Source organism: Cygnus olor, chromosome 2 (genome assembly GCF_009769625.2).
Source record: "Cygnus olor isolate bCygOlo1 chromosome 2, bCygOlo1.pri.v2, whole genome shotgun sequence".
NCBI classification, from domain to species: Eukaryota; Metazoa; Chordata; class Aves; order Anseriformes; family Anatidae; genus Cygnus; species Cygnus olor.
In genome coordinates this window covers 151,088,583-151,160,671 of record NC_049170.1, presented here as the reverse complement: position 1 = coordinate 151,160,671, position 72,089 = coordinate 151,088,583, and the positions used below count along the sequence as shown (strand labels likewise).

The 72,089-nt window shown below is 38.5% G+C and overlaps 1 long non-coding RNA gene across 2 annotated transcripts; it reads right to left on the bottom strand.

Annotated features, from left to right (window-relative positions):
- Positions 1-37,370: 37,370 nt before the first annotated feature.
- Positions 37,371-48,653, bottom strand: LOC121066346. 2 transcript variants are annotated; one of them, XR_005817694.1, is made up of 3 exons: positions 48,589-48,653; positions 44,222-44,281; positions 37,371-37,539 (listed from the first exon to the last, which is right to left on the bottom strand). It is a non-coding gene; the product is annotated as an uncharacterized LOC121066346 (long non-coding RNA). The 2 variants fall into 2 exon arrangements; XR_005817693.1 differs by lacking the exon at positions 37,371-37,539 and adding an exon at positions 42,271-42,539.
- Between the last annotated feature and the right edge of the window lie 23,436 nt (positions 48,654-72,089).

Here is a 72,089-nt window from a genome sequence, read left to right as displayed (position 1 = left end):
TGTTTTATATTTGATGCCCAAGGGAAGAGGGTATGATCAACAGAGACAGTGCTGTCCTGAACACTCAGTGTTGTCAGGTCCCCCAGTCTGTGCTGCCAAGGGAAAAGCATCCTGGATCAAAAAATAATTTTGTACCACTTACATGTTGCTAATATATTTGAGATAATGATAAAACCATGATGATCATGCAACGATTTTGCTTGACCCCAGGAGGTCAAGAAAAGATTAAAATTAAGAGCTTCAGAAACAAGATTAGTTCATTAAGGGGACCCCATCCCTTAGGCACTGGGAAAGAAGTAGGAAGGGAAGGTGATGATGGATGTACATGAGAAAGGGAGTCAGATAACTGCTGCCTGCAGTCAGACCAGCAAGGCCACAGAGCTGTGCTAGATTTAGGCAATGTGTGTATTGCATATACTACTCACATGCTACATCTGGGGTTTGGGATGAAATCTTGCAAACCCCCCTGATCCCCATGTCCCCTCACCATGATTATCAGAGCAAGGACATGTGAGAGCCATCCTGATTTGGGTGACATCATTGCTTCAGCTGGTGTGTGTTGCTCTGCCATGCTGCTCCTCAATACTGAACTTGGATGCTGGGAGAAGCACAGCTGTCACACTGCTGGGCCTGGAGTCCCCTTGCCTGGCACTGAAGGGTATCACAGCTTTCCCTCCTGCACATGACACATGACATTCACCATGCCAGTTGGAGCTGAGAGGACATTTCCTGATAAAGCCTTGGTAAATCTGCCTTGTAGAAATTGAGGGCATCCAGTTTGGAGTCTGCAAGGGAGGATGCAAATCCCAGCTGTGTCTGGAGTTCCCTCAGGTGCTGCAGATGTACCACATCTGGCTGTCAGGCTGAAATATAGGACACACATATGTGTGTGACTGGTTGCAGGTATCTTCAGCAGGTGTCTTAAACACAGCAGTGTAGCCATGAACAAGTCTGATAAGCTTTCTTCACCAATCAAGGAAAGTGAAGCCAATATACCTGCTGCATATGAAGCAATGTTTTGGAGCCATTTCTTTCAGCTGGAAGACATCCCATGTGACTAGTACAAATACATCTACTTTTAACAATTTCACTCTTCTGTGCAGTTTGGAAGCATCAGAAGCATCAGTCTTGCCTCGTAGGAGTATGTTAAATAAGCCCAAATAATTGCATCCTCTTTGGAAAACTGGATAGGAACTAGTGAAGATTAAATGAAGAAGTTGAAAGTTATATTATTTTGTGGTAGGTAATAGTGTACCTGCTGATGGAAAGCCAAACTGAAACCTGTTTGAAGTGACTGTCTCCCATATATTAGGGTCAAGCTGGCTCTGCCTGAGAAAAAATACAGAGTTTGACAGCAGTCACATATAATTACAACAAATGAGTTCATTAATGTCCTTAAAACACAATGGATCCTGACAAAATAAATGTTATATTTGATGTAACAAAAGTTCAGCTGCCTCTTGCCATCTCTGCCAGTGGAAGGTTACTTACTCCATGTTATGTGGGAGAGCTATTTGAGGTCTCCACTTAAAACCAGACTGAAATACAATCTGTACCCTAGATAGCCATCAGCAGGAAGGTTTCCAGACAAATTAACTAAGTTAAAAACGGAGAGCATTTACCTTAAAATCAAATTCACCATACACTTTCAGTTCTGAAAGCAAGCTGGTCTGTTGGAAACAGTAGCCAGGAGCAGGAGAATCTAGATTTATTTGAAGGCATCTGGAGTAATTTGTCCTTTTATTTAGATTATGTTTCAGAATTCACAGTTGCTGGAATTCAGGCTTATGCATGTGATCCATGTAAGCTGTTTTGTACCACCTATGAAAAATGAGGGCCAATCCTATGCACAGGAACCAATTTCAGCCATGATCCTTTCTTGCAAAAGTCCTCAAACATAAAGCTGTTACCAATAATTTCACTTCTCTTTTTATACCACCTAGATATTGCCCACTATTTCTTAGTACTGGATTTCACCTTAGACCAGGGCACTGTTGTTATTAGCTTTATGGTAGCCAGGCAGCAAACAAAAAACGGATGTTGACGATTCTCTGTGATGCAGGTGACAACAGTTACCCAGGTACTGAGATTGGGACTAACTCATCAATAATTATGCACAAACAATTTAATGTGATTTTGGTCAATGGCAAGTTGAAGATGAGCCAGCAGTGTGCCCTGGCAGCCCAAAGGGCCAACCCTGCCCTGGGTTCCTCAGGCCCAGCACTGCCAGCCGGGCGAGGGGAGGGATTGTCCTGCTCTGCTCTGCGCTGTGTGGCCTCACCTCGGGCACTGTGTGCAGGTTGGGGTGCCACACTGTGAGAAGGACATAAAACAGGGAGTGTCCAAAGGAGGGCTATGATAATAGTGAAGGGCCTAGATGGCAAGATGTATGAGGAGTACTAGGGTGCCCAGGGAGGTTGTCGGAGCACTGGAACAGGCTGCCCAGGGAGGTTGTGGAGTCTCCTTCTCTGGAGATATTCAAGGCCCATCTGGACGCCCACCTGGGCAGCCTGCTGTAAGGAACCTGCTTTGGCAGGGGGGTTGGCCCCAATGATCTCTTAAGGTCCCTTCCAACCCCTACAATTCTGTGATTCTGTGATTCTGTGAGTAGCTGAGGTCCCTTGGTTTGTTCAGCCCAGAGCAGAGCAGGCTGAGGGGAGGCCTCATGGCGGCCTGCAGCTCCCTCACGAGGGGAGCGGAGGGGCAGGCGCTGAGCTCTGCTCTCTGGGGACAGTGACAGGACCTGAGGGAACGGCATGGAGCTGGGTCAGGGGAGGGTCAGGCTGGGGGTTAGGGGAAGGTTCTGCACTCAGAGGTGGTCAGGCACTGGGACAGGCTCCCCAGGGCAGTGGTCACAGCACCGAGCCTGCTGGAATTCAAGAAGTGTTTGGACAATTCTCTCAGACACATGGTCTGATTTTTGGGTGGTCTTTTGGGGACCCAGGAGCTGGACTCAATGATCCTTGTGGGTCCCTTCCAACTCAGGCTAATCTATGATTCTATGTATGAAGAAAAATACAGTTCTTGATTTTAAGGATTTTCATTTCCTTTGAGAAGTGGCCAGCTAAGCATTCAGAACAGGATTGTTTAAAATTTCTGGTCTGCCTTGGTGTGCAGAATGAAGCAATGACATCTGCAGGGCTATGTCCTCCCCCTTCCTGGGATGACCAAGCTGTAAATATAAGGCTTCAGTCTGGGACACCAATAGGGTAAAATTAAGGTGACATTTATAACAGAGAAAAGACCAACATCAAGAGCTGCATTTTGAATATCTCATTACTTCAGGCTGTATAGGTCCAGGATTTTGATTCAAGACCACTGCTGGTTTCATTGCTATTGATAAGCCATCACATTTTGAGTGGAAGCATCTTTTTACAAGATATTGTAATAATGTTATCAATATTTATACTGAAAATTTATAACTACTTTCAAAAGTTTCAAAACCTTTAAGAATTATTTACCTTCTGGATTCTGCTGCTAAAAACGTTGGCAAATTGCTACGCATCTTTAAAAAAATAAAAATAATTTAAAAAACAACCATCCTCTTATCAGTAATTTTACATTGGCAACAGTCAAATTCTCTGCACTATAAGCCTTCTGGGCATTACAAGTTAATGGCTGAAACTGAGTAGCAGTAAAACAATGATTAATGGAAAAATGTCATGTCTCCCTACAGAAGCTGATTCAAGAGCTATGCTCATATAGCAGCAGTTACAATATTTCTCAGCTTTGCACCCTCCAGACAATGAAAAATGGCATCTTATGTATTCCTAAGATAGATAGGTCCCTTAATATTAACTCTATTATTTGAGAAAATTGTGCTTTAAATAAGGATAAATATTGACACATTTTATTATGGAAAATAAACTCACATTTGAGTCAACCTGCCACAGCTATCTTCTTTAGTGAATTATTGTTTAATCATTATTTAAATTTAGGGTTTATTTACTAGAAAAACAACAACAACAACAGAAACACTTCAAAAGCTGATAACTTAAGAACCCAAAGCAGCACAGAAGTAACAATAAACTCAACATTTGAGAAATACAGAAAGTAAAGTTTCCACAGCTGGGAAACATACTGCCAAGGGAAATATGGAATTGTAGCAGGTGAATATCTCTAAAATCACATTTTATCAGCCTTGTGTTTAAAATGTTTGACAGAGGCAATTTCAGAAATGATATAGAAGAGGTTCCCAGGGAGCCATGCCAGAATTTGGGTATCATCAAACCCAGGCAAGCTTAGAGGCACCATGTAGTTGTCTCAAAAGGTTTCACAGACATGATGACTGCACTGCCCAGGTCCTGACGGCCTCTGGAATCCCACACCCTATTGAACTCATTAAAAGTATGTTGTCCATGTATCCTGGATCAGACAGTAAAATTGCAGAGTTCGGGGTCTTCAAGTTTGGGAGATTTTGTATTATGTTAATTGTATAAGACAGACTCTAAGATTGCTGTTCACACCGGGATGTAAATGTTTCTTTCTGTCAATTCATGGTTTTGAAAAATACCCTGCTTTATACTGAAAAAAATCCTCAGTCCTTTGGGTGTTTTTCTGTGAAGTAGGCAGCAGGCCTGTGGATTAGAGCACTCAGGAGTTCAATGCTCCTGTGATTACTGGGCAGAGGACAGACCTGAAATGTCTTTCTCTTGGTTACTGATCTGTTCTCAAACTACTTTCAGTATCCTACAATTTGAGCAGAAATTGGACCCTTACCCTGATCGTTGCTGACAAACCTTTCTCTGGAACTAGTACCTTTCTATAAACAGTTTTTGTTTCATGGACAGGTGTTGTCATTTGCACATAAGTCTTTTTCAGTCTACAAAATAAATAAATAAAGATGTTTCATGCTCTTTGGAGAATATGACTGCTCCTTCTTAGCTGGCAGCATCTTTGCTGTCAGAGGGGACAACCTTCAAATGAAAGTCATAGCAGTTGCAGAGTGAGAGGTGATTTTCAGTGTAAGGAACGATGATATCTGAAAAGCTTTGCATATCAGCACAGAGACCTGCAAATTGATTCTCTTTAACAGTGAGATAACTATGATGCTTTGTTTTTAGGACATGTTAAGAACCACAGTTTTTCCTCAGCAAATTGCAACAGAAGCCTGAACAGACAAATGGACTCTGTGGTGAGGTTCAGGTGAGTATCTGGTTGGCAGTATCAAGTCCTATAATTGCTACAGCCTCCAGTAAAATTAATTTGTAAGCCATTGGCTTTCTAAAGGCCAGACGTCTACAATTACTTTTTTTCTTCTTTGTGCCAAGATGCATTCTTTCAAGAAAAAAAATATCACTAAGCAAAGGGCACCTGTCTAAAATTACTAAGGCTCAAGTAAGAGATTTGCAGATCAACTTTTCTGCCCTTTTCCCCCTGCAGTAAAACTATATGCTTTGTCTACTGAGAACAAGAGAAAATGACCTTGCCTTGATTTGTGAACTTTAAAAAATGCTAAAATGATATCTGCAAGGAAATAGAATGCAAAACTGCCCTTCAGCTATGAAGACTTTATTTTTTCTTGTTTCTTAAAAAGAAAATGACGATGCCATAAACATATCTGTCTTTATTTATTTTTTGGTCCTCTGTTCTTCCTCAAAATAATTATTTAAGGATTTATTTACACCATATATTGATTTACACTTTAAGTAAAACCAATATATTTGCAAAAGGAAAAAAATGACACTTGAATTTGTTTATTTCAGTTGTATTTAGACATAGTCAGAAACTAGAATTTACAACCGACGTGGGTTTCTGGAATATCTGTATTTCATTTTGGCCTTACTCAGTATAAAAAGCCTAACTATCATTGATGGAATAAAATGCTGTAAAACAATTTGATTTAGAAATAACCAACTGTTCTTTATTTTGACATTGAAGTTGAATACAATTTTCTGCTGTGAAATAGCCATATGCATACCTCCTTTCTATGTCTTCTCTTGTGTGACTTTCAACTGAAAAACATTTAACTGTATGATATTTTCTTCACTGAAAATAATAATTTAATTGAAACGGCAGACATCAAAATACATGATTGCTGAATGATTCTCATTAAGACCCTGATTACATCTTAGAGATGATAGTAAAAGTTTTTTTTTTTTTTTTTTTTTAAGAAGCTGTTTTCATACAACTGGTGTAAGAACTTCAGAAATTATTGAATCATAGATTCTTTGAATCACAGAATGGTTTGGGTTGGAAGGGACCTTAAAGTTCGTCTAGTTCTAACCCCCCTGCCATGGTCAGAGACACTTTCTGCTAGACCAGGTTCCTCAAAGCTCCATCCAACTTGGCCTTGAACACTGCCAGGGATGGAACATCCACAGCTTCTCTGGGCAACCTGTGCCAGTGCCTCACCAGTAAATAATTTTTTCCTAATGTCCAATCTAAATCAACCCTTTTTAAGTTTAAAGCCATTCCCCCTTTTCTATCATTACACTCCCTGACAAAGAGTCCCTCCCCAGTTTTCTTATAGGTCCCCTTTAGGTATTGGAAAGTCACTATAAAGTCTCCCCAGAGGCTTCTCTTTTCCAGGCTGAACAACTCCAACTCCTTCAGGGAAAGACCTTGTTCAATAGTGAGCATGACACATCTTCACTCACACCTCTGGACTTTACCATTGTCCATCTGTCATATGCCTCTGTAACCTCTGTGGCATCCCAGGATCTCAACGCACCGAAGTCACAGAGCTCACGGTGTGGTGACCATATTTTCTGCAGTGCTGAACTGCCAAAGGACTAAAGATCTAGGCAAGGCCAAGGAAGCTATTTTGTATTCTGGATTGGCACATCTTTTTTTCAACCTGTTAGTAGAGGATCATAAAAAAAAAATTAGAGCTTAAGTAGCTATCATTATAAAACTGATGACAAAATTCCGTTTCCTGCTACTGATAAAAAACAGTCATAAAAGAAAGCAAATATTTTGTTGTTGGTGGTGTTGTTTTGCAGTAGGTCTGTCATGATTCCAGTGTGCCCAGTGTCACTCCTTAACTGGTGCATGAGTTGCTAAGGACCTGTTTCCTGAAATGCTCAGTAATGGAAGAGATCATCAAGTAGTAATGTCTCAATTTTTTTACTACAGTTTATCTTATGATAGTGAACATTATTATGGCACTTCTTTGCTCCCATGATAATGCCAACATAGACTGCTGTGTGTTATTGTACATTATAAATCACTTTTCCAATAAAGAAAACTTTGCAATTGGAAATATCAGGGAAAAAATACAAGAAGATACACATCATAGTTGTTCTTAGACTATTGTCACCCTACCCCGTGCATTAAAATTGCATGCAATGTGTTCAAAACTGAGGACCAAGGGTTAGTTTTGTAAGGAATCCACATTGCTTCACAGTCTAGATTACCCATACTGCTGTGATTTTTCAAAACCTATGATAATAACTCTTCAGCTGCTGTAATCAACTGAACTTGGGCAATTTACTCCATTTCAAGATTTTTGCTGCAATTCAAACTGTTAAATTCCCCTGGACAGTAGGTCGGTCTTTCTCTTGCTGTCTTTCTCACACTCTTTTGTTAAGACAAATTCTCTCTCAATGCTAAACAGTGCAGCTTTATGCACATCAGTTCATTCTCCAAGCTAACTCTTCCAGGACAGCAAGCAAACAGCTTAAAAATCTAGAAGTTGCTTTTGTTCCTCCAAAATAATTTTTTTTTTCTTCTTCTTTTTTTTTTCTTTTTTTTTTTTTTTTTTTTTTCCTGTTTATCCTATTGTGAGTATTCAACTGAAGGAAGAATGCTCCAAGTAAGTCAGAATCAGCCCCATTTTTCTGAGAACAAAAGGCTCCTGTTGGTCAGTTTCTTGAAGTATATGTGCAAGTTGTTCTCACAAAGTGTGTGTGTCAGGTAATGGAGTATATACTTCTGCCTGCTTGTTTTGGATGCATAGAGTCAAACACATCTACTTGAGAAGCTTCCAGATTCTGCACAAATACAGATTATCCAAGGAGCTTAGCAAGCACATCAGATACATAAAAGTGGTACTAGGGCGATACTGGTATCTTGGTTTAAAACAAAACAAAACTGCTTTGCAGGTTGTTCTCTTTTTCTTTCATGCTCCTTACCGCTCAGTGCAAAGTAACCAAAGGAGCAAAACCAGGCTACTGCCACTGACATGAGAGATAGCTTAAAGTGTGACAATCAGTGGAGCTCGGAAGCATTTCTCTCTCATGAAGTAATGTGTGCTGATAATCCTAGATACCCTTCAGCAGGAGGAACAGCTTTTTAAAGGGCTCAACTTTCCACTTTGAGTGAGATTTGCTGAGTATCTGGGTTACTGTGAACCATGGGAGACATTTTCAAAAGCACCTCAGGCACCAAGGAGCTCAAATCTAAAGAGTCTTGGTGTCTCCTGTATCCTTGAGCTGCTTCTAAAATGTTCTCATTAAAATAAATAATAAATAAATATATTATAGAAAATCTGAAAACAAGAGAAGCAAATCCAACCACTTTTGTGGGACAACTGATATGCAGAGAGGGAACAGGAAATAAGTCCATGTTTTAAAGCACAAATTGAAAGTGTCACTCTCTGTTCTTTTTTCCAATGACCTTTTGAATTGGAAATTTAAAGTAATAGATAATACTGTTAAAATAAGATATAACAGTTCTCCCTGCATGCTGTGGGAGTCCCTGTGATGCTGGCAGCAGCAGACAATGTCCCTATGATCCCCATGGAGCCCTGTCCCCTTGTTGATGCCCTGCTGAAGATGTTGGAGGTCTGCAAGCAGTTTGTATTGCAGCACCTTTCAGAGGATCTCCATACACTTGGATTTCACTCCACTTTCAGTGCATTATCCCAGCTTTACAGCGCAGAGTACTGGTGCCTGCTGTGGTTATGACTCTGATCTGGCACATTCACCCACTAGGCGTGTTGCACCCAGAAGGAGTCAGTAGCTGATCCAGCAGCTGCCTGCTGTTTATACGAACTGCTTGCGATCCCACATTAAATTGCCAGAATGCTGCTTTCATGACAGACCACATTCCTTTCCCCTTCATTGCTCCCCTCTCCACATGGCGTAGCTGGATTTCCAATTATGGTTAAACACTGATGTGTCTTCTAGCCCCCTTTTATTTTTGTTTCTAACCTCAGAAGCCATTGCCAACCTGCTTGTCTCTTAACTAACCATATTCTTCCCTCATCAACATGAACAAGTGCGGCACCATTGAGCCCTGTGTAAATAGCCAGAATGACATCTGAAACAACAGAAATGTTAGTATTCACTTGGTGGGGGTTTTTAACAACATGCTTGGAGATGTCAAGGGTTTGCTTTACATCTGCAGCAAATTCACTATGTGATCTGTTGATGGGTTGCAGATGGCACCATGAGCCACTGCTTGCAACAGAAGTAACAACCCTGGTCACATTTTACCACATTAAACAATTTACTTGGGTGGTAATTACATAGCAATTAACTTTGCTGCTTCACGAATGTTATGTGAGCAGCACTTTTTTTTTTTTTTTTTTTTTTGTCTGTCAGCTTCAGTCTTTTATCTATGGCTGGGGACAAGTGTTCCTGCCAGAACAAGCTATTAGGAAATGAAGGCCAGCCATGATCTCTATGGGAAATAATATCTGCTCCTCTGGGTAGGACTGGGAGATGAGGTACCAGAGCAGTGTTTTAGCTACTACTAGAATACTGTTACCACTTAAAGGAGAGGCTTGTCTTGATCAAAAATTGTGATGTCTTGTCAAAATCTGTTGCCTAAGTTCCTTCTACAGTCACTGGAAAGATTAGTACCTCAAAGGGGTTATCTAGCTATTCAGAAGTGAGGGGAAATGCTCTCTTGAGATGTTTTTATCTACTGAGTGTAGAGGTGATATGAATAAGATCTCATGCCTACTTTTAGATAACTATATATTAAGTGAAATGAGCCCTGCTCTTCATGCTTAGAATAAAAACAACAAAAACATAAAAGTCTAAAGAGTATTTAGGGTATAGAGAAAGTGTCTACAAAGAGAAAAAGCTTCATCTCATCTAGCTGTCTTGAAAAGAAAATTTGCTTTTTGGCTATAAAAGGAAGTCACTATCTGATATTATTATATCACTTTATAACCAGGACTATAAAACTGAGGCCTTATAAAGAAGAAACTTACAACTGAACCTTTTGTGTGGAACTGAGGGTGCTATCAACCACTGGGACACTCTGAGGTGCTCTGAGGTAAGTTCTTGAACACCTGATGTAAAGAATGCATCTTTCCAAAAGGTGTGCTGAAGTACATACAAAAGATGTGTTATAAATTATTGGACTGAGTACTGTGTGGGCAATGTCACACAGGACGATCATTGTAATCTTTCTGGAGTAAAGTCTATGAAAAAAAGTCTTGATCAACTGCAGGATCTGGTCCTTAGATTATAAATCTTTAGGGCATATGACATATCTTTGTTCTGTAACATATTTTCATCACTAAAATTTTCATTAATCATCTCTAAAGAAGAAGGGTGGCCACAGACGAAAGCATTGCGTGAGGACAGAGGTGATACAACTTCCGTTCTGCTAGGGTTTTCCTTTAAGACTTTGGTCATTTCTCAGCACTTCTAATGCATTTATTATTCCTTTTGAAATCTGTAGGAGGCTACTTCATAGCTGAGCTTCAGGCTATATAGGCTGCATCTAAACTTTCTACTATAAGAGTGTAACAACACTACTGCTACTAGTTTGACATGTACACTCCACAATGGACTACTGTGGTTGTCTGTTATTCAGCATTGTCAGACCTTTGCTCCCTAATCAGTCAAGGGAGAATTAGTTTCAGCTGCTAGTCTGGCACATTCAGTAGGAGGTTTGAATGTGATCTTTTTTATTCATTTTCTTCTCTTCTATCTTCCCTGTCTACAGAGACCATAATCATGTTGTGTGTAGACACTTATAATTGCAGATGCATCTCTAAGTGCTACCTTAGCGTACCTAAAAGCAACTACATAGGATAGTCACACTTGACAAGTTTCTTTCAAAGGCTTTGTCATTTTGACCCATGTTACTGGATCACATAGAATTGCCTACATTGTCCAGATTGGACTGTAAATTGATAAATTTCGCAGTATGGAGGAAAGGTGGCAACTGCAGAAGACAGGAGTTTAAAGTACATTAGAAGTCAGTAATATTGTTTTTTATAATCTCCTCGTAGCTTTTACTATCCCTCCCCATCTGTTCTGACAGAATTTCTCTATGCTCTGAACAAAACCCCGAGTTAGATATTTTTCTAGAGCCATAAACTTAATATAATGTAAGCTCTGATTACAGTAATTTTTTATCTTGTGTTTAGGCAATTACTGTGCCAAAACTGCTGTAAAGCAAATGCTGTGCTGACTGATTAAAAAAATAATAAAAAATAGACAACCTCATTTTTTTCTCCTTTTATAATATTTAAGAACTGTCATTTAGCTCTCTGGCATCTGGAAAAGAAGAGTCCAGCAAAAGCTGTTAACGTTATTTTGATGACATATTTCCATCCCTGACTATCTTGCTTGCTACACCAGCTGCTGGAAGCACTGAAATGCAACTTCTAACAGTTGTTTTAGTTTCTATTTTTACTATTATTTTTCCTAATGTGACACACAGCAAAAAAGTTTTGTAATAGACAAGTTCATCTGCAGGTGGAACTTCCGTTGTGGTTTATTTCTTCCAAGATTACAAGAAGCTTCTCAGATTTATGCCAGACACTGGTCTGGAAAGAGGTTAATATTGCCAAGGTTACTACTAAGCTACCCGAGCTCTCTCTTCTGATGGATATCAGAGACTTCCTAAGCCTATTTGCAGGACTGGCCAGTGATTTTGTGTGGAAATAACTGCATTGTAGAAAATCCAGTTCTGGCAAAAGGGACCTTGATACATTTTAGTTACATATTGGGTCAATGAAACAGAAAATTCTCAATTGTTGAATTGAACTGAAATTATAATGTTGGATTATTTTGAGATTAATCAATATTTGCCTAAGATTGCTGCAACATTTAATAGGTGTTATATGGGAAGTACTTTTTGCTACTTTCTTTTTCTTTGCAGAACAATTTTTCCTTTCAGTATAGCATAGACACCTTAATCTACAGTGAATTAAAATTTGTCTTGTCTTAAAGTAGAGTAGTCTGGAATTTTACAAGCTGTGGATCTAACCAGCTAACATTACTTAGTCCCTGTACAGCTAAATACAGGAAATTTCCTCATCTTCTATATCGTTATACAGACTTCATTACTATAGTATAAAGTCACATCACTATCTTTTTTCTCAAAGTCCATGAGAGGCACCAGTTTGGTAGTGTTTCTGTTTTACAAAGGAGAATTGAAGGCCAGCTCATATACTTGTTCTCTCTACAGGAGTGTGAAAAGGAATAGACAGCATGCTATGCAGCTCCCTCAGCCAGCTGCTGAACTGATTGTAAAGACAATAAGAAACAGAGTAAGCTTAAACTCTGTCTATCCAAAATAGCTGCCAGAAGTAAAAGAAAGGAAACTTTTTCTTCACCTAGGCTAACTTAGCTCTTTGAGGACAGGGGAGCTTCAAATCTAATCTATGCTTGATTTGGAGCAGGGCTTGAGTGCCAAGACCCCCTTGTCCAAAGGGAATATTTGAAAATAACAGTCCTTCTGAAAGAGTTCCATTCTGTATAGAATTACTCTTCACCCTGGCAGAATCTGGGCCTCACTTTAGCTGTTAAAGACCACAGCTGTTAGGAAGTCTTTGTCTTACTCTTTGTGGACTCTCGCATATTTTTGTACATTAAACAGAGTTGCACAGCCTCCGGAAGAGAAAATAATAGTCGGGTGACTCAAGAATTCTCTTAGAGCTGAGTCATGATATCAAGTTCATGCTTCGCCTTGGAAGAGTGAAAAATCATGTTTCTTCTGACACAAGTAGTCTGTAATGACTGGGTAATAAGAGAGGCACCAACTCTGCTCTCAAATTGCTCAACATCTTGGGCCTCAGATGCATGGGGACAGAGAGTGGTATAGAAGTTGTCAATGCAGATGAGGTTTCACAGACCACCAGGTCACTCTGTAGAGCACCAGAAATATAACTGCTGAAGTGAATTCCCTGGAAAAAAAAAAAAAAAAAAAAGGCCAACCAACAAAAAACAACAAATGTGGCTGCACTCAGGCTTGGCAAAAATTGAGTTTGAAATCTCTGTGATACCAAAATGTCTTTAAAACTAACAGGAGTATTTTACCTAATGGTCTGAGAGATACCTGAAAATTTTAAACAAACTGTTCAAAAGCAGGGTGTTTTCTCACTTTGCTGGTAAACAGCATAAATGTAAAGGACTGTGACACTATTCTTCTTTATGGCCTGTCTGGAAGCATTCCAGGATGTCTGATTTTGTCCCTCAGCTGTACACTAAGAAACTTCCTTTTCTACTGTGGTCTAACCACCTTATGTGGCTGAGATTTATGGACCGAGATAAGACATAGGTGTGACTGGTAAGGTGTCAGTTCAGAAAGGAGGACACACAGCCATCTGTAGTGTAGAGAAACTGGAGCTGCTCCCCACCCTGATGATGCCAACACTATGCCAAATGTGGACATGTGGAGGAGGAAAAAGCAGCTGAGGATTTGGCTCTGTTCCTGATTACTGACTGCTGAAGGTAGAATGTCTTTAACTGACCCTGACACAGCTTCAGAACAGCTAACAGAAACAGGATGTCAACAAACTTGTAATGAAACTCCATTTCTCATAGACATTATCTTCTATGTGAGAAATCTCATTTAAGAAAATCTGCAAGGTTACTCTGCAGAGAGACAGAAAAAGAGAGTGAAGAAAATAGTGGGAGCCACGTGAATGGACAGATATGTGAGGAAAGGCTTCATTCTTCTGTCTTCATGCTGCGGTCACCCAGCTTAGCTGTTTACCTCCTAGAATCAAAGGATCTTAAATCATAGGTTATCTCATGTTGGAAGGCACCTCAAGAGGTCCTCTAGTCCCATCACGTTTCTTATTCAGACATTCTCTCAACCAATGTGTGGCAATCTCTGAAAAAACATCCTTGTTATTAGCTGTCACATTATAAGTACATTGCAGTGATTTGCAGCTCTTCCATTTGAGACGTAATGCTGAGGATTTTCCTGCTCTGACGACGTAAATACAGTATAAGTATATCCTCTCTTCTTAAGTCAGACCTTAAAATACTGTAGAGTAATCTTTTATCTGGAAACAGTGTGGTCATGGGATTCTGTATGAGAAAAGAGGGGAAGGGCAGTAAGGATTCACATCCATGTTATACATGCGCCCTATTGTATAAATGGCAAGAGGAAGAAAGTTATGCATAGATGACTTAGTAGCCCCAACTGAAAAACAAACAAACAAACAAACAAAACAAGCAATAAAAAAAAAAAAAAAAAAAAAAAAAAAAAACAAAAACCATGTGCACTGTAAGCACACGACCAGCTGTGTTGACCTTAATCGGAATTTTCTTAGTGATGTGTCCTTGTGTGTCTGTATAATTTATGTCTATATCTCTACATAATCCGCATATACGTAAAAGGGCACATCTCACAAGCAGAGTAAACATGTAATTCTAACCATCTGGTAGAAGGTATTATGTGTCTACGTATGCGTCTGTACATTTTGTGAGCACAAGTTGCTACATTAGTCTATTTTATTTACTTAGTTCATTGACACTATTGCTATAGAACTAAGGGTACTTTAGATATCTTATAACTTTACATTTTGTGCCATTTAAAATTGAATAAACCCTGAAAAAATAATATAAGAAATTATGCAGCACTGGAGGAAGAGGGACAGGCTGACTGCATTCTTTATGTTCATTAAGAGGCTTCTGTTCCAGGCTTTGAGTAATGTTAATATGATCATCTCTCAGAGGAGTCAATAAGAACTGAACTGCATGCAGAGTCAAAACAAGGGTCTGTCTTGCTCTGCACTCCTCTCCTGGCTGTCTTGTGCTCAGTGTATGACAATCAAGATATTCTTGGGACCATGCAAGAGGTTCAGGACAAACTCCTTAAAGTCCCTTGAAGTGACTTGTTCACTGGCTTGGTCTTTTCTCAGGTGCTTGTTCAAGCAATCATTATGTGTCATTCTGGGGTATGGGATGGAAGGAAATAAAGTGAAGATGTTTCATTCTGTTCTACTTCACCTTTTTGCTCAGGTTTCAAGCAAGTTCCTTCATACTTTTTCTGAAAACAAACAAAAAACAAACAAACAAACCAAACAGAGGAACAAAAGCAACATCCCATATAGGCATATCTACTGAGCTATTTCATTTCTTCACTTTCCTTCTCAAAATTCTCCTTGACTGCCAGGTTTCAAGACCAGAGTTTCTTTTTCTCCCACTTTTGAGTGTTGCCTTTGTTCTCTGCCCCTTGGGGGACAGGGCTGTTGGTTTATGCTACTTGTGCAGTGCCTCTGATTAGGGGATGCCTATTCCAAGGCATCCCCTGAGACCTTTTATCCTTTCCTTGTCTCTCCTGACAATTCAACTACTGTAAGAGGCCCTGAGGTGAAGGGAAACTCCTGGCCATACTGAAGCTTCCTGGACAGGTTCTTTCCAGCCTAAATTACTCCTTGATTTTGTGGATTTGGCAGGGCTGGATTCAGCAAGAAGGGAGAAGCAATTAGCTGTATCTTGCCCTGTTTTCTGCACCTTGGGACAAATCACTCTATATTGTGATGAAGCACAGTCACATCACGTCATGCTGGAACCAACCATGTGGTTGCTTACATCTGCTCAAATTAACATAGGGTTGGGTTCAGTTGGCCAGATGCTGACACCATCTGTATTTAGTTCTCACAGACATAGCAGGTGCAGTAATTTGATGAGGTTAACCACCAGTTAAAGGGATGCATAAACCACTTCTCATGTTTCAAGCTATTGTATTTGGTGTGGTAGGAAACGTCCCTTCTATCTATATGGTTATTGATAATATCATTAGAATGTAACAGTGGCTGGAAACTAGAGCTATGTGAAAATATCATTGGTTTTATTTCCTAGAGATAGTATCAAGAAACAACAACCCTGGTGAACGTCTACATCAGGCTTGCATTCAGGTGAACTTAATATTTCTAAATATATATATATAAAAAAAAAAAAGGAAAGAAGAAAAAAAGAAAGCCAAAGAAAAGCCATAATAATTAATATGCATTGAACTTTTTTTTTTCTTTTTTTTTTTTTGTTTTTTTTTTTCCCCAGACATAAATCTAGCAAGGATGAAGGAATCATCAAAACCATGGAATAATTAGAGCCAGCTTGAAACTTAGCTCAGGTATCTATTGGTTTTGTAAAGCTTGGCCAGTTTTGGATCAGGAATGAAGTGAAAAAACAACCCAACTAGCTCCATTACTTCATATTAATAACAAGAGTTTACATGGAATCCTGACCACAGAAAGCTTGTATTTCATCCAAGTTGTCTCTACTGGATATTGCCTATTAAAAGAGTAGTCTTTGAGTCTTATGCTTCACCATCCCTTTCTGGTTGATTCCAAAGCATGTGAAATTCTCACTGCAGCTGATATCCCGTAGAAAGCAGCCTGATCTACAGATTGCTTAATAGTTGGGAAAGCCTTTCTCATCGACTTCAAACCCTCTGGAGATGCAATCCTGAGATCAGTGTATAAACTCACCATTTAACTGATCACGGATGTTTCACTGACAGTATGGAATTCCTCATCTGGCCTCATCTTCTTCTTCCTGCTCTTGCTGGGGAAAAGCTGCCTTATTGCTACGGAGTATAGCACCTTTCACAGAAGTGCCTGTGTTGTGATGGAGAACATTACCCATGTGGTATGACCAGCATACCTTTGGTTGGATTCATAATTTCTATAGTTTGCAGATTTCTCAAGTTATCTAATATCTGATTTATGTTTAATTACCTTTCTGGAGAAATTTGCCATATTCAATTGCCAATGTTATGGTTAAATAAATCAACAAATGTCTAAGGTTACTAATTGCTAATTAACCCAGCAAAACATGTGCTGTATGTCCTCATACATGTCAGAGCTCTCATGGGGTTCACACAGTTTGCTCACTAAAATCAGCCATATAAATCTTCATTAAGCCAGAAATTATGGACACTATCACAGCTCTAATTCTGGCTTTCCACATCCGTATCTGAGATTGTTCATAGTGAAGATACCACTTCATTTCCACATAATTTACAAAGGGTGTATTTTTTTTCCCACTGAGAAGTCACATTGTAACAGCAATCAGCAATTCAGAGCTTTCAATTAAACAGTGTGCCATTTAAATGGCAGTAAAAATGAAATGGTACACTGGAATGGAAAGGAATCTAAAAACAGGTGCAATTACACTCATTTTTATTTCAGACTCTTAAATTTTAATGCCTTTTACAGGCACATGAATAAATGAGTTATTCAGGATTCACAACTTTTGGGAATTAATTCATACTATTCCAGAAAGCTCTAGTTCAGCAAAGGTAGCAAAGGGAATAAAAGATTCTAAAGACACCAGCTGTTGGCTGTGGGTCTTTCAGTGATTCCAAGTATATGCCTCTAAAGATTGGACTAGATGATCTTAAAGGTTGGACTAGATGATTTTAGAGGTCTTTTCCAACCTGAATGTTTCTATGATTCTGTACTAGCAAGTTACAGTATGTGCTGTATGGTTAGGGAAAAGGGGAAGGAGAGTGATCCTGCAATATCCTAATAAAATGATTTCCTATCAATATCAGTGGGAAGTAGCTGGCTTCTTACTTTCTCTCCATGGAAAATTATGGCAACTGTTAAAATTAGGCACACTTCCCCCACGTCATCAACTATTACTCTCTTGATAAGCAAAGTCCCATACCTGTGAGCTCACTGTCATTATTAGCCAAGTAGCCTCTCACGAAGAGCAAAAAGTTGATTTGCAGTTAGACCCACATTGCATAAGTATATCTCCATTTCATTTATGTTCTTCATGTGTTGCAAATTTCCATTAGCTTAAGGCCATTTACATGTAATGGGATTCACACTGGCTAATTATACTTCTGGAGCTGCGGTTGATGCTGTGGTCAACATAAATTTAAACATTCCTCTGAGGATCTTAGATGCCTGAGGTCTGATAGCATGAATATTCCTCCTTTATCTCTCTGAATCAAAGGACACATCTGGAATCACAGCTCCAAAGATTTCATTAAAACAAGTAGCATATTTATCTTCTAAAGTTCCAGTGTTTGAATGAAAGAACTGGAATAAGATTTATCTGGATTATACTATTGTTTTAGACAGGAATCAACCCTTTTCAAATTTTAGGGAACATCAGCTGTTGAACTGAATCATACCAAGCCCTTTTTGCCATGTTTTGAATACCTGAAGCTGAGAAGATCACATGGGATTAGGGGCACCTTGCAAAGCTAGGAATTTATTAAACCACTGCTCCCTGTCAAGTTCTGCAAACGACTGCAAATGTCCAGACTGACTTTCACGAGGAATACTCCTTGAAGTTAGACAAGGTAGTCAGCAGGTGAGCCTATTGTTTGGATGTGTTTTCAGTGTATACATGCACGTCATGCATTCAGATGTATTTCCTAGGTGTGAAATAGCAACATAAGATCAGATGGCCACAGCACTAGTTTGCAGTATAAGTCTTGTATGAGCCATGAAATGCTGCTAGGTATCTCTTCTCCAGCAGCCATCATCCTCTGATTCCATTATACCCTCCACAAGATGCATCTCATGGTTGGCTCACAGTGATGTCTGGCACAGTGGACATGGAACATGAACAAGACCATGGCATGCCCTATTAAATTTTGCCTTAGCTGCAGAAGTATGTGAAGAGGAAACCGGGTTCCATGACATGCGCATGCGAATGCAACTGTTGGGTTCAATATCTGGTCCTCTTTGTGTATGTTACAAAGTTCACACAGAAACAAATAGGAACAGAAACAGGAACTTTGCTGTTCAGATTTAACTACATCCATTTTTTTTTTTTTTTTTTTTTTTTTGAAATTGGTATCATTTTGGTTTCATGATGTTGATTGCAGGCTTGGCAAAATGCAGCAAAACCCCCTCCTCCCTTTCCTCAGCTGAATTTCTGCAGTGGGTGAGGAGCTGTAGAGCAGCTGTGGTCACAACTCTGATTTTTTTTTTTTTTTTTTCTTAAGCCTTCATTATTACTCTTCATGACGTTACACTGGCATCACTCCCATCACATCAGGAGGAACTGTCTAAAGAATACGGCAATTCTGTCTGTCCTCTGTCTGCACTGAAGACAGCACTTTGGGGAAGGAATATAAGGCTATTAAAATTATTAAGAGTATCATCTTATAACTTTGCTAACAGCAGAGTAACTTCACTCTCTTTTTCAGTAACGTTTTGTAATTTATCTTCATCAGAGAATATCCTTGATTCTGGGGCTAGGAACACACGTGGAGTTCATATGAATCTTCTTTGAATTAAACTTGTTGCTGCATCTCAGATGAAGAACTGAGATAGTGTTAAGAGGAACAAAGAGTCCTCCTAGTACTTCCCTCACTTCCATCCCTTGTAGTGAGATCAAAGACCCATGAAGTGTTACTATAGTTTATAGAGGAGGGAAAGGCAAGTCTTCACCCCCCTCCTGCTGAGGCCTTTCCCTGATTCTAGGCCACTTTTTGCATGCAGTCAGCAGGATCTGTTGAGTAGGGTGCTCCCAGAAGAGTCCCAGACTCTTTGATCCCCCACTACTCTGGCTTGGCTTTTCTGACAGCCTCGTAGTCTGTGCTCGGATCCCCCACCACAATACAGTGTGCAGTCTTTAGCAGGAGACCAGCTGAAGCCTCAGGGTTTGTTCTCCCACTGATAAGCAGAAAGCATTTGGTTAAGGTAAATATAAACAAGGAAGATTTTCTTGAGCTATGAAGGATTAGCTGCAGCCTGGGAGGCAGCTTCTTGTTGATCATCCACTGAAACATGTCTTCTGTTATTGCGATGGGATGTCCTGCAAGTAATTGTGCCCCTCTTCCAGCTGATCTGCAGCCCCATTGTCCTTTATGCATTTGTTTAAGAGGATAAAAACCAAACCCTACCTCCTTCCAGAAGGCAAGCTACTCATCTGTATCAACTCAGTGTCACTCTTACCTCAAAGTTGAGTTCTTTTAGGAAAGATATAACAAACTCTAGCTTGGACTTTCTCCTCCTGAGCTGTTGTGTGCCGCCTGCTGCCTAGTTGACCTGTCCAGGGAGAGCCCTGCTGGTTCCTACCCAGCCAAGTGATCTGTTCCACCTAGTGCAAGTAGTCTAGGGACCCAGCACCTCCATCAGGGTTGGTCAGCAGGAGCCCACTGATCTCTGCTCTTTCATCTATGGCCAGGACAGGATTCCATTTGGGTGGAGAGCAGTCTGTGCCATTAGTTTCTGTGGGAAAGAAAACTGTCTGAACAGCGACTGCTTTGGTAAGAGAGATGGGCACTTGCCTAAGTCCATGTGGGATTGGACTGCTCATATGTTTTCAGTCAAATAAATATTTCAAGCATATTTTGATTATTTCCAAGGTACAGATTTTTGTGAGCCAATACCTGTGAAAATCTTTTGGCTCACTTATTATAGTGTTTTTCTCAAAGGGACAAAAGTGTTTTTTCAACCCAAGATGCTTTTTTCAACTCAAGAATTTCATCTAAGTAGATTGTGCCAGTTAGGAAATATTTCTTTTTATAGCTGTGTCCTCACACAGCTGGCCTGTTGTTGGAGCCTTATTAGTTCTTCTGGCACATCTGAGTCACAAAGATTTTATTTATGTAATCTTATCACCCTTATTGATAATGGTTATCTTAAAATACCAAACCTTTTGATGCACTCTAAAATTAAAAGAGATAAAAGTAACTCTGTGGTTCATTTAAGAATAGTTCTAGAAGAGAAAAGCAGATGAAAATATGAATTCATGGAAGTCTGATTTAGATCAATATATTTGGTTAGTAGCTCACTGACCAGTGGTGACACACAAGCCACAACACAACAACCCATGAAATGACTGCCAAAATGTATAAATGAAACAAACACTCTATTCCCACAGCTGCCAACAAAATGGGAGAAATAAGAACACTTTGAGTGTTTAGCCTGTTCCTTGTTTGCTTTTAAATGACACACAACTGGGGCATAAAATTGGCCTAAGACTTCCTGCAAAAGGTGTTGTTCTTTGATTCAAAACAGTTGGAAAAACACGTCTAAATGAAAGTGCACGTAGAAGTCCAGCTGCTGAGCTGACTGTGCCACTTGAAGTTTTGGAAAATACAGTGGAAAGCGATTCCAGAACTGGCAAAGAAACAAACTTGGGATAGATCTTGAAATCGAGAGTCAGAGTGACAACAGGAGTGCAAACAAGAGGGTGGGCAAACAAAACAGGATGTGAAGCAGTCATAAAGTAGCAGGTATGAAGACCTATAAAGGTGACTATATCTTGAACCATTCCAGTTTTGGTGCTTTTTTCATTAGGAATTTTTTTTTTTTTCTGGGTAATGGTCACCTTATTAAGGGAGGTATTAAGAAACAGCAATTCAAGGAAGAGTTATCAGTGGCAAAAAAATGATTTCAGAGACATGACACGGATTAATTATGTGATTCTTTAACTCCACTGATTTATATATGAAGCCATGTAAACCATCACTTAACAAGTGTGTCATTGCTAGCCTCTAATAGATATAAGACAAAAATGTGTGACTGGAGTGGGTGTGCAAGTGGAAAAGGAGAAAAAATACTACCTTTTTATGGTTTGTGAAGGTAACAGGAGACATTGAAAGAACACCTGACACATCAGGTTGTTGACTAGTCTTGAAGGAAAAGTTCTAAAAGCCACAGGAGTGGGAACACTTATGGAGACTTGGAAGAAACAGTTGAAGGATTAGGCCTCCCACCTTAGCTGTCTTTAAATACTTATCTTCTGTTTCATTCAGTGAAAGTTGGTGTTTGTCTACTGGGAGGAGCTGACATACAGTAAAATATCCTATCCACAGTCAGGATGTGCATTTTCACTGTGATGTTTTTTGTCTCTCCATTCAAACTGTTCAATTGCAAGCACAAGACTGTCCTTGTTGCTGTTTGAAAAGCTCATGGAGCCCTGTTCCTGACATGCACTGACCTAGCATGAAATTTCAAAACTCTGAGTAACAATACTCACATATGTGGTATGGAAAGGAGGGGGAGAAAGCATGCTATAACTGTCCCTTTTGAGCTGGCAGAAAAGCCGTGATAGTGAGCAAAGGCAGAAATGGCAGCAGTGTCCAGGCATTAAAATCAGAAAGTCACCATATCACTGGTTCAGCTGTGCTCTGCACACAGAGGAGCGGGGAGTTCCAGCTCTGAGAAAGAAGAGATGGAGATCTCCATCTCTGAGAGATGGAGAAATATAGCTGATGTATGAAATAACCAGAATTTTAAGGCACGAACAAGTGTGGACATCCCTGAATGTACTTTTGTCTGGGCAAGCGCTTTGCAGAGCCTCCAGATCAAAGTTAGGCTCTGGTGGTAGAAAATTGTTTTTTGAAGAACTCGGTCAGAGCTCATTTTGTGAGGCAGAAGATAAGTGCATAAATGCTAGCTGGAAGGGCTCAGGGCTGAGAAAATCAAAACAACAGAAAGTTTCCCAGGATTAAAAGCATCATCCTCTTCATGTTTCCTTGTTGCATTCTTGCACTTGGCTGGCTCTGCTCCAGCAGACACTCATATGTCATATGTGCAACCACACGTGTAAATACATAACCTCTAGATTTAAAACTTGTCCTACTGGGAAGTCAGGAGTTGCCACTGGCCTTGCTTGTGAGGCATCACCATTCCCTTCATCTCTGTCCAATGGCTTTGTCTGCAACAAGACTGAGGCTGAGAAGAGCCTCGCACATTTGTGTGCCTGCCACTAGAAACAAATAGAAAAGAAAAAAAAATCTTCTGATGGAGGGAAAACAATGGGCTTTATTTAACTTTCAGAGCCTCTTTGTTTTCCTTCTGGCCTCATGCGTGGGCTCTGCTACTATCCTGCTTTCCACCAAGGCAGAGTTCTCTGTAGGTCCTTTTTTGCTTGCATAATACTTACCAAGTTCACACAGATCTTTCTGCACATACATTCACTGGTGATTTCTTCAGGAACACAGGCTTGTTCAATATGTACCATATTCAAGCTTTACATTTAATCCTCTATTGTGATAGTATGTCATGGCTGTGGTCTTAAGCACTGCACAAGCACAGAGGGAAAAACAGTCCCTGCCTAGAAGAGCTTGAAGAAAGACAGATGTAAATCATAAATGAACAGAGAGATTTTTCTCCTCTTTTGCCTTCTGCTAACCACCCCTCTCATCTCCATCCAGTTGTGAAGACACGTGCCCCACCCTGCTTTGTCCATGCAAAATGCTGCCCCTGGCAGAAAGGGGCCTCATGCCACATCTGCCTTGCACAGCGAAGAAGAAGGGGAAAGAACGAGTTGGCATGCCTGTCCAGCTTGGTTCATCGATGTGGGTGACAACAGCACGGACAGGCTTTAGCAGGTGATAACTCTCAGATGCAGGTCCTCAGAGAAGCCCTGCCTGTGCACCCCATCAGCACAGAGTGCACACAAATGAGGCTGGGAGCTCCCAGGTCTCATCCCTTCGTATTGAAACCCCCAGACCAGGACGGGAAAAGCACTGTCACATCTGTGTGGGAGGGCCTGCCACCTGCAGGAACCTGCCAGTTCTTAGATGGGAGGCAGTGACTCCTACCTCTTCATGGATGGGAATAATATGATGAACAATTTAGTCTAACTGTGAGGAAGCCAGTCCTTGTTTACTGATGGTCATATAATATTCAGCATAGGTTTTGCAGTCTATGCATTGCCATTTTCCAACATGCCACAAAGTTTTGCACTGACGTTTTCTAAACTGCATCAAAGAAGCTGTCAGTGGTGAAGTGATATGTTTTGACAGCCGGAGAGTTGACAGCTGATACTTTAAACTCCTGGGGAGGCCTTGAGAGTCAGTTTGCAGCCCTAGGACAAGCACTTTAAGCGGATGTATTGGCAAAACAGCAAAGTTATTAAGAATGCTGGGATTTAAACTGTCATCAGAAACCCATCATCATCCTGGCTTGCACTCAAGTTTAGCTTTCCAGGTTACCTGTGCGATGACATACTTGTTATTGGTACCTGGTGAATCCCACAGTACTCTAGTCCCAAAATATCATGGGGAGCATGGGGTTGGCCTGTTTTACCTGTGCTTTCAGAAATTACAGCTCTGCCCTGGATTTTATACTCATTGGCAGGTTAAAGTTGGAAGGACACCACCTTGCCTTCTGCCTTGGCTAGTCTTCTTCTCCATTCTCTGACCGGTTTGGAACCTTGCTTTGCAAAGACTGTATGCAATAAATTAAAGGTGATTTAAAGAGGTTTAAGATATCAATACCAAGCCCATTTCACTAGTTTTGAAAGTTTGACAGTAAATCTCCACCGACCTGTTTTTTCTGGCTTTTGACAAAGCAGGATTCCTACCTGAAATAAATAACATTTGTTGCACAGATGTAAAAAATCCATCTGTGGTGACATATATGCACACAACCCAAACTTGCTTTCTGAGCTATCCATCACTGTAGTGATCCTTTTCCCTTCCTAGTTTTCCCATGGAGATGATTAATTCACTTCAAAACTTCATCTTGAGAGCTAATGCAAGGCTTGTTTAGGAGTAGCTCTAACCAAGATATGTGAGGACATTTGAGGCTAAGCCAAGAGGCCCTGTTCCAGTTCCAGCCGACACGCAGCCCTCACAGCTGATTCAGACATCTACCAAACAGCTGGCAGGATGCAGCCCACAGCTGTTAGAAAAAAAAAAAAAAAAGGAAACAGAACAGTGTCTGCTTAAAGAGGCAGAAAAGATATTTTAGATCCTATGAGCTAGGGACTAATAATACACAAAGGAAGACGTTTTCAAGCACACTATGTCATACATATGTGTATGCACATACAGGCACACACTTTATTGCAACAGACTGCATGATAAATGAATTTGGGATGGTAGTAGCCTCAGGGCAGCTAGTCCGGTGAAGGCTCTATGTGGTGTTCAACTCTCCATGCAAGGGAGAGAAAAACAGAGGGAATGGTGGGATCTGTGTGTGAGGCTACTCCAGCTTTTAAGGGTGTAGAATTGCATTTGCAAAATTATTTCCTTGCTTCCACATGATGGAAAGTCATTCCAAGTGTTTTAATAGATTCCTCATACATCAGGTAGGAAAAGAAACTGAAGCCATCTGTCTTGCTGCTGAATAAGACCACTGTTCAGATCTCGGAGTTGCTTCAGGTCAGATTTGAAAAGAAATTTAGGAGCCCAGACATAATGTGCTGCAACTCTTGACATTTAGGGGACAGATCTCTGGACTCACATCCAGAAATTGAATGTCTTTGCTCCTTACACAAAGTCTGAAGAGCACTGGTGTCTCCAAGCTGCTGCACAGACAAGGATGACGTGCAGCTACAGACACTCGTCAAGAAAGCACTGCATAGAGTGGAGTGGTTGAAGTCCAGTCCTTCCCGATGTCCCACTCCAGATAACAGGCAGAAGCCAAGAAAAAGATTGTTCTGACTTGATTTAGTACCTGAGCTGATTTTCTCCTAATGAGGGCTGCACTGGGCTGACATGGGCTTGCACATAGGTCATATGTGGAAATACATCCATCCCCAGCTTGAGGTCTCCTGCACTTTGTCTCATAAAAGTTTGAGGATTAACTCAGAGAGGGAAAAGCCCTCTTAGCTGCTGAGCCCCAGCCCCCTGCAGCATGGGATTATACTCTTGGTAGATCCTGCTGTAGCTCAGTCAATAGAGGAAACAGAAAACCAAATGAAATGGGATATTTGGCTTCATGGAACTCAGTTTGGAAGCTGCACTATTATGAACATCTGGTAATGCTGCCTCCCACTCATAAATGTCAAATGCAGGACCCTCGATGTCCCTTTGGTCAGGATCTTCCACTTCTGCTGCAACACTTTAACCAGGGAAGAATTTAGAGCATTTCCTCCTTCCCAGCAGGTTAGAAACTGCAGACTTTAAGGGAAAAAAAGTTTGTTTCCCACTCCTTTATTTTTTGTTTTCTGGTCAGAAGGGACTATTTTTTATCTTCTTGTTCATTAAAAGTGCTCATGCATTTTCCTGGTCTTTGTGTCAGAAACAGGTTTATCTTTCTGTATTATATTCTTAAATTTCAAGTGAGCCTGGAAGATAATGTCTTTCTGTACATAACCGTAGGTCAGAGCTTTTATTTTATTATATAGCAACTATTTATTTAGTTGGAGCTTTTTGAAAGGTCTGAGTCAGGGAGGCTAGCTGAAAGCCTGCAGGTTGGCTCTTACCTGTGGACCAAATCCTCTCAGAGGAGACAGGGACATCTGTTTTGGCAGTGAATATTCTGCCACAACTGCAGCTTGCTCTAGTGCCAACATATGGTGGGCACATGAGCCCAGCCCAGTCACCATTACTGTTATGTGCACATGGGAGGAGGGTGCAAAGCTCCGTGCATATCAGCTAAGCCTGGCTGTTAGCTCTGTCCTGGGACTCTAATTTTGCCTCCAAGAGGGAATCATGAAACTAGGATTTGGGCACTGTGGTTGGCAAAGTCAATTGTCATCTTAAATACAATGAAAGTCTAACAACTGTTGGCATGTGGATTATACCAGAAACCAAGGATGAGCTCTCAGACTTAGGCTACAGTGCATTAGCTTAAATTGGTTATAGTCATTGCTAACCTCAGGGCAGCCTCCCCTCCTGCCATGCCTTGGCCTGTCTATGTAGCATAACATCTGTGAGATCTCTACCTGAGCACAGGAGCAGCAGAAGACAACATGTGCCTCTTCTTTTGTTGTTGGCTTCCACAGACTGCTGGCCCTACCTTCAAATTCAATGAAATCAATGTTCACTGTTTTCCACAGGCTTTGGTTTAAAAATGCTGAAGATAATGTTCAGGAAAAAAAATGCAGTCATTATTTTTTTCTCAAAGGTGAATAACAATAAAACTATGCCAATGAAAATAACTATAGATACAATGGTTTCTAGCTTGATACTAATCCAGTGATCCCTGAATGTGTACGATTGCATTCCCAAAGGTATTTTCCTTCCTTTCCCACCACAAGCAGCCATCCTGTAAGCCCCTAATGAACTATCCTGTGAGGCCCCTAATGCAGTGGGAAGTGAAACAAATCCATGTGACCAGACTATCTACAAGGGTTTAATTCTCTTTTAACATTTCTCCCTCTGTTACACAAGACTACCTGTGTGGTGTCTGGTTGCTCCCTGGAGGCCATTTATATTAATGGAGATACGGGCCTCCACTGGAAGTACATAATCTCCATTAATGGGTTCCTTGCGTATTGAAACGGGAAGACATTATGAGGGATAAAATCTTAACTTTCTCACTAAGAAATTTATGCAGAGATAACCCAGATGAAATGGCTGCAAATCAGCTTATGCAAGAATCAGCTTCCTCTGCAATTTTTAATTTATCACCTGTCTTAAAATATTGTTCAGTGGTCCTTGCCCAGAAGGGGGAGTACCTAATTAGAGACTGCCCTTGACTTGAAAAGCTTATAGCCTGAGTTCAGATGGTACGTGGTCTAAGAAAACTTCTAAAAAGGTCTAGTAAGATAAACTGTAATTGTATAACAAAAAAAAATAGGAACTTTTTCTGCCTGCATCCATGAGCAGGGCTCTTCAGAATTCAGTTAACCTCTTTCCCCATTCCCACTCCCCAGTACTGAACATAGCTGTCTAAAAATTGCAGTAGGCTTGTGATGAAGAGATGTTGCCCCTATACTTTCCTCTCAAGCCATTCACTCACCCAGCTGAAGCATAAACCCCCACCACTCCCCAGGTGGGACTATCCTGCATATACTAAATGAAATCAAAAATTATTGTTCTGGTAGCTCCCAAGGGTTTTTCTGGTTGATGCAGCTCCATTTCCTTATGGGACGTGTCTGTAGGACACAATGGCACACTGCTAAGAAACTCTGGTGGCTAATCATTCTTCAACCAACTGTCCTCCTGCTTAGGTGAATTTTATCATCTTTCATTGTCTACTGCATGCAAAAACATGGACCAGTTGAGTGTTACTAAATTTTAATGCAAAAGATTATACCTTTAGATAAGTGATTCAGCAAAGCTCACTGGCTAATTCAAGGATCTCTGCTAGAAAATTATATACAATATTTAATCAGTTCTTTACTTAATCTCTCTTAAGCACACCTCAAGAAACATCAGTGTTTCCCTGATAAACAATGCACCCCAGGCTGCCATAGAGACATAGCTCAGCCCTGTTCATCACATTCACTTTAAAAATGCAGCTGTGTTCTGCCATAGATAATTTCCAAAGCAGGTTCCATGGACTAATTTATCCTCCAGCTATTCCATGGCAACACTAGGTGATAAGAAAGACCTGTGGGTTTTTAATGGCAGCCAGCACTCCAAAGCATAACTCCAAAATCTGTCATATCAGCAATGCATATAAGAATTTCTGCAAAGGAGTTTGGACTAATACAATATTCACTATCTATCAGGAGGAGAAACGTTGTTCTGGGGTAGTTTGTATGTTTGATTGCCTGCATCCATCTATCTCCAGCCTTCTAATTTAGATTTTTACCTCTTTGGGATCTGAACCATCCTTTTATTCTCCTCACAGCAGTCATGACTAAGACTTGAATGACTAGGTAGATAAGTTTATATAAATAAAAAAAAGGGATGATATTAAAGAAATTCTTTTGACTGCCAGTTAAAATTCCATCCTTTAAAAAGTGTGTTAAAAACACCCTTTAAAACACAGTCAGAAGTTGCTTAACAACTAACCACCTCTTCTAAATGCCTGTACAAAAAGTACTAATTGTGCCTTATGTACAAAATCTGGTAAACATATATTCATGTAAGCTTTCCATATATGCAGTATCATTACTGCATTACTGATCTGATTTTTTGGGTGGTCCTGTGTGGAGCCAGGACTCGATTATCCTTGTGGGTCTCTTCCAGCTCAGGATATTCTATGATTCTATGATTAGTGCTCAACATCCACAAGGGACAGGATGAGTTTTGTACACATGCTTGTGTGATCAGACGGAGATCTAATGACCTACATTAGATGCTGTTTCCTTACCAGCACACAAACAGTCCTTATACACTGCATGGTGCCTCTGTCATACTTCAGCCTTGAAGGCTTAAGCAAATCTTCTAATTAAGTTATTCAAAGCTGCATGGGTTTAAGATCACAACCTGCTAATGGAAAGACATTAGGTGTTTTTAAACATAAAACATGGAATTGATCAAAACTGACAATATTTTTAAGGAACATCATTTTTGTAAAATCAGAAGCAATTTCTTGCTATTCTTTGGACAACACTTATACTATATAATAATAGTAAAATAATAATAATAATAATTTAATGATACCTTTAATAATCATTATTTTACAATTTATAAGTAACCAGGAAATTGTTTGGCTGGGCTGAATGATGATGAGGGGAAGTGACAGTGTAAAATGCTAGACTCAATTTGGGAGGGAAAGAACATGGTCAGACTAGCAGGAATGGATGAAATTCCTGGGCTACAGAACTTTCACTGAATGCAGAGAAACAATCAAATGGTTGATTGTTAGTTGTTATGAATGTTTTTATTTATGTTGGAGTTTACACTGGTCTGTGACAGTTAAGAACTGCATATATTCCAAATAGCTCACAAAGAATAAGGTAGAAAACAACACGTATACAGACAGAATGAAAACCTGAGATAGCATAGTTATAGTACTAGACACAGTAGGTGACTTTTTGCAGTCTCAGTAGCAGGGTCTTAAATTAAAGATTCTTATGATTATTTTGTGGCATAGTATGATAGCAAGGTCCCATCTCTTCCCTCTTCCCTGGTTTAGTTTGGAAGATTTGTATATGTTTTCTTCTGTTCCTAGTAGAAGACAGAGCTCTTCTGGCCATACAGTTTAAACCTAATCTATGAGATCACATTTTCAGCAGCACAAGAGGACCAGCCTGGAAAATGGATGACAAAAAGTATGGACAGCTCCTGTTGAGTAACTACTAAGGGATTATGACTCTTCAGCCCAGAGAATGGACAGCTGAAGAGCAGTATGATAAAAGTCTGTAAAATCATAAACATTTCAGGGAAAGTGAAAAAGCAATGATTCTTCATTGCCTCTTGGAAAACAGCATGAAGACATCAGTAAAACTATCAGGAAGCAGACCCAGAGACAGCTCTTCACACAGCGTGTTGTTAAGCTGTAGGACTGCTCCCCACAGGATGTGAGGGATGCTAGAGATTATCTGGGTTCAGGAAGGAACCAGACCATTTCATGAAGGAAAAATCCATTGAGGGCTATTAAATACAGAAAATCTAAGTCTGTTTTAGAACATCACTGAATTGCAAATTATTGGCAGCTGGGAGAGTATTCTGGGAAAGTATTCCTGAATGCTTTCCCTAGCTCTTCCATGGGGATCTACAATGGGGCTAGACTGACCTTTGGTATGAGATGGTGTAGGTGTTCTTGTGTACTTGCATCATGAAATTATTCTGGATTCAAAAGAAGTGCTCAGCTAGTATGATAGTTGCAAAGCTAAACATTTCAGGATATCTGTCTTATGTTACAGTTCAGAAAAGCTGTCAACTCTGTAGATAGCTTCTTGCATACACATAATTCCATTGAAATTAATGCCAATCTTGAAGATCATAGGTAAATTAAACCAGAGCCTAAACTCCAGTTTCAAAGACACAAGTGGAAGGGTCTGTGATGGGAAGTGTCATTCTCAGTGTGGACACTTGCAGGACTACATTGTATTCAACTAGGTCTAAGTTAAAGTATGACTGAGAATTGTTCTTTGAAGGGCCTTGCTTCAGCCTCACATATTTGTTTTGAAACTTACAAAGCTATTTTAAACAATAAACCTTTAAGATAATGTGGTTAATAGCTGGGCTGTGTCAATGTCCCTGACAAAGCTTCTCAGGTGAAAAAGCACCAGTGGGTTTCTCTTCTTTAACTGAAAACTCAACCATGAAACCCAGTGCAATTCTTCATCAAACAGATATTTCACACCTGTTCGGAAAAGGTAAAAACCACCAAGGAACCATCTGGGTGTCAAAAACAGCATCTGGAGTTGTGGGGACTGCTAATTCACCACCTAAGTAGGAAGTAGAGGTATTATTTTTTTCCCTTGGCTACTAATTTAACACCACTCCTTCCTTGCACGATTCAGAGCTTAGACTATCTTTGTCCTGTACTATATCTACCAGGAAGAGGACTGTGCAATGTGCAGTGACCGGGGTGGAGCATTGCTAACTGAAGATGGGGGTAAACAGGCAGGTTATTATAGCTGGAATGCAAAGCAGAACATTTCTTTTCTCTCTAAGCCAGAACTGTGTAACTTCAGGACAGATGTGAACAAACACAGATTGACCTTAGACAAGAAATGTGTGGAAGAATTCTTTTTTTGTTTGTTTAATTTTGCTTCAGTTTTTTTTTGTTTGTTTGTTTGTTTTTAATGCATTCCAAACAATAGCAACCTGTATTTCATATGCTTTTTATCTCTCTTCATTTGAGATGTTGACACTTTTGATTAAATCTTTGATCAACCCAAACCTGAGCCCATTTTCTCAGGCACAGAACAAGAAAACCCTTTTTTCTTTCCTTTTTTTTTTTTTTTCTTTTTTCCCCCATATCTTTTTGGTTGGCTGGTAATTTTCTATATCATTAATATATTTTTTTTAGCACGTACAGTCTTGCAATATCACCTCAAGCTTTTAATTCCACCCAGAAAATCTGATTTAACTCGGTGCAAATTATGCCAGATAATGTTGCTTTTCACACAGGATAGAAGTATAGCAAATGCCAAAAATAAGATAACTTTGTTTGTTTAATCTTACACAATGTTAAAGGATACCAGCATCATTATGATAGGATTTTTTGCAGACAAAAGCATCACTATATTTTGAAGAAAACAATACAAAGTGTCAGATTTTGGGAAAAAGTCAGCAGCAGTCTATCAATGCTCTTAATGCAGAGTTATTTAGAAAGTCTGACTATAGTTGTCTAATAAACTATCTAATATAAAGTCCACTAATTTAGGTGCCTAACCTCGGTGAGGACAGCTGGCAGAAATCTACACCTCTTAACTCACTGTCTTGGGAATCCCACTTGTTGGGTTTGGAGTTAAACAAACATTACAGGTTGTCCTTGAGCCTTATGGAAACAGGGATACTTAAGTTCAGATCTACTGTCTTAGAAATTCTGTTGTGAAATAATAACCAAAAAAATCATATAACATTGGAGTAATTCTTACTAATACAATTGGTACTGTTATAAATCCACTAACTATTGTTATCGATCCAACTTTTGATGAATTATTGTTACTCCATTACTACTCTAATTTGGATAGTGATGGCCTGTCTGCTGAAGTCTTCAAATTAATACCAAGTGGCTTCTGGAAGATCACTGTAAGTTATCGCAGAAAACAGGGAGAAATTGAGTATGATATGTATAGGATTCTTATAATATAATGTATTCATTTGCATATTTCATACGTCAGAGTAGATGAGTTAATAATGATCCTGTCTGGCCTATTTCTAACAGCCTCTCTGTGGAACAATCTTCATGTAATTTCAGTCTTCTCAACTCTAAATTTTAGGCAGCCAGAATTGTGAATCTTGCCCATTGCATTTTTTTTCCCTCTCCTTCTTCTAGGTATTTTTAGAGCAAATAGTGCTGCTTTTGTTGTTTTGCTGTGGTTTTTTTTTTTTTCTTTTCTTTTTTTAAAGTCTTTTGTTTGCATGGTTGGAAAAAAAGCTCTGCTTGCATCTTTTTCCTGCAGAACCAGTCATGCCGTGTTGTAATAGTAACAAAATCCCTCCCCACATCAATGTCACAATGTTTGCTTTAGCGATCTTAAGTTCAGCTGCCAGCTGTTCTGTTCTTTGGATTTTATTGCAGGAAGTATAAATTCCCCTTGGCTTGGCTAGAGGTGCTTTTAGAAGCCTTTGAGTGAGGGGGGAAGGGTAATGGAGGAGGGATGGGAAAGGAGAGAACAGCATGTCTATTTTTTGTTGGGGCGGGGTGACAATCAGTTAAGGACTATTAAGCTTGATGGCCTTGATGTTATAGTATTGCATCTCTTTTTACCATTTCTTAATCACTACAGAGTAATAACATCTTTAAAATTTATTGGGACAATTAGAAGAAAGCACAATTCCTTTGACCCCAACTGTTTCAAAGACTTGTATGGCTTTCTTTTCTCTCTCAACTTTTTTATTTTTTTTTAAGTATGAATAATCACTGGACCCAACTTTTTGTCAAGCAGCTTCTACCTTGAGATTTACATAAAGCTTCAAGATGCTGGCAACATGAAAATTAAACTCCAAAAGAAAAGAAGAGGGATGTAATCATGAATACTAGCAACTTTCATAAATTCAAACCTGTGCTATGAAAAAGCAACTCCATTCTGTAGAGAGGAAAAGTTTCTCCAGATCTTTGCCTGAAATTTGACCCAAATACTTCTTGCAGGGGTTGGAGGAAAGGGAGGGGAAATTTAGTTAACACTTTCCTTTGTTTATGTTCCTAGTGGCACTTGAAGTCAAGTGATACTGAAATACGGTCGGAGGTTGCTTCTTGTCTTTTATCAGACTAAATGTACTCTCCCATGTCCGTGCTTCATCTAATTTCCTCCTTTCAGTTCAACCTTTCTCCTTTTCAGTACACTCTCTTCTATTTAGTTAGAAGTCAATTAATTTTTTTGCTTTGAATTGTTCTTTTTTTTTTTTTTTCTTTGTCAGTTCTTATATCAAAATAATTTCCAGTGTTCATTCAGTTGTGTTCCCCACAATAATAGGTATATAGAGGAGCTTCTCTGCTCCTCTGCTCTGATACCAATACAGAAACAACAGCATCTATCTTCTGTTTTATGATCATTTTTACATTGATCGGTTTTAGCATCCATGTCAGGGAAAGGGAGAATTACACATTTAAAGAGGAAAGGTGAAATTCATAGTTGAGAACATTAAACACCTAAATGAGACAGCTAAGTTATGAGTATAATCAACACCACTTCACTAAATAGCTATCAGAAAGAGATAATTATCTCTAGAGACCCACTCAGCCCAGCTAAAATTTAATCTAAGTTGTCAACTATTATCTCTTTCTACTGTCTATTATAAAATGCCTACAGAAAAATAAGAGATTGTATTTGAACTCAGATATCCCAAAGACAAAGACCTGGACACATGCCAAACGGTTGTAATAAAAATTGTGCCAAGATACAGTGTTTGTTCAAAGAGAAATGTAAGACATCCTGGACATACCCTATGGCAGTTTCAGAGCAGACAAGTGAACTTTTGAACAAGTTCCCAATTTCCAACTGAGTGCCTTTAATGTGAGCAAGGGATCACCCCCTCTTCCTAGGATCTGTTTTATTCTGTACAATAAATTTAAATTAGGCCAGACTGTGATTGGCTGTACACCCTCACTAATCACCTAGCACTTGGAAACCCTGTGAATTCATTCATTCACACAGGAGACCCCTGTGAGCTCTTGCATCAGATAAGAAGAGTTGTCCCAATGGAAGTCATCATTCCTTGAATCTGTTTGATGATGGAGTGACCTTGTTTTTGTTCTACATTATGAAAAATATATCCTGAGGCACTATGGAAGTAAATGTGGAAATATCAGCATTTTTCCAAATGCTTTTCATATGTTTTCTTTAGTTCCTTAATCAGTAAGCTAGTTTTCTTCCATTGCTGTCCCAGGAGTAGCATTAAGTGGCTGTCATCCTTTCATGACCTTCATAATAGGAATCATATGACACCATATGTTTAGAGAAATATTTTCATAATATAATACACACTGTGTAATCTTATAGTTATGATCACACTGAGACCCAACTTATGAATCAGCCCCAATGTAAAAGTAAGCAGAAAGATGAAGTGACATACTGCATAAAATTGAAACTTAAATAATTCACAGCAAGGAACATGAAGGACTGGAGTCTTTCCTGAGGTACTGTTCAAAGACCTAGTTTAGTACTGTGAGATCATGATTTACACATAAACATTTGAATGTATATATACTCCCCAGAAGCCTGTTCAGATTACAGGTATCTAAATTTGGGTAAGCACTCTTCTATCATAGCTTCTTCATTCTTTCTTTCTCCTTCATGTGCCCAGATATTTTACTTTCTGACAATACAGGTCTAACTCATAACTGCAGAAATTTTAGATTAGAAAGTTAATGTCATAATAGTCTAGCAAAATCAAACAAACAAACAAACAAACAAAAACCTCAAAACCACCGTCAATCAATCAAACAACAACAAAAAACAGCAATATTTTATTATTTTTATTATTTTTCTCCCCCTTTTTGAAGACTAGAAACTCATCTTCCTCTACTGAAGTGAAAATCCAGATAATATCACACACACACAAAGAAAAACAACACTAAAATGGTTCTTGTTTAAAAAGAAACACTTAAAATTTTTGAACTGCAGCATTAAACAACTTTGAGTTGACATAATTTCAACTTCTTTCTCCTTCCTCCAGAAGATTCATTGTTTTCTAGCATAAGTGAAGATAGTAATTGGTTAGCTAGATGCTATGGATTCAATAAGGCTGTATAAACAGACACTGTGGAGTTGGCATATAGAGAGCTGGAAGATCAGTAGTATAAATAGGCATAGTTACAGTAATTACGTAGGAAGCACATACATGTATCCATGTGTGTTTATTTATATATAATGTGAAAAGTATTTTATTGCTGTTATGCTTTATTGAGCCCATTGATTACATTTACATAATGTCATCAAATATCTCCACAGAGGCTCATCTGCATCAATATTGTTATAGCTCTAAATCACCAATGGCTTAGACTTTACAGCCAGAGTAAATAGCTCCCTATAAAACATGCTATACAGAAACAAAACCAAACTGCAAAACCCCAAGGCATTGCTGTCCTGCAAATTTAATACCTTGGTTACCGTGCAGAGCTGAAGTCCATCTAGTTATGCAGGAAAAAAAAGTTATTGAGAAGGAGGGAAAAAACAGTAATGAAGTCCTGGAAGACCAATGGAGATCTCTACCTGAATGTTCATTTATCAGTAAAATAAACAGTAACTAATTCTAAGTAAATTCAAGGTTTGCATGAGCATGGAAATTAACTAGGAAGGCCATGACATCAACAGAGCAGAGAGCACACATATATGAAAAAATCAACAGAGTGAACATGCTACAGTGTGAAACTCTTGAGTTTACTTAATTTACCAGAATCTGTGTTTGCGCTAAGTCTCAAAATCCTGAGTGCATCCCTATTCTAGAGTTAAGGAGTTCATCTGGTTGAGTCTCCCTTTGCTTGTAAGAGCTGTTCTGAAGAAAGCTAGAGGACAGGAGGGACAGACCAGGCACAGATGTAGCTGCAGTGCTTTGCAATGTAGCACAGGCAAGAGGTCAGTGATAAAGTCACAAATGTTGAACTAAGATCATATATGGTGCTTGGTGTTCTTTAGATTCAAAGTATTAGTGCCATTCCCAACTCTGAATTTCATTGTTTTTGACATGTGAAGGTGGGAAGGGTGGTAAGTGGTACTGGTTTTGGTGGACTGGTCCAAAATGGGACTGTTTTGTTGCAAAGACTGTAATTTCCAGTGAAAATAAGAGGTTGAAGTATTGCAGCTTGTGTAAAATTAGATCAGTAGTGAATACATGGACATTTACAGAAGGCAAGGCCATTTTTTGTGACCATTTGCTGAAATGACATTCATGGCTCTGAGCTGTCCTTCCAGGGGAGCAGAGGCTTTCAAGTAATGCTGCCAGCAAGCATTCCCTTCCTGCACAGCATTGCTGTGAAATGAATGAAAGCCACATACACACCTCGACGTGAGGCATCTGTCTGCAGCATTTCATACAATGCTGGAAACTTTATCTTCTGCACTGTGAAAGTCAGAAAACATGGAAGAAAATTACCAATTTAAACTTACGTATCAATGTATAAGTGTGAGCATGTATGTTTGTGTGTGTGTTTTATAAGGGATGTTCAACTGTATGTATTGCATGGATTTTATGGGGTGTAAAGGACTAGCTGCTTGGAAACACATAGATGGGTTTGCCTGATATTTCATACCATAAATCTCTGATTTCATCAGTTTTGCTTTGCCAAAGGTAAGCTATTTATTTAAGATCCTAGGATAATTCTTTTTTTCAGATCACTCTTCTTTTGAGTAAATCTGAGAGGGATTTACTTATAAGTTTCGGCAAAAAGAGGTTGAGATGTTTCCAAGAAAAAGATAAGGGTAAAAATAAGCAGCTTTGTCCTTATTGAAGTATGTATTATTGTAACAATGTTCTGAAGTAGTATTTCAAATTTGGCATTTGTGAGCTTTGTTAGTGAAACACCTCTTGCTGCTGTCATGTTGAAAATCCCAGCATAAGCAGCTAGGCTATAAGTAAATGAAAAATCTTAGTTAACAGATGCTCTGAATTTTATTTTGGGCAGGTGACCTTCCAAAGCCTCTCTCCTCACTGAACTCACACCAAGCTGTCGCAGTGGGAGCTGAGTACATCTCTCTCCGCAACTTCAGTTCCAGAATCCTTCGTCAGCATGCATCAGCACTGAGAGCAGTGATCCTCCCTCCTGGTCTGGTATCTGGACTGTGACAGGGGGAGATATCTTCTTTCAGCTTCAGGTGGGATGCAAGCCAGACCAACAGGGAAATGAAGGCAGCATACTGGTGCAAGTAATATCTCTGGATGTATAAGTACAGGCATTGGCTTCTAGTCTCAATTTGGCCAATGAACAAATTTTGTTTGTTTTTGCTATGACCAGCTTATCCATTTTACTGTTCTTTTTATTGACCTTGAGGTTCTGCAGTGTGTCACCACTGTTTCCAGCTGTGCAGAAACCTGCAGTGCTGCTTCCTGCTAGGTAAATGATCCAGGAGACCTTGAGATAAATTAACAGAGTAGTCCTGACATTTATTTGAAGAAACAGTAGGTCTCTTCAAAAGGCTGTTAATTTAGAATAAGACTGTCAAGAAAAAAAGCTGAAATGATGAATAGTTCAACAATGTGGTCCAGCTTCCCTTACTGTCCAGATCAGAAGTCTGATCTGAGTACCTCACACTGTCTACTAGTCTATAGGTTTTCCTTTCAAGGAAACTAGGTGAGATGCTGAATAAGATGGATGATGATGTCCTCTGTTGTGCCATCCCAGTCTGAAGTTGGATTATGCATAAGATTCATGTCTGGATCACAGATATGATCCTGTGTGTGAATGAAATGAATACTCCTGGAAGATATCTGAAATTGAAACTGGTTTGCAGGGACTGGTAGAGATCGGGGTATAAAAATATAGCTGGACAGCAGGAGGATGGAAAATCATGATGATTATTATTACTTTTTCTATCTGTAGAAGGAGAATTACAACTCTTCTCCAAACGGCTGCTCAATGAAGAAATGTTAGAAGCATTGTTCCATTTAGTATTTAGTCTAGGTGCTGTTCAAAGGATCTCAATCCACAATTTGGGATACTACTTCTAACAGGCCTCACAAAAATACGGTCTTTTGATGTCTGGAAAGAAACCAGATAAAAGCCAGACAAGATATACTTGGAGCAGTGTTCAAAGATGATGTGCTAAACAAAGCATGAAAACAGATACTGATCAGTGAGTTCAAAGTGAGAAAATACAAGACGTGGATTCATTGAATATCATTGCTTTTGCATAGTTAAGAGGGCACTGGGAAAAAAAATAAAAATCTGTCATTATGTAATTAAAGGCTATTTGATAAAATATGTGCACAACATGGCTTAAGTGAAGTTGTATATTCATCCATAATGATGGTATTTCCTAACTGATAATTACTAGTTCTTCCACTTTATCGTTCTTTAAACCAAAGAATTGTTTTTTAATGTATTAATGTTCTCTAGAATATGCACATATTTCTAAACCAGCTAGCCCTCTGCAGTCAGACCATGCACAGGTAGGAAATATTCATGACCTTTAAATAAATAAAAAAAAAATGATAAATATATTTAAATATTCAAAAAGAGATTAAATTAGTGGTTAAAACCCGCAAAACACCATGAAGCAAAAATAAAGTTGTACATGATAAAAGCACGGTAAAATAAAAATAAAATGATGCCTATGAGAGTTCAAATAGCTGATGACTTTCAGTCAGGAAGGAAGGCAAAAGGATTTTGAATAAATAACTTTAATTACTAATGTGATAATAGCACATTAATAGTACAGGAAAAAGTGACATACTGGAAATTGTTTTCTAAATTAAAGTCTGTTATCCCATTGTTTACTTGCTTTTACATAAGACTGAAGGTGGCTGATAATAACCACTTCCTTTAAAATCAAGTGTTGGGTATATGGACCCTTGCTTTAAAATCAAGCATGTGTCTAAGTGCTTTTCTTTATCCTTGAAACAGTGCAAATATGATCCTTTGAACATACAACTATTCATCTTGCCATTGAGAACAAGTGGGGAGCAGCGTGCTGCTTACAAAGGCTGGGTCAAAGGGAAGCCCAGAGATTAGTGATAATCATTTGGGTGGAATAATAATTATTTAAAAGAAAAAAAAAGTTGCAGTGCTTAATTTTCTTCTCTAAAATTGATGGAAAACACTTGCAAACATGCCAAGGAAAGATGCATTTAGACATAATACAAAAGTATCAGAAGTAAAATAAAGTTCTAAATGTAGTGAGGCATGAAATACAACCCCCCTATCAGTAGAGTAAGCCCATAGTATCTTGTATTAAGAAGATTATGTGGGGATTAGTTCCAGTGTAACTGCCATATGAAAATATATGACAACAGGTGTTTTTAAATTACTGTAACAAGGTGGAACCTTCTCTCACAGCCAGAAATTTTGGCAACAAAAGAAATTGTTTTTTTAAGAATAAGAGCTGCAGACAGCTGTAACAAAAAGAAATCTATTGACAGCAAGTGGAAGTCTCCTGCATGTATTTATCATAGACTTGAGTGCTTTCCATAAACTCAGCCATGCACTGTTTAAAACAAAAACAAAACCAAAAAAGAGAAATGTTTATTTCTGTTGAAAAAATCCTCCCCTACTTTGTTGAAAGTTCTCCTAGCAGCACATTTCCTACTAGCTTTCCTGAGATTACTCAACATTTCTATGTTGTCTGGCAGTGAGTCACAAACAAACAAGGAAAAGAAAATCCTCAGTAGTAAGCTCTCCGTTCAGCTTAAGAATTTTGGTCCCTGGGTGTAGCAGCTTAAATCCAGCTTTAGAGATAAACAACATCCAGTAAGCGGTAAAGATTCACACAAGACTTACTGTCTCACTGGGATACTGTCCTTAAGGCATCTTCTAAGCCACTGGCCCACAAAGGAATGAACTGATGTGTAATGGTTTTCCCACACAGAAATACAGGATCCAATTCTAAGTTCCCCAGTTCAGAGTGAGCTCTTGGAGCTCACATTCTTGAACCTCAAAAGAAGCACCGTCTTTGAATCACCTCTGTGCTTCTGGAAAGAAAGCCTGGTTAATATTGTCTTTACTGACGCTTCAAAACAGAATCAGTGGCTTTAATTTTTACAGTGTGAGTTAAAGCCAAGCATTGCAATGAATGAAGGAAAGGAATGGACAATTAAGTATCTGTATCTATCTGTATATGTATCTGTATCCCCAGGATTGCATCCTGATATGGAAGTCAAGTAATGGGAAATGGAAGCCAGAGATGGAGCCAAAATGATGCATAGACTACCTATTACTGCGCTAGTACATAGCAGAAATTTCACCTTGATTCCACACTCGACTGAACTTTGAGCCTATAGGACAGAAAGGTGTTAGTTTGTTTGTTTGTTTGCTTGTTTTTTGTTCTAAATTACATGGAGTTAAATTCTCCTTATTTGAGCTGAGATTCATTTCAGCCTTCCCTAGGTGCCTAGAGTATGGGCATTTGCATTTGAGTTAGTTCTGGGCTACCTGCTTGGCTCCTGCTAAGGCTCATTAAGATGCAATCAATACAGCCACAGAGGCTGATTGGCATTCATTTGACCCCATATCAACATCTATTTAAGACGAGATAACTCCATTAACTAGTGGCAGACCCTCTGCTAACTACAAAGGAAGCCAAGATTTTTTTCTCAGATACGGATACCTACATTGTAGACACCTCCACACTGATGTCTCTCGCAGACCTCTTGATTTACTGTTGTGGTGCGTGAGATTCTATTTGCCAGTTTACATGCAAGTGAATGAGGAACTGGCTCAGCTGGAGTATTATCATCAAGTATGGGTATGCACATGCACAGGTATGGACGTGCATATGCTGAATGACTCCCATATGCTCTAAGTTCCATGAATGGGAACAGTCTGTCTGTGCCTTCCAGTTCATCAGCTCTGAACCACTATCAGTGCTGGGAGACATAAAAACTGTTTTAGGGGCTTTCCATGTCTTTAAGGATTAGCCTTAAGGAGGTACAGTCTAATCCCTAGGAATTAAAATAGTGACTTTTATCAGGTTGAAAAGGAATAGTTCACCTGTACCAAAGACTTTTTAAGTACAGTCTCCAAATGTTCTTTTAAATTCTGATTATTTATGCTCACATGGCACTCAAGGATTCTGCAGAAAATGGTAGTTCATAACGTCTTAGTAGGAGCTGACTTTATAAATACTTTCTAACATCTTTTCAGCTGACCTATATCCATCAGAGGCATCTCCATGCCATCTCCACAGGACAATGACATAGGAATAGAAGTCCTTAATTATAGTATAAAGAGAGTACGAAAAGGTCTCCCTGAGTTTCCATGCTGCTGCACCATGCTGAAGCTCTAACAGCAATCACACAAGGTAACACACACCACTTTTAAAGCAATAGCTTAGAGAGAATTGTTTCAGCAGATCTCAAGTAGAGCACAGATACAGGTGTCTATTTTGGAGGTATTTACCAGAACAGAGCCCATGTTAGCATAGGCTGACATAACTTTGCTGGAGCCAGCAGAGCCATCTGATTTACTCTGCATGAATGTCTGCCTCACTAGTTTTATTACACTTCCAACATTTGTGTTTATACATGTGGGTTCTTTTGATTTTTAACGCTTTTTGGCATCGCTAACCTCCTGCAGTTGAATAGTTAAATACCCTCCCCCCTATGCACTTAATAGTATAAGTGGCATTTGCAGGGTTTTTAAGAGCACGTGCCAAGCAAAAGCACTTTCAACACCACAAGAAAGTGAGTTCTTATGGTCTCCCGGCGGGAAATGTGTGCAGGGGCTTTGCGTGGTGGCACTGCAGTCTGCAAATCCTGGCACCATTTGGTTTTACATGTGCCTAGGAATGCCTGCCCTTCCTCTGCATTCAATTTTCCTGTCTCCAGCTTTATTTAGTCAGATGTTTCTCTTGTGCATCCAGTAAAACTCAACCACAAAAATGAGTAGTTGCTGTTTATAAAATCAGCACATTGTTATGTAATCCAGATGACAGTAGAAGTGTGAAATGCTGTTAAATACTTGACTATAACCACAGTTCAGTTAGATCTAGACAGTTAAAATGTAGTGGCGTCTAGGTTTCCTGAAGAGCTGACTCTAGAAGCGGGAGGCCCCCTTTTTTTTCAGGGTATAGGCAACAGAGCAGCTCTCACAGAAGTCTTCACACTTATTCTGACTTCTTGTTTCTCTTAATGAAGGATTCAAGTCAACAGGAGTAATAAAAAAATATTAGATACATTCAAAACTGCAGTCTCTTGGGATAGGTAGTTTGATCTTATGGAACAACATAAGTGAGAAATACATTGGGAAAACAGTCTAAAATATTTTTTGCAACACATTGGAGTAAAGCTGTAATCTGTAAATTGAGAAAGCGGTGTGGTAACATATAAGGGGTATCAAATATGAGAAAAGCAATGATGCTGTCCTTAGCAAGTTTTCAAATACAACATCATTCTAGATCTTTCTCTTAAAAATATTAAACTTCTGGGAAATTTCAGAATATTTCCATTCACTGAGAGAAATTATGATTACACTGCTAATACAGCAGTTTCGTTTACAGAAATAATTTAAAATAATTTTTTTTTCATCTCCTTACTCCTAATGGGAACAAAATAACAACTTTGCTCTGAGGAGGTCTGGCCACTTGGCTTTAGGTCTGGTTTTTTGACCAGAAATAGCAATTTTTAAATATATATGTGTTTTCTTGTTCATTTTTTTTTTCCTTCAGTGCTATTAGTATGCACTGGAGAAAATTTTGTTCTTTCTTTACAGCTGTGATTACCTTGCCTTAGACTACCTATCAGAAAATGTTCTTGATTCACAAATGTATTACTTGGCTTAGAAATTAGTCCCTATATTTGATTCTGTGACCAAGTAAGAAAGTCTGAAAATGAACCAGAATCGAAGAAGTGAGACACCTTCTTGCTTCAGTTCTGGGGTCTGCCCACATACCCCACCAAAATGAATGGGGAGGAGCAGGGAAAGAGCTGAGCAATAAACTTCACATCACCTTGCATTGCTTCCTAAGACTGGATGTGGGAGAAGGCTACTGAACACCATACTACTTGGTGGAAGGTGCAACCCACTATATACCACCATTGATGACAACATTTTTAAACTTAAAGTTTAGACCTATTGTAGTGTGTTCACATAAATAAGATGGGAAAGTTTCTACTGATTAACTGCACACCCAAATATATACTCTTCTGTCGAAGTATCATACAAAGCAACAATGGCTAAATTCAAGACACCTACATTTTTCCATAAAACAAAGAAATACTGTTAGCTTGAGCGTCACACCCAAAAAATCCCATAAGGAAATGAAATACCTCCCTCAGGTTCTCTTAGGAAGTGGTATTTCTTTAGCCATAAGGACAGGAATTCTGTATAAAACAAGGAAATACTTTATAAATCAGAAGGTCCTTGGGATTTGGGAAAAGAAAACCATGGCACTCTCAGATGTTATTTCATTTCCCTGTCCTAGGGTGTAGATTTCCAAGAAGCAAAACCCATTTGCTTCCTTTCTCCCTTTGAAACATTCATCTCACAGTTTTGGAGCTCTCAACATGGTCCAAGTATTCAGAATCTGTCTTTAGTCTCTAGAAATGTTGCCTGGATCACCATCAGAGACAGTTACGTTGACTTCTGCTTTGCTGGTACTGGGTGAATTTTTACCTGGATTTATTCTGTTTTGTTGCATTCATCTGTAATAAGAACCAGAAGCATCTTTGATGCTACCTTCTGCTGCCCAGCTGTCTTTGGAAAATCCCATTGCTAAGCTCACAGCGGTGATATGTCAAAACCATAATTCATCACAGAGTCAGTTCCAACAACGTCCTTACTTCTCAACAAAGTCCTTACTTCTCTTACCTTGCCCTGCTTGGTTCTGCTATTTCCCCATCTCTGAGTTTCTGTCAGTTCTGGAGACTCCTCAGATTATTATTGGAGGTAAAAGAGAAGAAAATTTCAGCTCTTTATCTGTAATTTTCACAGTCCCATTGTTCCCCCACCCCCCCTCCCCCTAGAGGCTAGTACCAATTTTTTTTTATTATTTTTTATTTATTTATTTATTTATTTCAGCACAAAGGCACAGAATTTAGGCAGAGATGGATCCCATTTGGGAGATACTACTCCCAAAATCATAAAGAGAGCTTGTAATTTCTGTTTGTCCATAGAACTCACTTTCTATGGAAGAGCTAAATGTTAAAATCTATACTGAACAAGTGCTGGGTTTTTCTACTTAAAAAGAGTGCAAATGTTTTCCTCTCACATGTAACAATGATGAAAGAGCAAGATGCTGGTTCCCATGAACTACTAGCTAGGAGTGCTGCTGCATGCATTGGTATGAGCTACCATTTCTCTCTTGTCTTCTCCAACACTATAGGGGAAGTTATTTCCTATGTATATGGCAGTCTCTTCCTTCTTTCTGACATTCAGACCCAGTCCAGTTCATAGAAGATTGTCTCTGATACACCAAAAGTATTGGCAAAGTGTGATGTTTCATGTAATAGTAAGCAAGGACTGCATGCTTCCAAAACTGTTTGGGATCTGTTTTAATAATCTACTGGCAGCTGCTGAAGACAGTATTCAATCTGATTGTTGTCATTTCATTATTCTTCTTCCAGTTCTGCCCACAAGAAAACATATTCCTTTCCCTTTCCTCTATTCTGATTGTTTCAGTGAGATTGAGCAGCAAGACAGGCCCAGGAGGCCTAGCCATAGGCAAATGCTGTGTATCTGCGCAGGCAGGCATCCTAAAGCCTTGGTCTGGGCTGCGAGGTAAAGCTAATCCCCGTGGGTCACCCACACATCTATTTTTCTGGGGGACAGATACCTGGCAACTCCTGTAGCTATCTCCTACCCTCAGGCCCTGCAGCAGACCCTCTACTGCACTCCTTTTTCCAGGAAGTGCTTTTAGAGACAAATGGGATCAAATGTTATCTCAAATCTAATTTGGGGATAAGTGCACTATTAGACCATGTGTCATGAACAGGGGTTACTTTTACTTAGATGTTAAAAAAAGTAAAATATAAAAAAGCATAAATATTTTATAGAAGAATGTTCTGGTGTCCAATTGCCCCAGCAAATTATGACTCACTATTTTGAGTAAATGAATAGATCATACATATGAAACAGACTTTTTAAAAGTAGGAAATTAAGCACTTGCATGAATTTGTGTCACAGACTCCATTTTACAAGCAGCATTTTATCATTCAGTGTGCAAAATGAAAATAGAGAGCTCTGTTTCATCGGTTACTCATATCCAGCCACTATGAAAATAATATATTTGATATAATTCATTTGACATTTGAGGGGTTTAAGGTTCCTCTGACAAGATATAATCAACTTATTATGGAGAAACAGAAGCCTTCCTTGTTACAAATAAATTATTCCTAGTCATGATTGAATTACTGTGTATTCAGTGAAACCAGGATGGCGGGGCTTCCAGTAGAATTGGGTATTTTATCATCAGGCCTGTGTGATAAAAGCCAACTCAAGTCACTTTATGTTTTCTCTCTTCAGTGCTCTGATTAATGAGTGGCGTTACTTTTCTAAATCAACAAATTAGGTCTTTCCTCTCCATATTTTCACATTAAAGCTGTTACATCAAAGTATATACATATATATATATACATATATATATATATATATATATAAGCCTTTCCATTTTATGCACAAAGCCTGGATCAACAGCTTGGCTAGACTGTTATTTTACTGCATTTTGTTGATTTATTTTTTATTTTTTTAAATCTCATACAGTCTTTGTGAAGTGAGGCTGGCTCAATGGGTGAGGTGTGAATTGTCTGTTTTAAGTCACAAACTGTTTAATTTAATTTTAATGTTAACATCAAATCTATCTGTTCTATACAATTGCTTCAGGGAAACAAGGCAAACTTGTATCATTTTGCTGGCATCAAAGAATTAAAAATGTATCTCCACATGGAGTGGAGGCAATGCAGCTATCCAGGACTGCAGAACAATGCCAAACATGCTCAGGACTGAGGATACAGCACAGTATGCACCACCCTGCGAGTTCAGCTTCCATGATTTCAAAGGAATTTGCACATGCAAAACCTTTTCATGTTTTTTTATGGCCTGTAAAATAGATCAAAATAATGTTGCATGGTGGAGACATAAAAACAGCAATAAAAATAAGTCTGGGATGACAACTTTGCGGACCAGAGTAACACATCAGGTGGAACCCTGCAAATACCACCAAAAGACCAGGTTCGGGTCTTCAGAAGCTTCTGATTACAAAATTTTGAAGCAAATGAACATAAATTACCCAGCAGCTACTGGCTGTTTCTCTAGATTTCCAGAAATATTACCTCTCACAAGAGCCACTTATTATTTCTGCATATCTAAAATACTTTAAAAAAAAAAAAAAAAAAAAAAAAAAAGATTTCACAATTTCACATAGAGTAAAAAAAAAAAGAAGGGCGCAGACCTGAGGGCTACAAACTGTATCCTTTGTTCTTCCTTGTTCATCCTTAGAACAAAAGTGACTATTTCTTTGTTCTTTGCTATTATTATGGGATAAAGTGTATCGTGTGTGTCTGGCTTCCTAGCTCATAAAAAACTCTATCCTATGCTGTGCTTAGTTAGTGTTACCACACAGGGTTACCTTGAGTCCAAACAGATCAAAGCAAACTGAAAATGAACTACTGACACCACTAATACTGAAGAAAACTAGAATGATGCAATATACATAAAGTCACCTTAAGTCTCACTAATCCACATATACTGGTCCTGCCTCAGCTCTGTATATTATCTTATTGCCAGTTACAAGCAGTGCAATTCACCGTGACACAGAGGGGTTTAAAAATTAGCCTCCAGCTATTCCACTAAGTACCATACACTAAAACGTGATGATCACTCACGGGAAAGTTTGCGGGATCTTGCAAACTGCCTGTTGAGACTAAATGGTAAAGTAATATACTCTCATGAGTCCCTGCTGCTTTTCAAAGCACAGCTCTGTAACCCTTGGCAAAAGTCAGAATAATCTCATGTTGCCATACATTTAAATCTCTTAGGTGGCTTTGAAATCCCCAGCATCCAATGTCTCCATTATGCTGACAGGTTTTAATCTTCAGCTGCTTCTTGAGATTTGGCATTCCTTGTAATTTTCCAGCTCTATCGCTCAAGATAACTTTGACATCCTTTATTTTCTTTGTTTCTTTCTGCATTTTTCAGACTGTTTCCCTGGAGCTGTGAGTCATATTTCTCACCTATTTACAAATTCATTTATTTTTTATTTTATTTTTTTTTTCCATGGGTCAGCTGCTGATGCTTGCTTTTCAGAGAGGCTTGTGAAATCAAGTGACAGAAGTAACATACATGCATAATTGATATAGAGATTACTTAGCACAATTGTATTGTTTTCCCCAATTAGGCAAAATTAGATAACATTCACATTTGAAAATACATGACTGCAGTCCATAGAGAACATAGGGTTTAATATATATGTATATATATACATGCTAACTAGGACTTCAGTTCCTGCTTTTGTTTCTGCTGTTGAGTGTAACTAGATGGGACACTCGTGTCTCTCTCTCACTGAGCTAATTACATCTGATAACTTATTACTGGAATTCAAGCTCCACAGAAGCACAAGCTTTTTCAAAATCTGTGTTGCCTGCTTCAATAGCGCTCACTCTTGGCTATCATGCAAATGTATGTTCACAAGTTTTTATATACCTTGCTTGCTGTAGACAGAAGATACCAACCCAAATACAAGTGATCAATGTTCTTTCTTTAAGACTAGGGACTCTGCATTTTTGCAGTGGCAGTTCCTGGCTTCTACACTAAGCACCATGTAGTCATAATTTAGATATCAACCATAGTCTTTGTTAGTCAAATTTAACAAGTTCCTGCACAGCTGGGAGAGGATTTGAAGGCAAGACCTCTGTGGATACTGTCCTTTCTTTGGGTGGAGAAATGGCCAGGCCAGTGGTGGGAGGGAGTCAGAATTCATGGGGAAGGAAGAAGCCATAGCATGGGGCAGGAGAGCAAAACTCATGTGACGGGTAGATTTTATCTGTTGGTGATGGCCAAAAGTTTTGTAGAAAAAACTTGAGGTAAAACCAAAAGAACCAGTAACTCTCTTCCCACCATCCTCTCTCTACAATGATCTGCCATCACAGGAAAATCTTTCTAGTCTGTCAGAAAAAAAAAAGAAACAGCCTTGCAAGTGAATAAAGGAAACGGGGAACATTTAAAATACAAGGAGGTTAAACCTGCTACTCTGCAAGAGTCTGTCTCCAGCTCATCCAGAGCGAGAAGCACTGCTAGGTGTAACTCCTCTTGTTACCATGGGAATAGAAGTAACTGATTTAGTAGCATGGTAACCAGTTGGGTTGGGTTAATCTGTGTGTATTTCACAAGAGGATGTTTTTTCAGCTTCTTGTTCCCAGTGTCATAAACATTAATCTGTTTATCTGACAACATTTAACAAAAAATGAAAAAGATCAAACACTTCAAAATTATATGATTTCAGGATTCAAACAAAAATGATTATTTTGTAGAGGCTGAAGTTTAATTAATTTATTTTTTAAGCAAAATATATGGACGAAAAGCAAAGCAAAGCTGGTAGATTAGTATAGATTTTTTACTGCTTCTTGCTAAAATCTATTTCATAGACAAGTTGTTGCCAATAGCAAGGATATTTCCTCTGATCAGCAATAAAAAAAAATGCTTAGGGATTGGCAAATGGATTCAATAAGATAATTTGAACAATCATTACTTTATAAATGATGTTTTAACTGTCCTCAATAACTGTAGAATGTGATTAGCTTAGTGCCCTTCAATCAAGGCTAACTCTGGTTTCCCCACTTGAGACATGAATAGACTTTTTCTCAAATCAAAAATTACCAAGAATTATGGAGCTTCACATTCCCATCTCCTGAATTAGGCTTCCACTGTGAAAACAGGTTATAATTGAAATAGTAGATGTGTTTTAAAATTTCTTTAAAGTCTAATCTAAGAAAAAAATACTTAAGATGTGTCTAATTCATAGATTTTTGTTTGTTTTTGTTTTGTATATAAGGGAATTGGTACTGGCATCAGGCTGTCTATGAAATAGCTTTTAACAAAGAACAGTTAAAAATGTCTTGGGGATTAAAAATGAAATGTTTGGGTTGCCCATTTAACACAAAAATCCCTTTTTTTCTTGTATACAGAGAATATAAGTCAAATGTTGAATGTCTTTGCAATGATATTCTGGATGACAGATCTAGATGACAAACTAGATTCTGGATGACTAAGTCACAAACTGGTTCAAAATTCAATTTGATTCATAGAAAAAAAATCACCCAAGAACTATGAAAAACAAAGAGACATACGGTCTCTAATTTAGAAAGTCTTTAGGCCATATAATTTTGAAGGGAAGTTCCTAAAAGAAATATCAATGTATATATTAAAAAAAAATAATAGCTAAGCTAATGCTTATCTTTAAAGGTCCATAATTGGCTATTAGCTAAGCTATGCTAGATATGGCTAATGCTTAGCTCAGAAGTTAAGCAATTGGTTCTGGGTCCTCTCTTTAGACTAAAAAAAAACCAAAACCAATTGTTTTGGTTGACATTAATCAGTCAAAAAGGACTAATCAATCACCTCCTCTATCTATCTACAAACTCCTGTACCAATTTAGTATTTCAGATACATGAAGAGCTTATCTTTCTGTACAGTGCTTTCATCTTGAATATCATCCAGACTCATTATACAGACCTTAGGAAGAAAAGTCCAAAACTCCTCTTAATATTTTGTCCAAGTGGAGGATCTTTTTGGCTGAGAAACATTTGTTACCTGCATTACAGCTTGTCAGGCTTTACCTCTCATGCCTCAGGTAAACCTGCTTATGTCTTTTTTCAAGAACAAAAAGGGTGTTTACAGCTTGCATTTGCTCCTGAAGAAAGTCTGTTTTGCCATACTGTTACTACCAAATTTAAATGCCACTTTTGTGTTTATTGGTGTTAAAAGGAGTTTCCTGGTGATGACACAGGTTATAACATATACCAAAGCTTCAGCTCTTTTGCTGAGTGGTGGCAGCAGCAGAAACAGCAACTGAGGCAACTGTGAAGTGGCTGGTTTTGGAGTCCTTACTCAGACAAATATCCTGATGATTACCAAGCGTGAATTTAGGAGGGAGGTTTCATTTTTTATTTTATTTTATTTTATGTTATTTTATTTAATTTTAATTTTATTTATTTATATTTATTTATATCTCACAACTCTCTGTGATTTCCCTGGTCCAAAGAAGAGAAAAACAGCTTGTCAGAACTATACTACACTATACATCTTATACTGCAGGCTTTTTACAAGGTTTTGTTTGTGCCTCCAAATAGCAGCGGGGATGAAATCTTCTCTTGCATTGAATAATATCTTTTGTTGAAATGGATACTTTTTTCAAAACATTTTAATCTCAGTGAGAAGTCCTCTGGGAAAACCTGTCAAATTAAACTCAGAATTGTTTGGGAAAAATCTTACTTTTTCTTGACATTGTTAGTTTCACCTGGGAATTTCATTTTATTTTATGTCATTTAATTACAACCGCTTATTGTAATGACAGTTTATATTATTTTAACTTTACTTCAGAATCACTAAGAAATTGCTACTTATGTTTTAATATTCATTCTACTTGATCAAACTTCCTCCTTTTTATTAAATTGCAGCAAACTCCACACACAGAACATAAACAAAAGGGACATGGGAACAAATTTTGTTTCCCCTTTGAACAATCATCATTAAATATAAATTTCCTGTAACGATGTTATAATAAATAAGATGAATATCAATAATATTGAACTTGAATAAAATCCTAAATTTTAAATATTGTGCAATTAAAACTCAAAAACACTCTGTCAGTAAAATATTTTGAAACTGAATGAAAATACATGTAATGTCGAAAGAATTTCTTCAGAAAAATGGAAATTCCAATTATTTACCAGATTCATTTCGTAAGCTCTTATGCAGCATACTTTATACATCTAAATCTCCTAGCTGACATGGAACTTATTTAAAACATAACTCTGAGGGATAGGCTTATGAGATACACATCTCATTTCTGAGATGGGCCCAGTGGGACAGTAATTAAGCAATCATCTTCTAACCTAGTTCAATAATAGCAAATAAAGGCTTGAAAATCAACCAAAACATTACTTGAACATATTTTAGTGTTGTTTATTATTAAATAAAGTTGTTACTATATTTTGCTCCTGCCTCTCAGGCATTTCAAGAGACTCTGACACAGTGTCTGGAGCATTATTTTTATTAACACCTTCTTCAGGCAGAAGGTTGTAAATTTTTCTGCATTGTGCTTAGGGACATGGTTTAGTGGGTGACACTGGTAGTAGGATGATGGTTGAACCAGATGATTTTGAAGGTCTTTTCCAACCTTAATGGTTCTATGATATAGTGAAGTATTCAGTAAAAAATAAGAAAATCTTTACTGTGATAGTAAGTTGTGCCCTATACTTTGTTGTGTTTGGGGGATGGAAATAGAGCCTAAGTAAGTCCTGTGAATGCCCTCAAGTTTCATGAGTTATTTGCCAAGAGAATTTATGTTGCTTCATCAATAGGTGTATCCCAAGACCATCAAGAACTGCAGTTAAGTCAGCCTGGAGACTTCTTTTCCTGACTGATGTTGGGGCATCTTGATCTGTACAGACAGTTCCTGGGCTCAGATAGCTTTGTCTTCTGCCACATCCATTTTCTCCCTCTAATTTGGACTCCGCAGGCATTCACCTCCTCATCAAGAACAGCCAGGGAAAATCCCAGGAAGAGAAGTTGGTTGGCTTTATATCCCCTTTGTGCTGCTGCCAGGGTGCAATGTAGAGCTTGGCATAGTGTGTACACTGTGGTATTCTGCTGTAGGAGCAGGCACAGCTGCAGAACTACTTTCTAACCAGTTGCTTTTGATATTTATTTGTTTCTTGTCTTTCTCCTGCAGAAAGAGAACATAGTTCAATGGACTGTCCAGAATTTGTCTACAGTAAGAACAGAAAAAAATTACCACCAAGGGAAATAGGCAGACAAAAGATTACACTATCTTTTTCCTCATTTTCCTGCCCAACAGCAGTGACAGTTGGCAGAGGCACAGAGAAATGCTTTGTTTACTTAATCTGATGTGTCAGTGAAATACAATTTAGCTTTCTTTTTTTTTTTCTTTCTTTTCTTTTTTTTTTTTTTTTTTCAAGAAATATAATGATGGAAGAGCACTGAAATATATCCTACCATTTGGGAAAGTTCCCATCAATAGGACCATTTTCCATCCTGCTTTGTTTAATGAAACATAATAAGACAGATAAGTGTAACCAGAGAGAAAAAAATGGACTTTTAAGGAGAATTGTTCCAGCATCTTCGGAGTTAACTATGTGCATTTTCTAAAGGCTTTTCTCACAAATGTTATACTCTGTGTGCCTGATGTGACCAGTCAAAGAGCTGCTTATTGATCCAGAAGCCTCATTACAACTTGTACAATGTGAACTTATCATCACCGGTCATGCCATTAGTGTAATTATCTTATTTCATTAGTGCTAATGCCATTTTGCTTAACAGTATATTGGCTCACTTAAAAAGTAATGAAGATTTGCAATCAGGGAATGTATCCATTAACTTCAGAGCATGCCTCTGAACTTGTCCTTGGTCATGATAAGCCCCAGATCTGTTCTTTGCAATGGCACTGAAGTCCATGTGGCTTTGAGGGTGATGGCCCTCACACACAGACAGCGCAATGCTGTTTAAATAAGCAAATAAGCATAAGGCACTGATGGTCATACCTGGCTTCCTGGAGGTTATGAGAGACAGCTGTATCTCTGGGGTTTGGACCCTAAATGTTGGTTGTTTTCTTTTTTTTTTTTTTTTTTTTTACTCATTAATTTGCCAATAACTGCAGGTCAGAGCCCACTGAGGAAGTCATTGTGCTCTCAACATCACGGTCTTGAATCACGATCTGAGCTTTTGAAATGTGATGGCTTCATTTCATAGCAAACAAATGGCTGTTGAGCATGATGCAAACACTGGCAGTTTTTTCTTTCAGTTCTCTGAAACACTTTCAGCCAAAAATGTAATAAATATGTGCATCTTCCACAGGGGTTTTCTATTCTTTTTCTTTCAAATGCTGACTATGAGTAGAGTAAAATGGCAATTCTTGTGGAGACTAGCAACACTGCTCATGTGCTTCGGTGCAGATATATTAACTGGGGGTATACCTGGGGTATTTCATTGCAGGGCAGTGAAACTGATGGCTTGATCCTGAATGTTTGTTAATTTTAGCAGGTAAATCCTACTCCCAGTTAAGTAGAGGATGACAGGTATTTACTACTCCTCCTCGGCCTCCTTGCTTGTCCTCCCATCAGGAAGTTCAGCAAGGGAGCAAGCTCTAGGGTAGCTCCATCTCTATTGACTCTCTCCTCAAGCTTTTAGTCACCGAGCAGAACATCCTCTTACAGGACATGCTTTTACATCCTCTTATAGGACATGGAAGTTATCATCAGAGACACAAACACTTGGGCTTCGAATCCCAGATCACAAAGCACACTCAGGTTTGGTACTGTGATCATTGCCTGTGTGAATATATCAGATTTTTATCTGTTCAATTAATCCTTAATTAAACCCACTTTAACACTAGACAAGCTGAGCAGTGTTTTTCAGCCAAGCAAAAAGCTAAAGCAATTGGATTCTAGAGTGGAAACTGTTCAGAAGAAAAGCAGAAATCTAGGATGACAACTGAAAATATGTGCTATCACTCTCTTATCCTTGCTGTCAGTTATGAAAACACCTCATAGCTCTTCCCTGCCATAGATGAGAATATACTCTTAAGAAAAAAGAGAAAAATGTCTTTCAGAGTGGACAAAACCTGGGTCCTCTGCTGCAGTTACACACAAATGAAATTCACTTGCACAATTCTGTGTAAGTGAATATTTTAAGCAGTCCCTGTGGTCTCTATTTTTATTCCTTCTGACTAGTTATTATTAATGGAAACTGCTGCCTCAGCTCTTCTGATTTGCTCTTAATCTTTATGACAACACGAATAAAATAATGTTTCAGATGACTTATTTCTTACCAGTCCTTGGAAATACACTGACACCAGTGTGTTGTTTTCTTTCACTGAGCTTTTGTTCCTCAAGGATTACCATTAAAACCACAGCTAATAGGCTGGGATATCTCAGTTTGCAAGTTTGGTCAGTCTCAAACATTTGGCATGGCATATAAGGGATACAAGAATTCCCATTTCTGGTGTCAGCACTGAATTACATCTTGTTCAATGCCCAAGAGTGCTAAAACCCAGTCTTATAGAACCAAATATATAAGCAGCTTCATCATATATAATTAGTTAATCATATGCAATTGTGAAGCCAATCTGAGTCTGGAATGGTATTTAATAGTTGAAAAACAGTTGAAATATGTTTTTCATCCTAGTAGAACTACGAATCATCTTTATATTCACAGAAACATTGATTTTTACACTTTGCTCTCAATACTTTTGCACTATGATAGACAAGTACAAATCTTGTACATTAAAAAAAAAAAAAAGAAATTGAGAGGCTCAGAAGTGGAAAAGAATTTATTAAAATTAACATGCAGTAAATGCTTTTAACATGCCAATAGCTTGAACAAGGATCACAAGGGACTTGCTTCTTGTAACATTACTTTAAAAGTATTTTTAGCTATTTCATGACAACTTAAATTCTCAGATTCAATGGACATTGTCATCCTACGTAAGACCACAGATGCCAGAGATGAATCTCCCTCAGCAGTCAGTAGTATGGATCTTTAATGTAAGCAGATGTTGTTCTTTCCTGTCTGAAATATGCAATAAACTCATATTCTAAGTTGCCTCCAGGACACAGGTCAGAGAAGCATCTGCAAAGAATACTGCAAAGTATTCACAGTGGAACATAAAATAAGAAACCTGAATATCCAAACCTTTCTGCTTATTCAAAATTGTTGCCTTATCATGCTCTCATCATACAAAGAAATTGTTTTCACTATGAAGACCAGGGGGATAAACACTAGAAATCATGTTTTTGGCACATATAGACAAATACATTCAGAAAATAGTCTTAGTTCTGCACAATCTTTTCATTCTGTATGGAATGTAAGTCTAGACGGTATCAGTGCACTACCAAACACACAGTCAGAAACAAACTCACATAGTCAAACTGATGGATTAGCAGATTTCTTCACTCTTTTCTAACACAGTGATTTTGTGAACTGTGCATTGTGGGTTTTGATTTGGCATTATGAAAGACGGACATGATAAATGCCTCATTTGTGTGCATTTATTTTTTCTCTATAGTTCTAGCTGCAACATGGATGACATGATTTCTTTAGAGCACATGTGAAGATAGCACCATTAAGGGTAAATCTAGCAGTATGATATATACGTAAAGTGTCTAATTTTGGGGAGAAACAGCTGCTCATTTCAAGATCAATCTCAGGTATCAAGAGTGTGAATTACTACTTTCTAATCTCCTCAGTCATGCCCCTAGACTATAAACCCAAAGGTTTTATTATAGAATTACTCGTAGAGAACCATCTAATAATTATCTGGTCTTTGAAATGGATACAAACTCACCATATCCTTGGGAGTAGCAGGTAAAGGTCACACACTGAAATTGCTTCCTCACACACACAACCAGACTTGCTGGCTATTGCTAGCTTAAAGATGTTTATAACGACTACCTAAATCTTACTGAGCTATCAAAATTGTGTAAAGTATTATGGCTAGAATCTGGTTGGGCTCTTCTTGCAAGTAGCCCTGCTGAAATTAATGGCACATATTAAAAGGGTATGATACTTTTCTGCAAGTATGTTCCTACAACTTTTACTGCATCTTTGCCTCTAAGACTCCACTGTATTCAAAGAAAAGAGTCAGGCTCCCACAGAAAATGATTCAAAATAGGAACCTTCCTTTGGTACTTTGAATATTCCTCCAAGGAGCCCTTCCTTTTGGGGATGCTAGTAGTGTGATGTGTATGATGGGAGCAGCAGCACCAAAGTGCAGCTAATGCTTTGTAAATCCAAGCCCTGGCTCTCCACTGCTAACTTCTCTCAAGAGCTAGCATAAAGCTTCTTGGTGAAGGTAAAGCTGAATTTTGCTCTTGTAGGGCTGATGGCTGGGACCACTCTGAATGGAGAGCAGAGCCCAGGAGAGTCAGCCTTGCTTTTCCCAAGGCCACCACGAGGGCATGGTGTGGCTGAGAGGGTTGAGACTCAGAGGTGCCATCTCAAATTTTACACATTGTGTGGATGATACTGCTCCAGGCGCTCTTGTAGATGAATTATCATTCTGGCTTCTCTGCCTTCTGACATGTGTGATGTGGACAAGGGGATCATGCTGCTTGGCTTTGCCAGGCCTCTTTGCCAGAATGCCTTCCTTGAAAGCCCATGGAGCAGAGCTACGGCATTCTGCTTTATAAAAATCCATTGAAAAGCAGTGGAAGAAATTTTGGAATGGATTAGGGTACCTGTGGATGAATTTACCTCACTAGTGATGAGCACTTCTTTCTTTACAGACTTTTGTTTTGTTTTGTTTTTCATTGGGAAGAGGGTATTACTGGCAGAAAAAGATTCACCTGGCTAAAGGTTCATGGTGACAGTTTTTGCATATTAAGTCTTTCCTCTGAGATTTGATTAATAGGAGCTGCAGACATCCAATAAGAAAGCAGAAAAAAAAAAGGAAAAAAAAAGAGAATATAAGGGATAAAACAACAACCCAAAGCACATGCAAGAAACATATCAGAAGACTTTGATGTCCTGCTGCAGGGAAGCGGACTATGTTTAGACAGACAGTGCACTAGGGAGAGTAGGAAGTTTGTTTCTGAATAACTCTGTCTTGTAGGAGAATTATCTAAAGTCTGTGTAAATAGCAAAAGGAGGGGGCCTGGTGGAAAGGGCAAAGTGGAGCAAGACAACTAAAACAAAGGGCCAGATGAGAAAGTAATCATTAGCTCACACTTGAAGGAGATTTGTGGGAGTGCTCTGCCCCTGAACAGAAAGTACACTGTGACTCTCTTTTTATTGTCCAAGGTTTCCAAAGGATTTCTGAGCAAACAACGACGGGTAGTTCGACATCCTAATTATAGCTTGCTCACCATCCATTTCTAAAGTGTTGCTGAGTTCCCTGGCACAACAGCTGTTTGAGTGCACTTCCCAGAAGTCTTGGGCTCCTTGCCACAGTAAAGCACTTGATTTATGTCAGACTTTTACCAGGGGATCTAGGGGAGACTTGACTGTGCAGCTGATGATGTTTTTTTCCTCAGACACAGGAGTGGAGAGAAGCCCTTGTCCTACTCGTTCCCATAGGTGTCCAGGCAAAGGCCCTGGAGCCAGCTGGTCCCTCACATGCTCTCTGTCCCTGGGGAAGACAAATCTGTGGGACGAAGATCTTTTTCTTCCTCTTGTTAACTCACTTGATAAAGTGCTAGACTTGTTAAAAAGGATTTCTTTTTTACTAGGTTACTGGAGGGTTTCAAGCTGCTAAGCACAAACCACAGTTTTTATTTTTTTATTTTAAAGGAAAGAAGTAGAAGCACTGGGCAAAACACCTCACAGCTTCCCAGCATGTGATCCCCTGGACTCAGGCCATGGAGTGAAGGAGACTGAGTCTCTCTACATTGGCAGCAGAGGGATTAAGAAGAGTGAGTTTTGGCCCCATTTACAGTGCAGGCCCTATGTTTTCTGCATGCCACAAAGCCAATCTATTGAAAAGGTTTACAGCTCAGATGAAGCTGGCTGAGGCAGCTTTTCTCCTTTTTGTATATAGAGTAGTCCTTATGTTTCCACTGCGTCAAGATTATTTGTTTCTAGGAGGCATGGAAACATATTCGACAAATAGTGCAGGCAAATCACATGGCTTGAAACTTTCTTGGCTGGAAGCTCCAGAGTGGGACTGTAACCGACTATAGTTTCTTTTATATTCTAAGAAGGCTCAACAATCCTCAATACAGCTTCATAAATAAAAGCTGATCGTTACTTGCCAGTAAATAAAATTGATTTTACAGTTGTGACTATCAAGCTTCTGGTGTTCATACCTCATTTACAAACACAACCCAGGCTAAATTCTTCTCTGCAAAGGTGAAGGACATGAGTAGAATAAGAATCTGAAGTGTGAATTGACTGTGATTACAAAGTACCATCAACCTCAAGGCTAAGCACTCTTGTGATCTAAGTACTGTCCAACTGTTTTCTTCAGCACTCCCCAAGTGGAGGTGGAAACTGGAGTGACGATGTAAGGGCAGTAAAACAGATAAAATTGATAGTGACTGTGTAGTTAAGCTCAAAAGTAAGAGCTGGTGATGACAGGCAGTCAAAAGCCAGGAGAAGAGGAAGTTCAAATACATTTTTATTTTTTTTTTATTTTTCCTCAGAAATGGACACCATTAATAACTGCAGCAGAAAGTGTGGGATGTAAGGGTTGTGGCCAATTTTTCAAAAGTCACAACTAACTTTGTGTGCTAACTTCAGGAATATCTGACAGCCTGTTTTGAAGTAGGGAATCCCAAGATAAGCCATCCAAACCTGGACAAGTATCCAGTGAAATCACAGCAGAGCTGGCAACAACCTACCCTAGCATTCGGAAGACTTTTTATATCCTTGTCTCCAGTCCCATCCGAATACCAGCTCCAGGGTTTGGTACATATATGGACTTTTTCACAAAACTGTCATCATGAGGAATTCAGAGTGATGAGAGAAGGTGCTACTAGAGGCTGATTCATTTCAACATACTAGAGTCTTATCCTTAGATACAATCAACAAAACTTTCCCCATCTTCTTTGGCTTTATAAACAAAAAGGAAAAGTTTAGTCAGAATAAACCTCTGCAATTCAGAGTCTTCAATTAAATGCTGAATGTATACCACTATTAGAGACACACATGGTTTGTACATCTCTGAATGGTACTAAGAATCAGTACTGGCACTTTCATCACCAGCAGAAGGTTGTTTTGCTGTGCTGTGAAAATGGATGTCAAAAAACAGGCAATACCAGCTGATCTCAATAACCTGAAGATGTATCCTGTGAACAAACCTAAGAAATGAACAACAGTAATACCAAAGGACAGTGTTTGAATGAAAATGTACTTTTCTTGGCTTTCTATAACCACACTACCACTGAATAGTAGAATATTTCTGTATGAAATTTCCTTTCTATATATTTTTGATTGTGTAACATTAATTTGGCTGAATTTGGTAAAATAATATGGCTGCACATCCTTAAAATTAAAAAAAAAAAAAAAAAGAAAATCGTCGGAGGTCAAGTAGCATGATCTGTAGGAGAACAAGTGTAAATAAGTATATATATATTTTTTCAAATTTCATTGCAGTTCTTGGCATGTCTAAAAAAATTACTACAGACTTGAAATACTTCTAAATGTTAAGGGAATCTAAAATGGAATGCCTTTTAATGGTGTTAGTGGGTGAACTTTGGCATTTACAGAGAATGTGTATTTTTCCTCTGACAGATCAGTCTTTTACTGGTAAACTCACCAGCTGGTCCATACATAGGTTTATCAGTGCCCTGTGACCATCCATATCAGAAATAACCAAGGTAGAAGGCAAGTGATAGAAATACTGTCCCAAATCCAAATGCAATGTTATTTGAATACATATGCCTTGCATTTGCAGAATAATATTAGCTACATCTCTGTAAGTACTTTGTCAGTTGACATAAGCTAAACTTTCTGAATTGTCAGTCCATATCATGTTATTTTGTGAGATCTTACAGGGTATATGATAATTTTTTTATCCACCTCATTCAAGGCTAGTAAAATTGTCCAAGGAATAACAGAGTGTAGGAATGTTTTGTCATGTGCTATACATCTTGGGATCAAATTGTTCTTGGCTAGTGAAGGCTAATGAAGAAGAAGGTGTCCACTGTTAGTGGAGAGATAAAAAACACCCCTTTAGGTGAGTGATTTCCCAGCTCTTCTGAAGATTGTAACTGCATAGTTGTTTTTAACCACAACTAAATTTTAGATGGGAGAGGTTAGCTATACTTGCAAAATGGCTACCCAGCAAGGGCTAGATAACAACTTTGGCACAAAGGGATTTCCTATTAAGGTGGACCTGATTTCACCATGCTGGCTTTTGGGCGTCATTTAATACATGTGATGCTTGGGGTCAAGTGGAAAGAGAGTCAAAATGTTCTGTTCTCTTATTCCAGTCAGCTAGATAACCTTCCAGCTTCTATTACTCTCTGAAGTAGGAGCAACCATAGGGCTGGGCTTAAGTTGAGACCAGGAATGGTGACAGATTTGAACTCTTCTACAATTTATTTCTTAGTCTTCAAAAAGTGAAAAGAAACTTTTGCTGATTTATTCAACCCTATGCATAAGACAGAAAAAAATATTTATATCAGAGCTTCGGTCGTCCAAGTTGTGAGTCATATGAGTAGCGATTTATTCACATCAGTTCAGTGAAACCATCAGCTTCAAAGAGATCACTCACATGACTCCAGATTTGGAAGATCAGTCCTTATTTATGAAATATCTTGAAGAGTGAGAAAACGAAGAACTGTCTTTTCTAATATTCCCTTCCTGTGTAATTTATTTACATTTTTATAAACATTGATTAGCACAGATGTTCCTAATAAGACTTTCACATCTGATATGAATACATTTTTATTCTATTTTGCCCTTGAGAAGCTAAAAAAGAAGAAAAAAGATTTCCAACCCCCAATTTCCTTTAAAGAAAAATAGAGGTTTTATTTATTGTACGAATGAAAAGAAAATAAGTTTGTGGGTAGATCTTGTGCGTGTTCTTTGGCTGAACTACCTTTTAGTCAGAAACAAGACGTAACTCCAGAAACCAAATCTTAATCAACACATGTATAGCATTACATTACCAAGTTATTTTCATTATGTATGAGACGGAATAAATATTAATACTAACCCTGGGCAAGAGACATTAAAATAATTTCAAAAATCATGGTATAAGTAAGCACGCTGACAATGAGCTCATTGTCTAGCCTTAAGTATCTTTTAAGAAGCCAACTTAATCAGGAAATGCTAGCAGGCTTTTTCACAAAGAAACAGTTCAAGGACTACTAGTGCAGCACTACAAATTTCTCTTCTACAAAGATACTGGCTCATTGTGACAGAGTTCCCTCTGTGACAGGGCTCTAGCAAATGTAAGGCAAAATAACCAATGGATCTCGCTTCATTGGTGTACTTACAGGGTTAAAAATGAATTAAAACTTTTTAAAATAGCATACAAGTAAATTACTTTTACTTCCTCAGCACTGTTAACTCATTAATTGTTATGATTTATTTATTTATTTATTCTTTTTCCTATAGATTGCATTAATCAGGATGAAGGAAAAAGACTCCAGGCAAATTATAGCTCTTGGGTTTCATTTCTAGAAGAGCAGAGGAGTACATTTTATATTGTAAAAGCCTATTTTCCATGCTGAGAACTTATCTGGAATCTGGCTAGGTTCAGAACTTTGAATTGCAACTTTGAACATTTATTTCTAAGCGGCAAACAGTAAAACATATTATAATGACCATTATCCAGTTGTTTTGCTATTCACTTGGGTAGACCAACATCCAGGATAAGATGTGGACTGAGGGTCTGTGGCTCTCTATAAAAACTTTAGGATATTCTGGGAAAGTCTCAGTGGCTTTTTCACTTTGAATTTCCTTTTGGGTTCTTCAGAGAGGCCTGTGTTGCTCATTGGCTTTAAGGGCAATATAGGGGACTGTTTGAACATTAACAGATTAAGTTCCCCAGGACAGGCAAATTATCCTCACAGCTGGGGTGAGGTGAGGTGCGCTGAGTCAACGAGTAGCTCAGACTTGGTGCATAGGACCTTCAGCTAGGCAACAGAGAATCTGGGCTCCATGTCTAGCCCATATCAAGACTTAATTATTCACACGAAGTGGAAGGGATATTATTAACAACAGTGAGCATTGGTTCTGAGCCAGCCTCCCTCCTCTAACCTCATACTACACTGGTGTTTGAGGCACATATTGGGAAAATGGAAGTTAAAGTACATATCCATCCTTTGTCTATTAACAGTCTGAAATTACTTCAGGTTGTAGAAAGAAATGAACTAGGTTCACCTACATCCAGGGAAAGTGTTCCAACTGCTAAGGTCATAGATGGCAAAAGGACAGCATCTTCATCATATATATTTTATTGATTTGATTGAAGAAAGAAAAAAATATTTGGTGAATTGACACTGAATACAGTTTGATCTTTTTTGTTATACTGCAAACCTGAAAGTTGCAGAGTACACTCCCTCATCTATCTCCCTGTATACACATGAATGAATTCACAGTGAAAAAAAAATCAATTCAAACAAAAATGAACTCCCCAAAATGTTAGATCCCAAGCTAAAAGGAGGACCAGATCAGATGATCACAATAGGATTTTCCAGGTAAATTTCTTCTCCACTTTTGACTCCTTTTTGCACCCTGTGATGTGGACAAATAAGACTGGTTTTCTGTCTAAGCAGGTTTGAGATTATTTATGACATCTTCTTTTAGAAGACAGAAAAAATCTGTACCAATGGATCCAATCCATGGTCAGGTAAGTTCCACACTGGACCCTTTACAGGGTTAATGTGACAAACAAACAATGAACTTGGAGAAAAATATTCCTTTCTTTCTAGATACAAGATAATTTACAACAGAGTCTAACACAAATAACCTCTGGTCAACTAAGGCATCATTCTGAATATAATAAAACAGAACCTTTAGACTAGTTTGCTTGGGCTCTTAAAAAAAATAGTGCTTCCGGCACTATCTTCTGGAAGGTTCTGCTTTGCAGTAATAGTGGCTGGACCCGGAAAACTGATATTTGGTTTACATGCTTGAATCACATACCTTAACTTAGATAGTGTGAATATCTCCAGGATGGCCAGGCATAACATAACATGAAATTTTAGGATCAATATGTAAGCAAAGTCAAGCCTTATAATGAAGCCAAAAATCTAACACAGTAGTAGTACTAATCTAATTATCAAATGAAAAGACACAAAATTTTTGGTCTGACACTGATTTTATACACTGGAGAAGAGTTTTGCCACTTTCTCTGGACTTGCAGATCACTGGTTTAACAGCAGGCTCAAATGACTAGTTGTAAATCCCACCGTTGATCTGTCTCACCACGCTGGCATTAGTTGTGTGGCCAGGAGACAACGATGGTTTTACAACATTGAGACCTATACACTATACAGAATAGTCATAAGACTGTTGACTTTAGAAAGGAGAAAGATGACTTAACACTTACTTGCACAGCAGCTTCAATTCAACATCTGCATTTTTTTATTTGAAGTATTAGACTATTTCACCAGGTGCAGCTCTGAATCACACACAGTAACATGTGAAGCTGAAATTCAGCTTGTTTTAATTTTACTGGGACACAATTTGCACAGCAAGAGATTGAAGTTCTAACTAAAAACCTGATGATTAGAGGAAAACACTGAAATATAACATTTTATAGACATCATTGTATTTAAATTGCTTCAGGAACACTCCAGACTTTCAGACTTGCTAAATGAAGTGGAAAAAATATCTTAATTATGCAACTGAGAGCAAAGGCAAATTTACTTCATCTACTTTTGAACAAAAAGAGAAGAAAGAATATTTAAAATTTGAAAAGGACTTAAGATCTTAGGTTCAGTCCTTAGTGGTAGGGTATTTTTAAAATCTCTCTTTGATTCTTAAAAAAAGCACATCACTAAGCTTTCTGGTTGTCTTTACGTAGGAAGATAAGTTTCACCTTCTGTTCACTTTTGGGTGCAATTTTTTCATGTTAGCATCTTATATGGGAAATTTAGTGTCCTGCTTTCCAAGAAGAATGCGAAACCAAGAATAAAAGTCTCTGTACAAATAAATACTAGAGAAAGCCTGAAAGGCATAGAGCTTCATGAGTGTTTCTCCAGCCTGTATTAAGAAAGGGAGGTCATGCCCAAAGAAACAACTGTTTTGTCTGTCTTTGCAACCGTATGTTGGTGCCAGAGGCTCTGGCCTAAAGGAGTCATGAAAAGGAAGACCTGTTAGGAAATAGGGATGGAGGAATTAACTCCTAACATATGAGAACTACACAGACGCTACTGTTGAGTCAGAAGTTGAGGAATGAGATGTGAGGATACCAGCATGCATTTGCCTTTTGTTTATTGTGACACTCCAAAAGGCACAAGAAATTTTGTTTCTCACAGGGGCCAACTACAATTTAACAAGAAAAAAAAAAAAGACAAAGGTGATAATTATTTAAAATTGTGTAGTTAGATGAGGAATAGGGAATCTTTAACCCAAATTAAAGTTTTCCCCATATTCCATGCATTCAATTTCATTGCATTTTTTATCAAATTATTACCACAAATCTAAAGTACAGCTACAATAATAGAAACAAAATGTTTAGCAATTATTTTAAACTTAGTACATATGTGGAAAAGTCAGTTCATCTTTATGATTGAGGGATGACCACAAAATTCACAAGTGATGAAGTGCAGAGAAACCATCAATGACAATTACACAAGGCTATATCCCTAGAGTGAAAATAAATTGGTTATTTCAACCTCACATTGCGTGTTTGATTTATATCATGTCATCCTCTCTCTTTATATTTATTATAATGTTTTCAATACTTTCAATTACCAGTGCTGGCTACTGTCCTTGGGTAGGCACCTGAAATAATTTTGTATCTAACTGCTAAAACATCAACAGGAGAGCTTTACAATATTAGTCACAATAATTTATTTATTTATTTATTTATTTGCATAGTGTTATAACTGCTGCTCTCTGAAGATCTGAAAGTACTTTATAAATGTTGATTATATTTCAGAATTAAGCCCTTTGTGAGGTAGCAAAATTTATTTCATGAGCTATTTTACTCTGAAAAGATATCAGTGTGTGATCCCAGATAATATGAAGATCTCAAGTAAAAGGAGGAGGCAGATGGACCTTCTGATCCAGTGGTTGTAAAAAGAACTGATATAGACTTTTTTTTTTTTTTCCTTAAATTGAGCTATCCATTATGGTTAGGGATGTTTAAGACCTTAGGTTATGATAAAAATACAAGTGACTTGTAAGATGGTAGTGTGACTACAACTACTGCAGAGAAAATAGAAAGGAGAGGTAACATTTTCAGTAAAAAACAACTGTAACCTGCCAGTCCTTTAGAGCACCACACAATTAAGACGCTCATGAACCACAGCAAGGAAGGCCTCCTTCAGATGCTACATCATCAGCCAAGAAAGAAAGATGATTAGAAGTTAAAATATCATGTGAGTGTCTTCCTTCTTATTAAAGCAATCTGAGAGGGGTTGGGGCTGTTGTATTATAAGACTTCACACAGCATAGACCACAGTAGAGACTTTTTAAAGCATTAGCAATTTTGAAGGTCTCATTTCTGTGAAACATCTTGGTACGGTTTGTTTTCCTGCTGATCTCTGGAAAGATCCTTGAAAATATCCCAAATTGGAACTTAAGACTGCTGTATGCTACAGTAAATGTGCCTACAAATATTTTCTGCCACTGGGAAGGCAATACCAAATTTCACACTTAGAATTGTTTTCCACCACAGCTGTACCCAGACCTGCTTAGGGAAATGCCTGCTGGTCTAGGTCAAAGCTGTTCAGAAGTTTAGGTGATAGAGACTCAGCACTAGAGAATATACCTTGGATCTTTTTAGTTTACCAGTATACAAAAAATCCCTAATACTGAGAAACACTAAATCACCACCCTCTTCCGAGCCACCTTGATTTTGTGCACGCACTTGTTAGGACATACTTGCACACTCTCTGTAAGGCTAAATTACCATGCAGCTAGGCAGATTAAAGGTAAAAAAAAAAAAAAAAAGGGGTGGGGTGTTTGAAAATATTTGGAAAAAAAAATCTATTTGAATGTAAAGAGACTACTATTATAAATATTTACCAAAATTTTCCTCAAAAGTGTACAATGAATTTTTCTGAATAGCTGCTTTTTTTTTTTTTTTTTTTCCCCAACATAAGCATCTTGCAAATTAATGTCAGGAGAATCAAGAGAAAGCATTTTGAAAAACAGGAAAACATCCCATTAAATAAGTTACTTTTACAACTTCAGTCTCCAGGACATAGTCAACAGAAATACATCAGAGATTAAGCTGTTAAAGTGGCATTAAAGATTAAACAAGCCCTGTGGTAAAACAGTATTTGGACACAGCTTTTTTTCCATGTGACTTTGGATATGAATGGTCCCAAAGAGACAAGTGTGGCAGGTGTATTGTCTGAAGTGATCTTGCAACTATTGTTATCAGTGAGGTTGGACTGAGTCAGGGACTTCCCTTAGCTGAACATCTTTGGGTAGCAATTACAGATGTGAACATCTGCAACAGGCATTAAAGCAGAGTTGTAAGGTAGGTGGGAGAACAGCAGTTGGGGGACTGAAAGATGTTCTTGTCTGCCTGATGTCAGTGTGACTTTTGACATTGATCTCAATGATGCCAAGAGTTGTCTCATCTTGTTTCGTTTTCTAAGTTTTATCCACAGTTTCCATTAAACTGGCTGCAGTTCAGGAAAGTTATTGACCCACTTTCTCACAGTTACTCCTTCCTAATTCATCTCAGTAATACCATTCATAATGAAAACTTTTTGCAATCATTTTAACACTGAGCAATACTTGTTACTAAAGGCACTTTTTATATGAGAGAGAAATATTCAATCTAGGATTCAATCCTTTTCTTCCAGAACAAAACTTTACACCTTCTCTCCACCCTTTCCCTTATGGTTATTCCTTCCTTATAGTGGCCCCAGTCTCACACTTCTAACTGACTAAGAATGCTGCTTTTCTTTGGGGATAGAAAAAAAAAAGTCAAAAAAAAAAAAAAAAAAGTCAAGTTCTCTTTAGAATTGGGTCTTTTTATACAGGGTTGGCTGAACTTTGCAAACTTTACCAAAGGGGGAACCCTTTCCCACAATCCATTTCAAGACCAACCCCTTTGATGTCACAGCTGGCTCAAGTAAACTCATTTCCTCTTTCCCTAATGTGTGTCTGATGCAATTTTGGCAAGTCTTCTCTCCCTGCTGTTACTGCTGTCTGTATTGAAATGAGGCCAAGTGCAATGTTTAATGTGAATGTTTGGTTTGGCCTAATCATCTGTGCTTTGTTTCACTGGTACTCCACATTATATACTTATATATCCTGATCTATCTATAGAGATCTATAAGCAATTTTTCCCTTTTTCTAGTGTCCTTTGCAAATAATTCACACCATATGTTTTCTGTTTATTCCTTTGTGGTCTACTCCACCCAGTTCCTAAATCAGTAAATCATCTTCATACTTCTTCCCACACTGAATGAAAGCAAGTTCTCAATTACAGAGAGACACAGAACAGAGATTTCAAGCCTTTGTGATGGACACTGATTAGTTTCTTACTGCATTAATGGTAAAACTAGATACATGAAAACAGTAGAGGTTTCAGAGCTGCAAGACTTGCCCGATATTATACATTCTGCTTTAATGTCAATGACACTTTCAAGATGTGAGGAGCCAGCCAGGAGCAGCTTGTGGAGGAAGCTGTGAAGGTCATTTGTTTTCCCTGACAGGAAGATGCTGATAGCATTTCCTCTAGAAGGAAATTCAGAGTATCTGAAGCACTCTGCATTGATTCAACAAATCAGTTCTGGAGGATCCGCCTCCTCTTCACTGACTAGGAAAGGAAGAGGCTCCAGCTCTCAGCCAGTAGCTTTATGATCTAAAAGATGTGCCACAAATGAAGTCCTTGGAAAATCAGTAAGGAGACTTAGAACTAACAGAAAATGAGGATGCTCCTGAAAATGGATAAAAAAATATTATGGTACACCAATGTGGCAGGTTGACTTTGGCTGGCATCTGCTCATCCATCCACTCCATCACTCCTCCTCCTCAACACAACAGAAGGGACAAAATTGGATGGAAAAACTCATGGGTAGAGAAAAAGAGAGGTAGACAATTTACCAGTTACCATCAAGGGCAAAACAGACTCATCTTTGGGAGAAAATAATGCAAGTATTTGACAATTAAAATAAGTTTGGATAACGAGAAACAAATTAAACAACACCCCTGCATTTTCCCAAATCCAGCATCCTCCCTTCACTCCCACCTCTTCTCCCTTAGCAGCACACGGATGGGATGGGATGGGATGGGATGGGATGGGATGGGATGGGATGGGATGGGATGGGGGCTGCACTCAGCCCCCACAGCCTCTCTCGGCTGCCCCTTCCCCCTCACCCGTGGCCCTGCTCCAGCGGGGGCCCTGCCCCAGGCTGCAGCCCTTCAGGAACACCCTGCTCCCGTGGGGGCTCCCCACGGCCGCAGCTCCCTCAGGAAATGTCCCCCTGCTGCGGCGTGGGCCCTCCCCGGGCTGCAGGGTGGAGATCTGCTCCAGCAGGGGCTCTGCAGGGCTGCCGGGGAATCCCTGCTGCCTGTGGGCCTGGGGCCCCTCCTGCCCTCCTCCTCCTGGGGCCTGGGCCCTCTGCTGCTTCTCCCTCGCCCTAGGCCTCCTCCTCGGCCTGTGCCCGCTCTGCCCTTTCGGAAATCTGTTTTCCCTGAGGTGCTGCCAGTTTGGTGCTGGGCTTACCTGAGCCCTGCCATGGGGCTGCTGGAGCCAACTGGAACCAGCTGTGTCCAGCATGGTGCAGCCAAGGCCTCTGCCACAGAGGCCCTGTAGGCCCTGGCCAGCACGTGGGCACAGGCACCCAGTATAACCAACCACTCAAGAAAAAATCTATGATATACATGAAGAAGAAAAGAGGTTTTACACTCCCACCCTATAGTGTTTGTTTTGTTTTGTTTTCTGGAAATCAAGTGAGTTTTGACCACAAATCCAAGCAAATCTCAATGCCACAATTGGATGAACAAAAACAGAAAAAGCCCACCATGAATTGAAGGAAACAGGAAGGACTTGTAAGGTTCATGACACACACAAGAGTCTATCAATATTGCCAACTTGTGATATAAAGATCATGAGTTACGCTGCTCAAATTATTAGTTGGATTTAAAACCTCCTGGATTTCCTTTTCCAATGTGTGTCTTTGAAGAAAAAATAACCCCGTTTGCATGGAGCTCATAGGACAGAAAGGAGTGGGAAGGTGAGAAAGTGGGAGAGCTGATAGATGTTTATTACAAATTAGAGTTTTTTATGTGTTTACATGATACCAAAGATTCATTTTTAACATGAAACAAAAATCACAGACCACTGAATACCAAGTAACCATGATAATGTAAGGCAGCAGTAGTTCTAACCAGATAACCAAATACATTTTCTATTAGCTTTAAAGTAAAATTATTCATATATAACTGTATATTCATTATTTTTTGTCAGCACCAGGAAGAAGTTAGTGTGAGAGGACATGTGAGGGCCACAGCTATGAAAGAAGAGTATGGGTGCAAGTGTCCGCCGAGCAGGACAAACAGTCCCAAAGAAGTACTGTAATAGTCACTTTTAATTGGCTGTTTACATATGACTGATTATGTTTGATGAGTCAGTCCTGCCTATTTAATATCATCAGCTGTATAAGAATGTAAAGAGCTGGAGTGAAATTTTTTGACTGACCACAGTAGGAAAATACACTCTGATCAAAACAAAGGAAAATAGCTGGTCAATACTAGTTTTATTAATCTTAAGGAGAAACAAATATTAAAAACAATTAGCTTTTTTTTTTTTTTTGTCCTTTTTTTTTTTTGTCTTAATAAAGTGGCTGTTTGTTTTCGATACATCCACATATTATGCTTATTGTATTTTACATACTTTCAATTTCATTCTGACATTAAAGCACAAGCTGCAATAGAAAGATAGCTATTTTATTATACTGAATATTTGAAATTTAGTAGATGAATAATATGAAAAAAAAGTTTTCTGAATTAGGTTCTTAGAAGTATTTGCAATTGTATTTTAGATTTCAGCTTTAATTTGTAAAAAATATATATATTGAATTTTGGAATTTCTGTCAGAACATACATTTCTGCTTTTGACAAAGTATACTGGGAAACTCCTTGGGACAGAAATTTCTATTTTTAGCAGATTTACTTAGCACAGGGTGTGACTGCAATCATACTGATCATTAGGAATGATTGGAATAGCAAATAACAATTTATGAATTGGGTAAATGTTCAGCAGTTATTATACCTGACAATTTTAATTATCTTATGTAGTTCTTGTAACTCCAATAAGTCAGTAGCAGTGAGTATATCATTGTTATTGCCTGTTAAGCTTGAGGCATTTTAAAGAGACATGCAGAAAGCAAAGCTTGTATGACTTTGTGATGATGTTACCTACATTTGTGAGATTGGAATCAGACTTGGGTTTGTGACACAGAAATCAGTGTACAAATGTTGTCTGTTTCTAGTACAAGGAGGAAAAGTACAGAATCTAGAGAAATTCTACCTTGGTTAAAACATTCTTCAAAGACCTGGACCTCCAGAACCAAACAGGGAAAAATGGAGATGGCATCAAATTTCTGAGACCAAGTAGAAAAGAGCAGCACAAATATGACAGAAAAATAAATCAGAAAAGCAAATACAGAAATTAGATCCAACTCTAAAGGAATGTAGGGCAGTATTCTATGATTCATTATTGTAAGACGAAGGCCATGGAAAATACTGGTATGGTACTGAGTACAGAGGGAAAATGACTGTCAGATGGAGATGAGAAGACTTAAGCCCTTTTCTCCTAAATTCTGATTATGATATTGAAGAACTAGCTAGGCAGTTACATGAGGTGGGTACCTCCTACACAGGCCTTAGGAAATTTTTCCTAGGGTACTCAGGTGACTGGCCAAAGGGATTTCTGAGGAAATCTCAAGGGATTGGAAAGCAATTTTGTATCACTTTGTAAAGACTTAATAATACATTAGACCTACCTACTTCCTTCTTACATTAGGAAAGAAATAAATTCTTGTTATTGTTATTGGAAATAAAAATATCATGGCACAGTATTATTTTTACCTGGAAACAGTGGCTATTTTCCCTATAAGAGGGATGTTTAGCCAGGCTTTGTTGATGTACACATATATACAAGAGACTTTTAGTAGCTCAATTACTGAACTTAAATAACTTAGTTTATTTCATCTATCAGACACAGCTTTCCTAGTTTTGTTTTGTTTTATTTTATTTTATTTTATTTTATTTTATTATTTTATTTTATTTTATTTTATTTTATTTTATTTTATTTTATTTTATTTTTTATTTTACCTAAAGAAAAAGGGAGTCTTTTGAAAGTGGTACACTATCAAAAATAATTTTACTTTTAAGTTTTGGTAATTATAAGACTTGAAAACTCCCAACCTATGCAGTGGCTTAAGCATTATTCTGTCCAGAAGCTGAACACATTGAAATCTCCAGTGGCAGCAAGAGATTCGCACACATGTTGAAAAGAACTTTTGAGAGGTTTGCAGCTTTGTCAATAGTAAGTAAATCAATTTGGAAAAAGTAGAAATAATTTGATTTTTCACCACTTTAAACTGAAATCAAACTGGATCTATCAGTACCAATTTCTGGAGAATTTCAGATCCTTCATTCACCAGGTACCTCAAATCACCTGGGAAGAACTGGCTTCACTTGGTTCATGTCTGAGCACCACCTGCCATTACTGCAGTAGGATAAGTGAATTGTGAAATTCTGAATGCAAACAAATGTTGAACTAAGAAAATGACTGGGTAAAACTGTAGAGGACAAAATTGTCATTTAGGTAACAAAAGTACTATTTAAGCAAGTTGTAGGCACTAACTTCAGAAGAACCATCTCCAAGCACTCCAATTCACTGCAGCTCCTGTAG